Source organism: Lipophrys pholis (assembly GCF_963383615.2).
Source record: "Lipophrys pholis genome assembly, chromosome: 19".
In the NCBI taxonomy this organism is placed as follows: Eukaryota; Metazoa; Chordata; class Actinopteri; order Blenniiformes; family Blenniidae; genus Lipophrys; species Lipophrys pholis.
Genome location: NC_137647.1, coordinates 3,133,661 through 3,204,633, shown reverse-complemented (window position 1 = coordinate 3,204,633; position 70,973 = coordinate 3,133,661). Strand labels below are relative to the sequence as shown.

General features: G+C 41.3%; 4 protein-coding genes across 7 annotated transcripts; 1 reads left to right on the top strand and 3 right to left on the bottom strand.

Annotated features, from left to right (window-relative positions):
• Positions 1-6,951: 6,951 nt before the first annotated feature.
• On the bottom strand, positions 6,952-28,318 carry kmt5c (lysine methyltransferase 5C). Its single transcript, XM_080487203.1, has 10 exons — positions 28,222-28,318; positions 27,615-27,747; positions 23,338-23,503; positions 21,877-21,986; positions 21,610-21,773; positions 17,725-17,744; positions 17,369-17,505; positions 17,153-17,271; positions 12,817-13,852; positions 6,952-11,856 (listed from the first exon to the last, which is right to left on the bottom strand). Exons 2-10 carry the CDS (start codon positions 27,725-27,727, stop codon positions 8,673-8,675), a joined length of 5,049 nt encoding a protein of 1,682 aa, XP_080343329.1. The 5' UTR covers positions 27,728-27,747; positions 28,222-28,318; the 3' UTR covers positions 6,952-8,672.
• Positions 28,319-38,710: 10,392 nt separating this feature from the next.
• ppp1caa (protein phosphatase 1, catalytic subunit, alpha isozyme a) lies at positions 38,711-48,080 on the bottom strand. Of its 2 annotated transcripts, none has more exons than XM_080487906.1 (8): positions 47,934-48,080; positions 47,600-47,710; positions 42,730-42,861; positions 42,298-42,528; positions 42,117-42,221; positions 41,818-42,041; positions 41,211-41,345; positions 38,711-40,367 (listed from the first exon to the last, which is right to left on the bottom strand). In XM_080487906.1, the coding sequence occupies exons 2-8, from the start codon at positions 47,652-47,654 to the stop codon at positions 40,251-40,253; spliced, it is 999 nt and encodes a 332-aa protein (XP_080344032.1). In that variant the 5' UTR covers positions 47,655-47,710; positions 47,934-48,080; the 3' UTR covers positions 38,711-40,250. The 2 variants fall into 2 exon arrangements, with proteins under 2 accessions (XP_080344032.1, XP_080344033.1); XM_080487907.1 differs by having other exon boundaries at positions 47,919-48,051.
• Positions 48,081-50,463: 2,383 nt separating this feature from the next.
• Positions 50,464-56,547, top strand: cldni (claudin i). 2 transcript variants are annotated; one of them, XM_080488686.1, is made up of 4 exons: positions 50,464-50,565; positions 50,686-50,995; positions 54,240-54,372; positions 54,908-56,547. In XM_080488686.1, the coding sequence occupies exons 3-4, from the start codon at positions 54,241-54,243 to the stop codon at positions 55,409-55,411; spliced, it is 636 nt and encodes a 211-aa protein (XP_080344812.1). In that variant the 5' UTR covers positions 50,464-50,565; positions 50,686-50,995; position 54,240; the 3' UTR covers positions 55,412-56,547. The 2 variants fall into 2 exon arrangements, with proteins under 2 accessions (XP_080344812.1, XP_080344813.1); XM_080488687.1 differs by having other exon boundaries at positions 50,523-50,565; positions 50,689-50,995.
• coro1a (coronin, actin binding protein, 1A) lies at positions 56,406-67,474 on the bottom strand. Of its 2 annotated transcripts, none has more exons than XM_080488684.1 (11): positions 67,350-67,474; positions 66,280-66,486; positions 63,862-63,984; positions 61,266-61,395; positions 60,054-60,235; positions 59,161-59,280; positions 58,711-58,815; positions 58,445-58,590; positions 57,650-57,707; positions 57,345-57,560; positions 56,406-56,723 (listed from the first exon to the last, which is right to left on the bottom strand). In XM_080488684.1, exons 2-11 carry the CDS (start codon positions 66,475-66,477, stop codon positions 56,631-56,633), a joined length of 1,371 nt encoding a protein of 456 aa, XP_080344810.1. In that variant the 5' UTR covers positions 66,478-66,486; positions 67,350-67,474; the 3' UTR covers positions 56,406-56,630. The 2 variants fall into 2 exon arrangements, with proteins under 2 accessions (XP_080344810.1, XP_080344811.1); XM_080488685.1 differs by having other exon boundaries at positions 66,280-66,483; positions 67,350-67,458.
• Between the last annotated feature and the right edge of the window lie 3,499 nt (positions 67,475-70,973).

Here is a 70,973-nt window from a genome sequence, read left to right as displayed (position 1 = left end):
CCGATATCGGTGCGTCCCTACCGCTCAAACTAGTCCACCAGTTTAAGCGGCAGTAGCAAAGACATCGCGGAGGGCTGGAGAGGATTGCTTCGCTCCATCAAAGCAACAACAACCGCGCCCGTGGCTCGTACGAGGCGTCGCCTTAACGGCAGCACGTCGGAGCGAATAAAGAAAAACAGCCATAATAATGATAACGGCAATATTGCATTCCGTGGAGCTGACGGATGAACTCGCCCCCCTTCTGTCAGACACAAAGGCCTTTGCTACGGTCGTAATTTACACCGATGCGCCGACACCTCGGCCGGTCGCCGGCCACTTGAAGCCCGTTTGCCACACGTCACCTGGGAAATAACGTGCAATGCCAGCGCAGCTCTTCAGAGCGACTGTTGTGAGTCTCGCTGCTCTCAGGATGAGTCCGTTGCTTTGCGGCGGAAAGCATTTGGTCGTGCAGCCTGCTTGCCTTGGAGGGGCCGCACTCGCTCCCAGGACGCCGGCTGTGAGATCTGCCGCCCTCGGGAAGGAGACGTGGGGCTCAGAGGTCACGGACAAACTCACTTCTACAGAAAGGAAACGAGCCCAGTGCGAACGCTTGACCTGATAAGGTTCACTAGAAAGTCTATATTTTATTCTGGGAATACTGAGATAGACAAATGTCTCTTCTTGGCGCCAACAATTATACACGCCGTAGTTTCTGGACTATAAGTGATACTTCAGTTGGTTGAGAAGTCATGCAACTCGTATTAAGAAATAACATATAATAAACTAGAGCTACACTCGGTAGAGCGCTAACCTTCGCCAACACCACACTTGTTTTGCGGAACAGAGTTAGCATCAGTATGAGCCAACGTGCTAGCGATGGTCGATCGCGGTCGGTCAGGTAGCTACTGTACGTCACTGTGTAAAGCACTGAGCAGGAAGCGTCTCCATGGCAACAGACGCTGATCTCCTTTGATCTCCATGAGGTGCCACTCCCACCTACTTTGTATGGGACATTTTGTCATAGTTTTTTGAGATTTATTCGGAAACCATTAGTCGTTAACGTCCCCAAATCTAATCGATTGATGACAAATATAATATGTAGATAATATATGTATAAATAATGTAAATGTGGAAGCTGACGACAAAATTTGTATATTTGTATAAACTATAGAGACTTAAAAGAAGTAGAAATATTCTATGCTTAAGTAAGTTCTGATTGCAAATTGAATCATTTGTAAAACTGTAAAAGAAACAAAAGACTGAAAATGTATAAAGGGGTAGGAAACATAAGTTTTACTTCAACCTACTCCTTTTCGAATTGTATGTACAGTATATTACTTTCTTTTTATTTTTTATTTTTTTAATTGCATTGTACAAATTCAAAATAAAGACTACTACTACTACTACTACAAATCATCCATGAAGATTCCATGCAATTCGGGTTAATAGTTTTTACGATTAGTTGATAAAATACAAACATACATGCATACAAACCAATAAATTAATTAATAAATACACAGTGAAGGTTATGATCACATTCAGATGACCAAACTAACAGGTCTAGATCGCCGGTTCACCAGTTCGTACACACTTATTTATTTACTTATCTTTTCCATTTCCTCATGATTTCTTGTCAAGATATTCAGAAGGAGGCGTGTTGGGAAAACACACCCGTCAGAAGCGTCGCCCTTTGGCCGGGGTCAGGCCGCCATGCCCGAACACAGATTACATGTTGCTACGTACATATTGTACACGAGATGCGTTTAGGATTTAATGGAGTCGTGATGTGCGGGAGTGAGATGACGGGAAGCCGAAGTGACTTCTCCATGAATATTTCACAACGTGGAAAATTTATCAGGCACCGCAAAATGGATTTTCTCTGTATCTTGTGTAAAGCAGCAGAGTGAAGGGAAGGCGCTTAAAAGCTGCACGGAAAAGACTCCAGTTATATTTGTGTGTGAAGAATGATGAAGAGGTACTACTTTGATTAGAGTATATTTACTACGAATTCTCTACAGTACATGAGAAAGTTTTGACCGACAGCCAGGTCATATGTCAAGAGACAATCGTTAATTATTTATCTTGACTTCAAATGTTGGTGAGAGCAAACATCCACATTATAGAGCATCTTCCTCCCCTAACATGCAGATTATAGAGCATCTTCCTCCACGAACATCCAGATTATAGAGCACCTTCCTCCTCTAGCATCAGATTAGAGCATCTTCCTACAGTAACATCCAGATTATAGAGCATCTTCCTCCAACATCAAATTAGAGCATCTTCCTCCACTAACATCCAGATTATAGAGCATCTTCCTCCTCTAAAATCAAGATTATAGAGAATCTTCCTCCTCTAACGTCCAGATTATAGAGCATCTTCCTCCTCTAACGTCCAGATTATAGAGCGTTGTCCTCCCCTAACATCAGATTATAGAGCATCTTCCTCCTCTAACATCCAGATTATAGAGCATCCCCCTCCTCTGACATCAAATTAGAGCATCTTCCTCCACTAACATCCAGATTATAGAGCATCTTCCTCCTCTAACGTCCAGATTATGGAGCATCTTCCTCCTCTAACGTCCAGATTATAGAGCATCTTCCTCCTCTAACGTCCAGATTATAGAGCATCTTCCTCCTCTAACATCCAGATTATAGAGCAGCTTCCTCCCACTGACTGATGTTTTAATCAGGTTTTAATCTCCAGTAATTTGAACAGCACTTCAACTCACTACTTTGTACACAGTGAGTGTTAGGGTACTAAGTGTTGTACTGTGTGTACCTGATGATTTCTGTAAAGAGACACTGTTTTACAAAACCTCTCCCTCGACCTTCCATAGAACTCACAGATAATCTATATTCATTGGGTTTTTCAACGCAGCTTCAATGAATCTTGAAGTGGAGTATCTGACATCGTGTCTTCATCGTTTGCTGCCACCGCGCTCGAATGAATGGGTCCGTAAATCCCAGCAGAAGTTTTAGTATCGGTGTTTATCACCCGCGCCCACCCCCCCTCCCTCCCTCCGCGTCTTTTTCTTTTTATGTCTCTTTAACAGCATCATTCGCTCATTGCCTTAACCGATAATCGCCCCTCGCTTTCTTTCCATCATGAGAAGAGAAAGAGGAGGAGAAGTGGGTCACATGCTGGGGGAGAGGAGGGGAGAGAAGGGGGGAGGAGGGGAGAGGAGGGGGCAGGAGGCTCGTGCTGTTTATGTTGGATGAAAGCGCAGGTAGAGAGGAAGGACGTGACGGCGGAGCGTGAAGCCAGACGGACCAACGCTCGCCCCGAAGCTCTGGAATCACCAAGGAGGGTGAACTTTCTCTGCCTACAGATGATTTAACTGATTACCATCAAGAGAGGGTTTTTCTAGCATTAGCAAAACTTACTTTCTCAAAAGTTACTGTTTCATTAAGCTTCTGTTTAATGGAGAATTGCCCCCATTTATCCGGATGTGAAGATACCCGACTGTAAGTACCATACCTGCCATGAGCATCAGCAACCCCAGGCCGCGTTTGCGCAACAGCGTTTTTAAGTGAAACGGCAAATTTTTTCGACACGCCTTGGGTGTCGGTTTACATGACAACGCCTCTCGGAGCCAATGGCGACGCTACTTTTTGAAAACGGCTCCCAAAGTGAAACTTTTTGAAAACGCACTGAGTCCGTCTCCATGGAAACGGAGGAAAATACAACTTTTTGAAAACGCTTGTGATCCGTCTCTGTGTAGACGGTGGAAACGCCGCTACTGAGCATGTGCACCACGGACGTAGTAAACAGCAGTTCTGCACACGCTCAGTAGACGGACAAAAAGAAAAAAGTTGCCTCCGTGGTGTCATGACTCTCAGTTCATGTACTCCTGGGACTTGGCACTTTTATTTTGACAGTCCAACTTGGGTCATACAAATTTAATTTGCCATTGTTGATGTTTATAAGCATATTGTTACATGTGGTTTCAGTACAGAAACATCGTTTTCAAAACGTCCTCGTCCAGACGCAAAATCTCTCTGCAACGAAAATGCTTGAAACGCTGTCGTGTAAACGGCGCCTTGGATAAGCTTCAACTCACCTTTTTGAAATCTATCTTCAATCCTCTCGTCATTTAATCTGTTTGACCAAAACATATATGATACTATTTTCTTTGACGGATTCAAATTATATTTCAGAAAATACGGCAACACCACATTAGTTCTGGAATACAGTTTTTCAGTCACTTAAACAAAAGTGCTTTCCCAGACATGTTGAACCAAAACGTAGAAAATATATTGAACTCCTGAAAGCGGCCAGAAAGCAAAATGTCCTCTCTCTGTGTCACAATTTGTTAAAAAACAATCTCCTTAGCATCTCTCCTTGGCGGTTCTCAGTCAAAACTTAGTATTTGACCAGCAAAATGCAACGATGGTGTCTTTTCACGAACATTGATAAAAACCACGTGGAAACAAAGCAGCGTATGAACAATCTGAATGCAGAAAAGATCCGTACCTGCTAAATCCAACACGTCTGCAGAAGATTCCAGATTGTTCCGGACGACTCCGGGGGGTAAAAGGCAGTGTGGATCGTGGAGAGACCGCCGGTCCGTCACAGAGCCGGGAGGAAGTTTAACGAGAAAACATAAAAGTACTTGGATTGTTTGATTAAAGTTGAACGTTCTCTATTTAAAGTCCTTTAAGTGCAACTTTTCAACATGCTTAGAAATAAACTGACAACTTCAGGACAAAGACAAACTTATTGAACGTGTACTTTATTTTCCTTTCATGCATTTCATAAACTGCTTCTGTATTTTACTCACTTACATTTTTGTGTAGCAGTAGTTTGGATGCTCTGTACGGCTGTTTTATTACTACGTCTTTGAATGCGGGCTGCAGTTTACTGAGGCGCTGTACAAAAGAAGCTTTGATAGATTTGGTTTCTAATCTTCTATGGAGGAAAAGTAATGTGCAGAGACTCAAATGGCTGGTGGAAATACTGGTTGGCGTGTAACTTTAAACATCTACCAGCCACAGTAGCAGGTTTTCTAAAACGTTCAACCTGATTTAGCATTTTTTTTCTTATTAAACATAGAACCATGCATGTGGATAAAAGGGCAGAATTTATTCCATAATGCACAGAATTATTAAATTTTCTTAAAAAAAAAAAAAAGGAACACTCATTTTGTAATAACTGTTGCAATATGTAAGAAGTTATTACAAAATGCAGCAAAGTTTATTGAAAAAATGTGGCGCTATTACACCATGAGGTGAAAATGTATAACATTACCACATATTGCAGTATTATTACATAATGTGGCGCTACAAGGCACAAGCAGGTTCGCCGGGTCTGAGACTCTTAAAGTAATGTTACTGCACCTTTTGCTTAAAATTGCCTTAACTTTTTATGTTAAAAAAAAGTTTGAAGAGTACATCCATAAAGTATTCAATGCGCTTCAAGTTTTACATTTTAATGTTACAGCCTTATTCCAAAATGGTTTAAATGTTTTTTCCCGCTCAGAATTCTACACACAGTACTCCATAATGACAATATAAATTGAAAAAAAGTTTTTCGGGAAATGTTTTGCTAAATTATTCAAAATAAGAACTCATATGCATACACTAAGTATTTAAGGCCTTTTCTGAGTACTTTGTTGATTTTTGTTTGGCTGTGAATTCTATGTAACTGTGATTTAATTGTGAAGCTGAATTTTATTTTTTACGGACATTCATTAATAGACTCGAGTATAACAAAGTGTGAAAAATTTAATCACTGAATATTCTACGATTGCACTGTATACTGTCGTTATTGCCTAGCTTAACCTTGTCCCTCTATAGCATTTCCTTTTTAAAATTCAACTTCCTGTGTTTGCTGTGTGTTTGGATTACTCACATTAGTAAGGTGCACATTTGATGTGTATTACCTTGTGTAAAAACTGCCATTTCTAAATCAGCGTTTTTAACTTCTCATCACTCAAAACAGCTCCACAAATAAATAAAACTATCAGCCTCAATGTTCGTTAAAAAAGTCCTGTACTTGAGTAAACTTCACAGCTCTCACTCAAATGTCAAACTTTAGTAAACGAGTTAAATCAATACTTACCGTGAAGCCTCGCCTGCCCTCAGACTGAAACACAAAGTACCTGATGAGACACTTCCTGAATGTGAAGACGAGCCAAGGAACTTTATGACAAAACGATTTACGATGAATCAAAACACTGACGAACACAGTTTGTTACACTTAAGGCCACGTTAACGCGTACCGGGCATTTAGAAAAAAAAAACTGCAATATTTCTCTGTGTTTCTAAAAAACAATGATTCCTGAAAACTCAGTGGAAATTTAGAAAAACTCAGTGACTCTATTTAGATCTAAAGAGGGTGGATATTTATATTTACATCACAAATCATGACATTGTTTTGTTTTAAGATTTATTTTTTGCAAACACATAGGGGGAAATATCCATTTTTCTAAAAACCCGGGTACTTGTAAAGGTTTACACGACAAAGTGAAAACGCAAAAACTTTTATTGTGCTATAGGTGTCAATGAAGCTCGCAGCCACTGAAAAATCCAACTTTTTAAAAGCGCCTTTTGAAAGTTTGTGAAGGGAGTTTTTGAAAAATGCTCACACTCCATGTCAACGGGGGTGGGGGGGCAAATTCCTGAAAATGCTCTGTGTAGACGAGGAAAAAGCTGCTACGCAAATGTGCATTGCACGCGGTTTTTCCACACATGCTTCAGTTTCATTTAAAAAAAAAAAAAAAACTAACGGCACCAACTAGTAGCCCGACAGGTTAAACAACATCGTGGAAACAGAGATTTTCAAAGTAAAACTTTTCTGAAACGAAAAACGCAAAGATTATGCATTTTCACTTAAAACGTGTAAACGGAGCCTAAAGTCTTGCGCCTTTTGAATAACGTGTATGTTGGTAAAAATAAAATACAAGAGCTCGGCGGCGTCGTCGATGTGGCATCTTGCAACTTGATTAAAGAGACAAACACAGAAGATACAAAAAAAAAAAAGAATTACGTGTCTTTAATGATATAGGCTACATTTGTACATTTCTACAGCAGACTTTCAGCAAGACTAACTGCCAATTAGAAATAAAAACTTTAAACCTGTAACAACTGAAAAACCGGATAACATGTCAAAGGCTTTGCAATTAAATACTCGATGTAAATATTCAGTTCAGTATTTTGTCCCATTAAATAATAAAAAAACATTTCAGTTTGAACACACCATGTGAAATATAAATTACATTAAAGCACCTTTTTCAAGAATGAGGATATTAAAATAAATAATTGGCCTTTCCAGATGGAGACAGTACTTTTCTTCCCCCCCCCCCATGGTATTAATGTAAGGCTGTGCAGTCACACTGAACACTCCTGCCCGCAGATGTAAGATGTGTTCGACGTACAGTACATCGGCACGAGAGGGAGAAACGCTCACGCGACTTCCACAATGAACAGCAAAAAACTGGTTACATCATAAAACACCTATAAGATGTGTAGCTCCATCGGCGACAACAAAACAATAACTATTGCAGGTGACGCACAACTTGTGTTCTTTCAGTGAAGATTAAAAACAAACAGTACAAACAAGGAAAGTGAGTTACTCTGTGGGAAGATTGTCACTTCTTTATGCAACGTGGTAATATTCGTTTTAGTCTGCCAGCTGGGAGGATTCCCATTACAAGGATCTTGTGTGGGAATTTCCCTCATTTGAGCAAAAACTGGCCTAAAAAAAATAAAAACAAAAAACAAAAACATTGCAGTTTATCCCAATCACTCATCCATTTAGATACTCCAGAGCAGCAGCTGTGAAACGCCGCGGCTCATGAAGCAAATCTCAGCCGAACCCAGAATCTCTCTTTTCAGGTTGAGAAATCATTTCCACTGTACGCTGGCTCATGCACAAGCCTCTCATTTACGCACAAACGACCAAAAGGATCTCGCTTCAAAATCGTGGCAAAGCAACACTCACGTGATCTGGTACGACAACGCACGCCTGTCATTGATCCCCCGGAGGCCGGCCTGCCCGCCTGCCACACGCATGCATGCACGCACTCGCACGCCCGACATACACAAAGTGTGGGGGAGGGGCAAAGAGCTTAACTGCGAGCATATTAAAAAATGAAAGTAGACGGGGTTTAAATGGGGTGCTTCGAAAAAGTCACAAGAACATATCAAAGACGGAGGCACAAAGCTGCCTTTTTAAAACCCACCGATACAAGCACCAGCAGCCACTGATGGTGGCTTCTGTCTCTACTGCCAGACGCCGTATAGAAAAGTTCATACATTTATGTTACAGTACAGTAAGAGGGCATTCAATGTTGACGGGGCCTGAAGGTTTAAACTCTCAGTCACAAATATATTTAATGCTATTCTTTCAATAAGCATTTCAATTTCTTTATTTTTTCCTAATTTTTTTTCTTCTTTTTAAAAGCAAACTGTAGTGGATAGTTAATTCTTTTAAAAATTCATACAGTAATTAAAACACTCCAATAAGCCTGGTTTCACATAAAACCCTGTACAATTCATTCGTACACTAACAGTCCGTTAAAATTAGGATTTAGAAAAGTTGTCAGTCAACGGGCTCAATCAACTGGTGGACTACGAATTACAATGTTTACAAAAACATACTCTGTGGCAGATACTATAGAAACGCCCACACGCCAAAAAAAAACAACAACATCCAAAGTTATTTCAAGATCCAGCAACTCCCGCGGGTTTGAATCAATCCGAGTACTGGAGATCTAAGTCTACTGTGCCGTCGGTCACCACCAGCCGCACCCTCTTGGGTTTATTTGCACCCATGGGGTGAGACGCCGGGACAGGTCCGTAGTGCGAAGTGGCCTGGTGTTCGCCAGGCTGGCACTGCTGCTGCATGTCTTTCCTGCAGTGCTCCTCCTGACTTTTCAGCCCCGAAAACCCACCCAGGGAAAACGCAGCGGGGTTGGATAGCTGGGGGCCGCACGGCTCGAGAACCAGACGCCCCTGCGTGCCCGACGGCTCCATCAGGCAGTGGTAAGTGTAGTTCGTGGAGCCCAACCCGGGGCCCTCGGCGCCGTCCCTGAGGCCCAGGGTCAGCGAGTGGTCTCCGCTGAAGTTCAGCACGTACGGAGGGTAGCCGTACGGGAGGGTGGGTGGGGCGGGCAGGGGCTGATTCTTGCTTGCTGGTGCTGGTGTACCAGGGGGTGTGCCGTGGATGATCTGGGGACTGTTGTGTTGGGACATGGGCGAGAGCGAAGAGCCGAAGCTGAAGTCGAAAGGGTCTTGCTGAGTGTAACACGGCTGGTGTTTGTCTGAGGTCGATGTGGTGGGTTTGTCCGGTTTCAAGCTCTTGTCTGGCGAGGAGTAACCGTCGGACATTTTGCTGGGAAAGAAGAAGGGCCTCGGTAGCGCAGAGAAGTTCTTGTATATCATGTTGGTCTCAGCACTGTCAAGTTTGTCCAATGACATCTTATTTTTAATGAAAGTGTGAGGAACGGAGTTGGGTTTGTTGAAGTGGAGGTTGGACCTGTTGGGGTTGCCGGGGGAACACAGATGACCGAGATCCTTTCCAAACCCAGAAATGTTGCCTTTGTGATTACTCTCCGTCGGAACAAATTTCTGAGTCGGCTGAGTTTTCTCGGTAGGACCTGACTTTGCACTGAGTGTCCGGGAGGCGACGATCGGGCTGCCAGCAGCCATGGTCTCTTTACAAGGTGCACTGTACAAGTTTTGGCTCTGGTTCCCTCCCTGATACTTGAGCACCCTGTGAATGACTGTGGAGGGTTTCTCGTGGAAGTTGAACGGATTGTCGGGAGGATTGGGGTTTCTCGCAGTGAAGAGGTGAGGAGTCAGGAATTTGTTCGACATCTGAGGTGACGGGACAGACTTTGTCAGGCAGCTCTGGGACACCCCCTTAACTGTGTTTGGTTGAGTACTTGGAAATGACTGTGGCTTTCCTGGAATGGTCATACGATGGAAGGGCCCCTGGGTCTTCAGGTTGGACTGGGCCTTCAGCTGGCTGGTGTTTGGTTTCATGTTGATGGAAGGTTGGGCTAAAGCAACCGGGTTTTGAGACAGGACAGAAGTCGATGCTGTGCCACAAAAACGGGGTTTGCTTGCAATGAAGGAATTTTGAGTTTTTAGGTCTTCTTTGCACAGCCTCATTCCTGAATTTTTACACCTGTCCTTGGCCGTCATGTCAATGTTGCCCTGGGAGGAAAAACTGAAGCCAGAGTTAGTTGTGTTTCTGTCCTTGGAGGCATCCTTTGCTTCGCATTCCATAGGAACTGCGTCACTTTTGGAAGAAATTAGACCTGGAAAAAACTGCAGATCCTCACTGGTAAAGTTATTACCTGGACTTGGCGGACCAAGGTACGGAGTCTCAGTAGTCCATGTATCAGCGGGGCTGTGAGAGAGGGGGCTGCTGAAGGGATCCGTGGGCGGATCGAGTGAACACAGGTCCGATGGAGACGATGGAAGTATGTTCTGCGGTTGATAATATCCTTCAAAGTTCAAACACTGAAAATCCAGAATGTCATCGCAGCAGTTTGTGAAGCTTGGCTCACCGGAAAGCATGTTATCCGCAGTTGCGAACGGCGGCGACTGGGAGGGGGGCTGGATGACAGAATTAGAAGCGCCGGTGCATGCTGCGGGTTTCTCTAAAGTCTGAGACGAACACAAGCCCTCCGAGAGCCTGGAGAGACTATTGTCAATCTGTTGGAGAGTGTGACTAAGACAGGTAGTAGGCGTTTCTACAGGCCCACACTTGCGCGCTCTGTCCATTTTGTGCCTCTGTTTCCTTCCTCCGCTGTTCATCTCCGGCTTCTCAGTCGTTCTCTCTGCAGCCGAGGATATAGCCTCGGTTTTACCGTCACTCAGTGGCGAGGACAACGACAATGGGGACAACGACAAAGAAAACGGGGGCGGTTCTGCTTTCAAGAGGGCAGCGTTACCGCTTAGTCTCTGAGCTGAGGGGCGTTCATCTTTGGGCTTGCTAAAATCAAAACATCCTTTTTGTTTTAATAGAATCTGATCCTTCATATCTCTCTCGACCTTGGGCTCTACTTTTAGCTCAGCTTGCATGAGCTCCTCTTTGCTGTCCACTTCCCAAATATCCTCCGTCTTCCTTCGAAGTTTAATTACGGGTAATGAATGACCACCGGCCACTAATTCTGGATCCTCCTTCTGTTGCAACCCGCTTTCAAACAGGCAGCAGTTCTTTAAAAAACGATCTTCGATTTTTGTTTCGCGTGCCGCCACAAAAGGGATCTCACTTTTTTGGCTGGCAGTTTTTTCTGGCTGCTGCACGGACCCCAACGCAGACTCCTGCTCAACTTTCCGTTTGATTTCTACTTTATCATCGGGAAAGCCAGTGGGCCCACATATATTTTCAAGGTCTTTGTCTGGCTTTGGAGTTATGTATGAATTTATGGCTTGCTTTTCAGTGAACCTTTCGCTCCTCCTTTTCACGTGGTGCAATTTGTTTTTTGACTTCTTGCTCGCGTGCACGTGGTTCTGCGCCGCCTCCATCTCCATGTTTAAAATGGACACAGAATCCATGATGGCTTTGAAAGGATCACACGCCAGTATCTCCTCTCCCTTTTCTGGTTTCAGTGCTATATTCTCTAATCCTGCATTTTGCATCTCCCATACTCTCCCTCTTCTCCTCTTGAGTCGTATCTTAAAATTTAGGCCCTCCTTTGTGTCTTCTGAATCATATTGTTCGCTGATTGCGTCCATGTGATCGTTTTTTTGGCAATTGAGGTTTTTAGCAGTGTCCTCAACTTGACTCTCTTCCGTATGCTCGTCACTGTCAAGTGTCTGCATCTGGTCGACGTCGTCCTCGTCCAGCCGCTCTTGTTTACACTGTCGGACTTTCCTCCACAAGTGGCTTCGGTGGGCTTCGTTGGCTCGAGAGCGGAGTACTCTGTTGGCAGACGTTTGTTTCGTGAACCGTTTTGGGCCTAACCTCTGGAGCTCCGTTCTCCTTGGCCTGGCCTTCCCGTCTCTTCTCACTTTGCTGCTCTCCCCAGAACAGTGAGTGAGGTCGTGCCTCGGCGCCGAGGGAAAATGTAACTCGCCAGCTTGCCGAGGAACCTGGTCTGAGGCAGAATTCACTCTTTGTTCCGAGTCGATTTCCACAGAACTGTGAAATGTACGTTTCTTCAGAGGTATGTTTGACTGTGTGTGCGCTTGGGGATTGGTGTTTGAACGCAGATTAGTTGTAGCTTTAGCCGAAATGACTGTCTTGTGAGGTAGTGGGTTGATACAGGCGGCTGGCGGATCAGTGCGCCTCAGTGGCGAGTCGAGTAACAAGCTTTCCTCACTGTATTCGGTCTTAACCGTCACTGGAACCTCTTTGCCGTTCGTGCTCTGCTTCTCTTCTGCTTTCGTTTTGGCTGCTCTTGGCCTTAGCTTGCGTCTTATTAACCTCCTCTGCATTGAGCCACAGTACCTGCCTCCATTTTCACCTTCCTCAGAACTTTGCATATCTTTGTCAGTCAAGGAAAGGCAGCGACGTTCTTCAGCATCTCCCTGCAATCTTTTATCAATTAGAGACTTGTCTTTCCTTAAAACATCAGATAGAAGGACCTTTGCCTGCTTTATGACAATATCTTCTTCTTGCGTACTTACTGGCCGTTTACTTAAACTCTCTGTGATTTTTTCTGGTGCTTTAGAAATCTCTCTCTGCTTACTTGCATTCCTGACTGTACTCCTAACACAGCGCATGTTATTCTGGTCTCCTGCTACTTCACTGGACTCTATTTGACATTCAGCTTCTTTCTGCTCTTTGCTAATTTTACATTCTACAGCTCTCGACTCAGAAGTCTTGTTTCCTTTCTGTCCTTCAGTTTTATCTCTTGAAATGTCCCTCTCTTCCTCCGACACTGTCTGGATTTCGATGACCTTGTCGTTCTTTTTGTCGCTGTTGGGCGAATCAGCCCCGGGTTCACTCGTTTGCCGCGTCCTTGCGTTCACTTTATCGACGGCCTTGAAAAACATCTCCCTGACCCCTCTGTTACCTTCAGCTGTGCACGTGTCCAAGCTCCCCCCCTGCCTCTGCTGGGATCGGGACGCTCGTTTTTCTGTTGCTGGTACAGTACAAACGGTCTGGCTTCTGCTTCCTCTCGTCAACGCTCCTCCTCTCCTGACCTCTAAACATTGTGCCACCGATAACCTCGTTAGGTTGACCGTAACGTATTGCTTCAGAGATAGAAGTGGATTGTCCCCGGCTTTCTTCGGCCCGCCTGTGACACTCTGAGAAACTTCTAACTGGGGTGTGGCTGTGATAGTCTTGTGCTCAGGGTGCTCAGCGACAGGAGCAGCAGCAGTATTTCGAGCTGTGGCGGCGGTGGTGCTGCTGCGCGTGTTGCTTTCATGCTCCGTGATTGCTCTTTCAATCTTTTCCTGTTTTATTGCACTGCAGTTTTGGTCTTCCTCGGCGGGGAGGCAGACCGGTATAGCGTTGGCCTTGTTGCTGGACTCCGCCTGGCGTGTGAGCATACCGCGAACAGCGCTGTTTGTTCGCGAGGACGTCCTGATGCCGACGGGTTTGCCGTTCAAACCCGTGTTGCCAGCCGCGGGTTTGCTCTTCTGTCGAGCCGACTCGGACGCACTTTGAGTTGGTTCTTTCATCTTGTCGTCTTTTGGCTTCACCTCCTCCAGCGCTTGCAGGAAGGCCCGTTCTTTACTCTTGGGATCCTTACAACTGAGTAAAAAGTCAAGCGAGTGGCGCCGTACTCTGATCTGGAGGTCCTTCAGAGTAACCTGGGACAAAAGAGGAACTGTCCGACTCGGTACGACCGGGTGCTGCCCTGATCGTCGCTGCTTGTCTCGCCTCCACTTCTTTGTCTGACTGAGTTTTTTGTTCTTCAAGGCATTTCTCCTCATCTGCTGGGTAAAGGAGTTCCTTGAAGGGATGGCTGCAAACAAAAGAGAACAACAAAGAAGCAGTTAAACTAAAATCCTCCAGCAGATGAGCAGAGAGTGAATATTGTAATTTAGTTCAAACAAAGCTGCACCTTTTGATCAGATCTCGTCACCGCTGACAAGATCCGCAATTATTTGTACCAAATACACAGATTATAAAAAGAAACTGACTTACAGAACATTTGGCAACTTAACATTCTTAAAATCTGAATAAATTCAGGAAGCTTGAATATAAACGTGGACATAAAGGAGTTTAAAAAAAAGATAAACAGCGTGTAAATAATTCAATAATATCTAATAAACCATTATAGGTTACAAACAGCTCATTCCATCCATCTATAGGAGTCTGAAATAAAGATTATGTCGGCTTAATATAGAATATATATGTTTACTTTCGGGGCATTTTTGGTAGAATTGTTTTTAAATTGTTCTGTGTACTTAATTTGTATTCATATATAATTTGTTTTCTGACATAATGCTACAATTTAGTCTCCTGTATTGACTAAGAATGTGATGCTTCTGGCACCAACTGCATAATCAAGTTTAGTTTTTTTTTTTTTTTACATGTTTACATTACATTTTGTTCAGTAAAACAAAGACAAGCAACCATTTAGTGCAAACAAAGGTGGGGAGAAGGATAATTATTAACCAAAACTTTGCTCTAATGACTAAATAATCCCTTACAGGCCTTTTAAATTGCATTTATTTAAAAAAAAAAAATAATAAAAATTAAAAATAAAAATAGATTCTGTTTTTATTTATTGCTCTAATTTAGTGTTTTCAAAAAAAATTGTATTATGTGGCTTTCAGTTGAGTTTAATTTGTTGTAACGATCCTGCGCGCGTTTGGTGTAAGGCATTATCAGTATTAGAAGATAGAAAATAAAAAGTACAACGAGATTTAAAAGTGCCATCCCATCTGTGCATTATTTATATAAAATCAATCAATAAAAACATACAAATAAAAACTGCTTATAATTTGAAAATAGAGGCATAAATACAAATAATACCATAATATCACTCATGCACACCCAGGCGTACATTCCACTGCAGTGATCACTTATCGGTATTATTGCCGTTATTACTATTGTTGCCGTATATGGCGTCTTCTGTATTATAAACCTTTATTACTATTATTTTTAATACTAAATGTTATTGCAGTAAATATGACTTGATAATGTACAGCATCTCATTTAATCTAATCATCTGTGTTAATCAATAAGTTTTTGGGGGATTCTAAATATTGTAATAGATATAATTTATGTGTGAGGGGCAGCACCGTCTGTTGGTGATGTTCCCAGGGGAAGAGCCCGTATAATTACATCAAATCCTCCCCGGTAAATCCTTTGTTTGGCTGCGATTGCATAAGCATGTGTACACCACTTAAAACCTAAGTAGATAAAAACATTAGGAGAAAAGAAGTCATTTTTAAATGAAGCAAGCATGCATTCAGACTTTTGACAACTGGAAAAGAACACGTCTTCCAGTGAAAGCTGGACGAGCTTTCATCCGTGTTTTCTATGGATGACTGCACATCTCTTTAAACTCCACTCTGGGTTCAAATGGTGAGATAAAGTCGTTCATTAACGTCTCGCAGGCTGCGTTAGCCGATCGTGTTTCTGATATTTCACAGTGCGGAAACGCTCCATGCACTTTGATCTTTTTTTTTCCTTCTTCTTTTTCATAGCAGATAACCCAATTCTCGCCAGTTTAAAAGCCGCGTTAGGTTTTTAACCTGATTCGGATCAGGAGCTACAAAGCTCGCCTTGTATTTCTACAATCGTACTGCAGCTTTATGGCACAGTGATTACAACATTTGCATTATATTCCCAAAAACATTTATATAAAAGAAACTTAACTCACTGAGAAGCAAAACAAACAGAAGTCCAACATCTTTAAATACAATTCTCAAGAGCAGTTAACTGAAGTTTTGATGCCCTGTGACAATAACCACTTTTTTCCAGCAACGTTTCCACTAATCTAAAGCTAAGTGGGCTTTAATGAACGAGCGGTGTCGGCTGTCCTGGAGGCTTTAAATTTGATGGTGCATTTAACAACCAATGGAGTGACGAGCGGAGCGCCAACTTTAACTACCACAGGCCTCTTATACTGCACTTACATGATGCTAAGAGGGGATTTAACAGAGCAAACAAATCTTTATAAAAATTATAAAGCCATTTTTGTTTCAACAATAATATTAGTAATTAAGTATTAGGATTTATTGATGTTTGTGTACATTGAGGGTGTCAAACATAAGGCTTCTGGGTCAAAACCGTCCCGCCAGAAGCTCCAATCAGGGCGCCAAAACCAAGTAAATCGTATCTGCATCAATTGATTTGCATAAGAAATGATTGGGGATAGTTAGAGTTGATCAAGACTTTTGGTTTACAATGTTTTTGGAGGTTTCTTCCTATGAAAAATAACGACGAGACAAACGAAATTAGAAAATCCTTTAAGCTAAAATGCTTCACAAGAAGGAACATCAGACCCAGGAAACATGTCTTGCATCATGTTTTAACCCCGGGGGGCGACAGATTTAAGGCCCGGGGACCAAAACTGGAATTGCAATTCAACCCAAAGCAACGAGCAAATTGTAGAAATTTAAAAAAAAAAACAGGTATAATTTGCACAATATATATATATATATATATAAAAATATCTATATATATTAAATTTAAAGGTTCTTATGGCATTATTTGCCGGTCCACTCAGGATAAAATTGGCCAATGAACTAAACTGTGTTTGACACCCCTGGTGTGCACAGAGTTGAAGGTAGACGAAGGCAGAGAACAGTCGTGATGCAGCGAAGAGTCAGAACTGATCTAGAAATGGACATCGGGTTGAAACAACTGCAGAGCTGGACTGGGTCGATTCAGCTGGACAACAGAATGAAACACGGGACTGAAAGGATTTTTTTGAAATGCTGCATTAAACTTTCCGTTTTAGGGTTTCTGTCGGACTCGGATTGAAAACAATTTGTCCTTTACATCAGACGATGTTCACTGAGTCATGTAACTGGATTAATGCATGCACAATACAATGCGTGTTTACTTTGTGTAAATGTCAAATCATCATATTAGGTTTTTTTGTACTGCACGGCAATATAATGCAATTATTTTTTTATCCATTCCGCATTATCAAATCATTGAGCTTAGATGTCATTTAAAAATGTATACGTCTATATATTTGACTGATGTCCTCTCTGAAAGGTAATTCTGGAGAAAACTGTAAACGTGTCACCTTTGAAAATACCCGAGTGTGTTCCAGGTGTTATCGGCCTTGGAGTAAAGTGACCTTTCTCTCTGTGGTGGCGAAGATATCTCTCTCTCAGCCGGTATTTCTGGCCCACGGCGTCCTTGGTTTCCTCGCACTCGGGCTGCTTCCCTCTGTGTCTGAAGTGACCCTCTCCGTTCCTGGAGAAAAGAAAAAAAAAACAACCTTCGGTTTCAAATATTTCGGTTGTGCGGCGAATAAAGAGGCGACGCTGTGAGGAACAGGTGACGGACGCACCTCTCGCAGGTGCGGCATTCACACATTTCGTTGCCTTCGCCAAAAAAGCTGGCGCCATAGTAACACGTGATCTCCTCCCCAGGCAATATGGGTCGAATCACTTCCACACACGCGTTGTTCTTCTCACCAGGGATGAACTGGGCGGGTTGAAGAGACAAACAAAAAAAAACAGAAAAAGACAAAGACAAAAGGTTGGCGCCCCCGCGGGGGATCATAAAGAGGCAGGCAGGAAACAAAACTGACAAAACATTCTGGATTTTAAAATGCACCTTTAAGGATTAAAAAGCTACAAAATAAACATTCATCAGGCTATTTCATCACATATTTCATCATATATAAATGATAAGTCAGATTACCTTGCAGTTCGGTTTGCAGTCTTCAATCCCGACATAAACACAAAGACACAGAAACAAAGCATTAATATGACGGTGGAAAAAAAAAAAAAAGGCTTTGGTTGATCAGATGGTTCATCAGGAAGTCATTTAAGTCATTTTACAAAAGCTGAAAGGCTTTAAAGCAGATTACCTCTCAGACGATTTCACTGGAACTTTCGCATCATTACAATTCAGCAGGCGTGTTACTACCTCTTCTAATTACTCTGTTGTTAGGATTGATGAAACCCTAATGCAATAAAAAGATCAATTCATCTGATTGAATCACGCAATGCCCGGACTCCCCATTCTGATTTGTAACTCTGATCCTGACGGAGGGAGAAAACACATTCAGTCCCAGCCAAGAGCGGCTTTAAACTCTCACTAAGGGAGATTAGTTTATGATTAATCTGTGCAGGGCTTCTTTTTTTTTTTTTTCTTTTTTTGGGGGGGGGGGGGGGGGGGGGTTAACAATTTATCTACATTAAGATGAATTCTTCATCAACTAGAAGAGCGAGCTCAAAAGGACAAACAGTGGGAGAAAAGAAATGATTGATTCTCTAAAGTTTGGCTCACATGATGTTCAAATCTGAGATATATGATGCATTTTAAAAGATTAGGGACAATAAAATGAATGAGGATTCTGCTGACTCAACATAAAGATCTTTTAAAAACATCAAACGTGATTAAAAAACGGTTTTAACAGTTCTTTGTTATACAGTATTAAAACATTGTCAAGCCATGTTTATCAGCTAATTCTGGCATCGAGTTTAAAATTGTCACATTTTGAGGGATTATTGAAGATTTTCATGATTTATAAGCTAATTCGATGAAGAATGAAGCAATAAATATATGAAATATTTCACTTTACGTATGATAAATGACTTATGATTGTAAACTGACTCAGTCTTTTATGATATATTCAGACGAAATTCGGGAGTATTTAAGATAATTGTAGTAATCTGATAAGAAGCCTTGAGAAATTATTAAAATAACTGATTTCTTTTTGAGTCTGTATGTACAGCAACTTATCTTCTGTCTAACTTTTCTTTTTTTTTAATTCATGCAAAATAAACCAGACAACAGGGAAAAGATGCCTTAAATTTGTGTTGATGTGACTTTTCATAATCAGATGAAAATTATCACGTCATGCTGTTTATATATTTACTTGAATAATCCCCAAATAATCCGAGTTTTCGTGTTCATGTAAAAAATATATATTAATCCACAATGTTTGCATGTAATATCTTAATCATCCACCCATTTTCTCCCGCTTCTCCGTTTCCGGGTGGCGGGGGTGGCCGTCTGAGCACCGTCACCCAGGTCACATTGCACCGATTAAGAGCCTTCCCCGCGGGTGGAGAGCCCACGGGAAGGTGGCGCCCGGCGTGGGACATGAACCCTCTACCTTGAGATTGCGAGTCTCACGCTCTACCAACTGAGCTCGCCGGGGCTCCTTATCTTAATCATACATTAATATTTTATAATGAGCATATATCTTAATTTTCCATTATAAATATATGATTATACATTACACACTTATTACATGACATGAGTCTATATTCTCATATTTCCATTTTCTTTCAGAAACTTGTACATAATTTCCATGTAAATATATTTGATAACTTTTTCCTGAATGATATTTTAAAATAATTCAGGCAACAAATCACTCCTGTTTTGATTAATCCTGTGATGCTTCTGACACCAATTGTAAAACCTATAATCATTTTTTTTTTTTTTTGCATGTTTACTCAGGAGTTAAACATCTGCTCAGTAAAACACGGACAAGCAGCCACCAAGTACAAATAAACGAGGGCAGAAGGATAATTATTAACCAAAACTTTGTCCAGGCAGTTAAATAAATCCTTTTTAAATTGCCTTTATCAAATAAACTACAGTCTGTCTGTATTTGTTGACCTAATTGCTTTATTTTAATTGTATTGGATTATGTTTGTGTGTGTAGAACACAAGATTTTATTTTATTCGTTTATTGTACTTTCAATTGAATTATATTTGTTAAAATGATCCTGCACATCCTTGAGGCATTAATACTAGAAGTATCAGCCTTGGTGTTATAATTATTACAAGCGCTTTTATCATTGCAACGGCTATTAATATTACAAGTATCTTTAGTGTAACTAGTGGTATTAGTAGCACTATTATGATAGATTTTACTAGTAAGACTTTTGGTGTTACAAATATTGTCACTAGTGCAATCGGTACTACTAGTGGTATCAATATTGTAAATATTACTTAATAATTATAAATACTCGTTATACTGGTTTCAGTAGTGTCAAAGTTATTATTTTTATTTTCATGTGTAATAATGTTCTTAAATTATTATATTTAGCAAATATATTATTCTCTATGGTCTTATATTATAGTCTTATATTTATGTTTTTCTTAATTCCTTCCCTCTTGTGTGTAATATTCTGCTTCAATACTGCGACACCTGGAATGTCCTTGAAATGAAATCTAATCTTTAGTTCTATAAATGACCTTTAACTACCTTTACCATCGTTGCATGAGAAGTTACGACTCTGCATGCTGTCTTTATAATCTTACAGCCAAACGGATGATATTGGTAAATACATTTGTGAAGAGGTAAAAGCAAAGTGAACTTGATGTATTTCATGTTTACTCTGGATTCTCATTAAAGCAGAAACACAATATGGTCGGTATGCACACGATGCAGCAGGAACAGCATGAATCATTTAGCGCTAATCCATCTTCCATCGGTGCAGGACTCAAAGTGAGATTTCCCAATCCAGACACAACACAGGAAAGAAAAACAGCTTTTTGAACTCAAATGTTTTGATATAATGTGTAAAGACAAAAAAAAAAAAAAAAAAAAAAGAGTCACTCCAACAAGTGTGAGTAAAATTACAGTCCTTGTTCAATATCGTCAGTGATCAAGCAGCATAGCGAAATAATTTACTGGGACTTAATTGTTGTGTCGCGTGTCTGCGTGTAATAAACGCCCCGTCAATCAATTCAGGAGTGACAGCCGCTCGGCTCGTAGCCGGCGCCGCTAAATATCTGCCGCTAATGAAACGCTCGAGTAATAAAAGTCACAAATTACAACTTCACTTTGAATACGGCACAACCGGCACAATTACAGCTGCATCGACGTACAGCTGGGAGTCATCGTTCTGATTATCCCGCCAACTGCTCACAAACACTTTACGTGACACATTCATGTTGTACATAAACCTGAACCTGGGGTGTCAAACACATTTTATTCAGGGACGACATAAAGACCTGTTTCATCCTGAGTGGGTATAATAGTGCCATAATAACCTTTAAATCTCAACTTTAAAAGTTATTCTTTGCTGTGGTGCAGCATATACGTGATGAAAATGTTTATATTCTTACTAATTCGTGCAAAAAATGACAACAATCTCAACACAAAGCCAATTCTAAGAAGATTTTCCGGTGCGAAGTTCAGTGAAATGTCCAAAACACTGCTGCATTCTGGGTGTTTTTACACTCGGACATCTTGGCTTTGAGGCTAGTTTGCAAGCAACAAGGCAGCCAGCTTTCACGACTCTTAAAAAAACCCGATTCAACAAAATAAAGAATCATTTTTCCAGCTGCCTCGCGTTTCACACTAAAACTTCCAGCTCCATTAAATGCTTCTTTTATGTTTTTCTTTCTATGCATCTTTCCTGTACAGAAGAGTATTAGGGCCACTGATGAAAAAATTATAATAAATATATATATATATATACATATCTTCATGCACTTTAGAAAAAAGCTGAAGTCGCAATTTTTTTAAAAATACAAACTGGAAGCGTCCATCCCTCATCCTTTGCCCGATTGTTTCTTCAGTGGCCCTAATACTCTTCCGTAGAGCTTGTGTGAACTGACCGTGGTTGATGAACGCCGCGGGCCCGAGCCAGAGCTGTGCGCAGCGCTTGCGTGTGGAATACATCACGCTGAAGTCGTTCACTCCTGCCCTCAGCACGGCGCTGTCAGCGGGACTCAGCTCCGCTATGCAGCCCAGCAGGACCTCCACACGCTCGCCTGCAAACCTGCGGAGCGACAACACAAGTGACAAAATACTCAGAAGAGAAGACGAAGGCGCCACCCCGCCGTTATTCAGCTGACGCAATATTCTGCTCCACCGTTTCGTACCAGTGTCTTGTTGAAGTGATCTTGGCGCCATTGGTCTCGGAGGAGTATCTGTCGCAGGACTCGATCTTCACGCCGCTGTCCAACAGGAAGGCACTGAGGTAACGATACACCTGCAGAAGCAGACGGCTTCATGAATCAGCCTTCATATCGACCTCAAGCCGACTCCACTTGAACACCACAAGGTTTTGCGTGAAAACGCTTCTTATGATGAAGGATCTGATTACACCACTGACAAGTTGTGACATTATGGGCTCTATTACACTGAAAAAGGCTGAAATTATTACGGCGAAGAATACAAATATTGATATTACATCAATTCCTTTTCACGATGCTGTCAAACTTCTACAAACATTTTTATTCCTTATTGCAGAACTGAGCTGGAAAATATAAAAAGTTAATGTACATGTTGCATGTAATCTGAGGCTCCGTTTACACGACAGAGTTTCAAGTGAACACCCATAGTTTTTGCAATTTTGTTTTCCCAGGAAAGTTTCACGTTCACAAGGCAAGGTTTTGAAAACGATGTTGGCAGTTTTCTGTACAATACGCTATGAACAATACCAACGGGAGAACACGAACTTTCATATGGACAGACGACCAGGTTGGATTGTTAAAGCAGGTGACTTAAAAACTAATTTTCCATATACCGGCACATGTGCAGAAGAACTATTTATTACGGTCGTGGTGAACATGCGCAACAGCAGCATTTCAGAAAAGTAGCACAAACTGTGTGATTCTCCGCCGTCTGAGATGAAAGATCGGATTGTGCGAGAATCGTGAAAAAATCTGAGTACACGCCTGTGATTGGTCGGGCTTTGTTCAGTTTTGAGACGACCGAGCGGTCGGCCGGGAGCCAGCGACCATTAATAGATCGTGCCCGATATTTGAGGGGTCATAGCGGCGAATCCGAATAGGTCATCTTATAACAAATAGACATGCAGTATGACATGATACAGTTGTCTGCGCGACACCAGAAAAGCACTGGGTGCACGCTCAGACCCACGCTGACGGACGAATAACGAAGACGGGCTTCAATGGCGATTAGAACGATGTGGGACACCAAAGAACACGGCCAGAGCGTACTTTCTGTCCTGAATGTATGGCGCACGCTCAAGACGTTTCATTCTTGCGTTGCCACGCCGACAGGATTGCGTAACTACGAGTCGGCGCAGATTCTGCTCGTACAGTCTGCAAAAACCATTATTTAGATGGTCCCGTACAGTTGTGAACAGTGTGAAGTCTTTCACGACCCCGACGGCCGAGAATCACGCAGTTTGTGGGAGAATTCAGACGGAATGTTTTCAAAAAGTTCCAGCCAGATTTTAAAAAAGCTGTGTTTTCAGTGGCTCCGCTCGTCGTCGTATAAACAGACACACAAAAATGCTGTGCGTAATGTTTTGCGTTTTCACTTGAAATCGTTGTCGTGTGAACGGGGCCTCAGAGACTCAAAAGGTTGCCTACATGTTGTCTCAGCAGCTCCTGCCGGTGGCTTCCCAACGCGTTGAAGTAGTCCCCAGCCAGCTCGCCCACCGTCAGCGCCTCGAACGTGGCGTTGAAGTCGTGCGTGCGCTGGAACCGCAGCAGGGTCTCTTTGAGGTTACCCCAACGCCTGATCTCTGGTGGGGGACTGAGGAAGAGAAGAGAGGACGTCACGGATGAAGTTATCACACTGTTTTTGTTTTGTTTCTTAGCAGAATGTTTGTGGTTCAATCAGGAGATCTGGTGGCAAAGCTGATCAGGGTTTGAATCCTACTGAACTGACGGGAATCCCCGAGCCGAAACTCTCAGAAAAGCATCTGATGTAGCCACATTAGAAGGGACGAGAAAATTGTGCCGATTTGAAAAAATAAAAAAAATTTAAAATTATTTAATAGTTGTACAACAGAGGTGGCCGAGGCTTTGCCTGCACAGTTTAAAAAATAAGAAATAAGAAATTCCTAAGCGTAGCGACACAACACTGAGACCCGAGCTGAGACGTCATTGATGCTGCCATGAAAACCAACAAGACATGTTGTCAGGGCGAGTTTGTAATAACATGTAGAATGCAACAGCTCAAGGAGACGATCTGTGGACATTTTACTGTATTTTGCACCAGAAGTTTTCACTGAAAGTGGCTTTATGTTGAGATTGTAATCATTTTCAGTTGTACATTTTTTTTTGTGTGTGTGAAAATATCAACATTTCATTACATATATTCTGCATTGTGACAAAAAAAAAAACTTTAAAGTTTAAATTTAAAGGTTATTATGGCGCTAATATACCAGTCCGGCCCGCTCAGGATGAAACTGGGCTGCGTGTGGCTCCTGAACTAAAATGTGTCTGACACCCCTGAGATGGATGAATTATTATGCTTGCATGTTAATCAACATGTTCATGCAGATTATTCCTCAACACATACGAAATGTTCCCCTTTCCAAAGGTATCATTCTCAAAGTCATTACCGTATGAACTAATGTTTTGTGATCCAGTTGTAAAATACCCACTTCATTTGGAACGGGAGTAACCAGTTTACAGCAGCTGACAAGGTAAATAATGAACTTCTTAAATCTACAAATTAGCACTCATCATTAAAGGAATATATTTACCCACTCTGTGGGTGACACACCTTAAAGAACATGCTTGGGTGTTGCAGCAAACTCGCACATGCTCCTGTAAACACTGCCAAAAGCAGATGTGGCCAAAATAACAAGCGTGAAGCCAAACAGAAATTACTGACATCATCGAGCGGGTAATCACACTCCGTAATTTGGTCCCGTAACTCCCACCAGCACTATTTCAATCCGGACCACGTGCCAAATTAGTCTGCTGGGACTCAAGAGATTCCGTTTCGTGCCGACCTGAGTTTAGAATGAATCTCTTCAAAAAGAAGAAAAAAAAAAAAAAACAACAACAAAAAAAAACCGTCTCTTTGTTTAGGTATCAGAGTGCGGGAGTGCAGGGAAATGTTACTGCCCAACTTGTTACAGTGAAGAAAAGAGGCGCTTTAATTCCTCCGCATGCTGGTCTTTAACCGTTTATAGCAGAATGCTGTGTTTCAGAGGCAACATACAGTACAGCCTTTTATCCCGAGTGGGCCGGACTGGTCAAATAGTTCCATAATGAACTTTAAATCTAGACTTTCTTTGTTGTGACGCAGAGTCAACATGGAGCCAGTTTTAATAAAAAACTTTCTGGTGCAAAACACAGTGAAGTGTTCCTAAAACTTCTCCTACAGCAGTTGAATTATGTGTGTTTTTATAAACTCACCCTGACAGCATAGCTCTGAGACTAATCTGGCTTTGCCAGCTTTCATGGCAGCATCACTGAAATCTCAACTCAGGTCTCAGTGTCGTGTTGCTGCTCTTAAAAAAAAATACAAAAATATATGATTTCTTTGAAATTCATACATTCTGCTTGGTGGTTTGGCGGCCAGATTGGAGCCTCTTGCAGGTCGGTTTTGGCCCACGGACCGAATCTCAAGAGTGTTATCCAAGGATTTTTCATTATTTTAAAATACACCGCCATGTCCCACTTTCACGAGAAGAAAATTCTATTGAGTAACTGATATAGTTTGTCCTATTTACAACGGCAAAAAAGTATTAATAATACTTCAACCATTCCATCACAAGTTAAAATTTGTAAAACATACATATTTTCATGTGTCCGATCCTCAGCTCTACGATGTCGATAGTTTACTGTATATTTAAGCCAAACTCGCCATATTCCATAGTTCATGTATATTTAAGTTAAACTAGTCCTGACTGTCCATAGTTTACTGTATATTTAAGTTACACCAGGTGACCTTACTTAGAGAAAAATATGTTTTTGCCACAGCATCTATGTCAACGTCAGCTCAATCACGTGGTTCTGACTTTTCACTGCATATATACATGTTAATTGCCCATTTTAATATTTCGTGTATTTTATTACGATGTTCATCCTTGATATTTAACTTTCTGTTCTTTTCCGTGTGGAGCAACACTGTAAAGAAATTCCCTCTGGGATTAATAAAGTCTTTCTATTCTGTTCTATATAATTATTAGTTGGAAAACAAACTGAAAAACTTATTTCAATTGTAATTGATCACCTTGGTGCTGCTAAACACGCCAGCCTGACTTCGATGCAGAGGTGAGTCTGATACCGTGTAAAAGGGGCAAAAAAAGCAACTCTTAAAATTCTACAATCATTATAAACTGCAAAGGGATTTACAAACAACTCTCAAGAAGTGAGCAGCTCCAAAGCAGCTTGGTCGCTTTTTCCCGCCCTCGGGTTGTTCAGAAGAGTTAATCCAGTGAAGAATGATCTGTTGCTCGACAGGTAGGAGAGCGAACGACAGGATGAGAGAGCTTCACTGAAGCAGCTCAGACAAGTAGGGACTCTTTCAATCACTTTCTCTAATGATTGACTTGATGATGTGTCCATTGATGTTTTCCATTACAGTTCCTAATCTTTAACCTTCTTCCAGTATATTTTCCTGCTCAGTAAATCTCTTTGCAATTGTATACTGCACTGTGGGTATTTTAAAAAGGAACAAAAATTCTGTCTCTCTTTTTCTCTTATTATTTTTTCAGTTGTATGGCTCTGTGAGGAAACAAACGCTGCTTTACCTTACAAGATAAAGAAAATATTAAATATTTGTATTTAAGTTCTTAAACTATACTCCATTACTAGTACAGTCACTCAAAGCAGTCAAGTGGAAGCAGATCAAACAGGCAGGAACTGTTTCAATCACTTTCTCAAGTATTTATCTTTGTAAAAAATATTGACTTTATTATATGAACATTTCTGTTGCAGTTAATCTGTAATGATTAAATGCATTATTGTGTCCATGCTGATCTGACTTGTCTGATCGCATTATGTTCTTTTTATAACCTTCTCCCAGTATAACTGTTTGCGAATGACATTTTAACTTGCTTCTCTTGCATCTTTGTTTTTAAGTTATACTGCTCTGTGAGAAATGCACCATATAAATAAAATATGTCACTGTTATTATGTAGATATGGAAGGAAACATTGAATATTTGTATTTAAGTACTTAAGCTCGACTCACGTGAAAGTACAAAGTATTGTTTACTTTTTACCTGCATAATTAATAGCAGATAAGAACAAATGTATATTACTAAAATGATGTACGGTAGTTATTACTTCAACATATATAGTACCATATTATACCATATATATTATACCAACATATTCATTACATGTATTACAAAAAATTAGTCTAAGACATATATGTAAGCGATATAGACAATGGGTGGAAGATATACGTTACTTTCTTTGTGTTTATTAGTACAGTAGTTCTATCAACCCACCTATTTATAATTTTTTTTATGTTTTTAAGCTGTACTGCTCTGTGAGAAAAGCACTACATAAATAAAGCTGCTTCATCTTACGGGAAGTGAATTGAATATTTGTAATTAAGTATCCAAACTACACTGGATTGCTGGTACAATGAAGTGAAAGTACAAAGTGTTGTTTACTTTTCATGCATGAACTTAGGGAGTGAAATGTAAATATAAAGTAGAAAGTGTCTCGTGGATGAAGCGTGATCCGATTTGCGACTGAACTAAAGGTGAAGCTGGTGATTTAAAAAGTGGAGATGAAGATTACACAGTGTGATCACAGTAGATCAGCACTTTGGCCCAATGTGAGGTCTTCAAATGTGCTTTATGAATAAATAAGTTATAGACAGAAGCTCTGAATGTCTTTGCAGGTGTGTTGCATCCCTCCAGCCTGGCTGCTGTTCAGGTGACGGTTTACCTGATGTTCATTTTGTGGGTGCTGAAGCCCAGCAGAGGGTCCAGCACCAAACCAGTGGCCAGGTCATCGATCTCACACAGCTCCTTCACACTCATTCTAGTGCATCCGTCCATTGCCTCCCACCATCAGCATGCTGCAATCACAGAGGTGTGCAATGTCATAAACAGTGATAACAACAAATAATTATAACGAGGCTGTGACTGCAGAAGAAGCAGCATCGGCGGCAACAACAACAACATCCCCGAGTTTAGCATCCCCGCAGGATCCACTGCACCCTCCTGCAGCCTGGTCCAATCCCCCCCACCCATTCACCCCTCCTCCCCGGCCGGCCTGGACCTGCTCATCTGGGAAGTCCTCTAACACAAACCCGGGAGGTGATCGCGTAACAGGGGTGAGGAATGCGGCTGGAGCAGCCTCCCGTAGCTCAGCGTGTGAACGGGCAGCCATCAGCTGAGGAGGGAGCGATGGGTGCTCACGAACCAACTCCGAGGCTTCGGCTGCGGCCTGCATCCCACCGTCCATCAAACATAAAAACAAACCGTGGAGCGGCGCGTCCGAGCCGCCACGCAAACCCAAACACACCCGCGCTGCGTGGCAGAAAACCCACCTGGGAGTCTAGTGTCGGCAGCGAACGTATCGTCGGGGAGACAGTTTGCGGGCTCCTGCTCCGCTGCTCCGGCTCGGGGGGGGGTGGGGGGTTGGTGGGGGGACAGCTAGCTTAGCAACCCGCTAGCTCTCCGCCGCATACGAAAATGGAGTCTCCTCGTCACTTCTGGAATTTACTACTCCCCGCTGACTGCCGCGAAACCGGGCCGGGTTTTTTTACGAATCTCGCACGTGCACCGCGCGCCTACGCGAACGAACTTTGAAAAAAACGTGCGTTTTGTGGCCGCGAACTTGCTTTGAAAAAGGCTCGTCTTGTAGCAAAAAAAGTTGATGAGCGACGTCCGACGCAACCGAACTTAGTGGAGGCCACGCCCACGGGCTGCGCTATTCGCTGGGGTCAAGGTTAATTTTACAAACGGGAACGCGGAGGGCTGTTTTCCGGCTCCGCGATTGGTGGGGATCGCAGCGGGGGGCGGGGCCCCACATAGGTTGACCGAGCAGAGCAGAGGTGAATGTTTTATGTGGTACAGTAGCAGCTCTGTTTGGCCGCAAGGAGCAAAATCACACGAAAATCACCTTCCTCGCGGAGAAACCGAGAGGATGGGCCTCGCAGGAGAAACGCAGGGAGGAAAATCACGAACTATCTCACTTCACAGATTAAGAGATTAGGAGAAACACAGGGAGCTGCAGGAAAGAGACACACACATTGTACATTTATATAGGTTTTGTAATACATATACGTAATGGTGGAATTAGGGAAGCAGAATGGAGCAATTATAAAATGTTGCACGTCTCCAGAAACTCCTTGCAAACTGACACGGAAACAACATCTCAACACAAAATGTTTTTAACAATTAGAATGTGGCAATTTACAGTATGAAAGCTGAATGTTTTTATAGCGTGTAGATATTTGTATTCGTGTTCATTATATATTCTCTTAAATTAGAGCTTTTAATCTCTATGGATGTTTACTTCAATTAACAGGAAATGCACTAAAAGAAGATACATGCAAAAAATTATATAGATTGATAGATAGATCGATAGATCGATAGATAGATAGATAGATAGATAGATCTGATATTTTTGTATTGTGTGTATTTTGGTATTATACAGTACATGCTGATATTACTACATGAATTTAGTAATTCATCCACTCTTATCTGCTATTAATGAAGCATTTACATGGTAGGAAAAAGTAAACACTACTTTGTACTTTGACTTTACTCTTACTTAAATACAAATATTCACTTTCTTTTTCAATGTCTGCATAATAACAGTGACACACATGTAAGCTAAGGCAGCTTTATCGTTATAGTGCATTTCTCACAGAGCAGCACAACTTAAAAACATTAAAATAAAACAAAGATTAAAGAGAGACAGAAGATAAAACTGCAGATTATTTTCCTTTTTAAAAACACTCAGTGTTATTACACCATGTAATCTTCATTTCTACTCTTTAAATCACCAGTTTTGATCTTTAGTTTTGTGGCAAATCAGATTGTGCTTCAATAAAGAGAAACTGTGTGTTTTATATATATATATATTTGGGGGTCTTGGTTCCTGTTTCTAATGCTGCATGAAAAGTAAACATTACTCTGATTTGACTGTTTTGATTGACTATATTAGTAATTGAGTATATAGTTCATGCACTTAAATCAAAATATACATTTTTTTTCCATGTCTCATGAGGTAAGGCTGCTGTTCAACTTAAAAAAACAAAGCAAAACAAAGCTTAAAGAGAGACAGACGAGAAAACGGCATATTGTTTTTTTCTTTTATAAACAGAGGTACAAAGCAGGAAAATTAACTGGAATTAGATGGAAAAGAACACAGCGCAATCAGCTCAAATTAAATAAACGGAGACAATGATTTATTGAATTATTACAGTTTAGGAACTGTAGCATATAATAAAAAGATTTATTAGTGCAGGATTTTTTATCTATTCATCCATCCAGCTATGAATTATATAATCATACCGTTTATATGTTTTGTATCTTTTAACACATTTTATATCAATACTGCAGGACAACTATAGAGATTTGATGCACTTCTTAAATTACATTTATAAATACCATCTCCACACATTGAAAACAAATATCTGTACAGGTTATAAAACCTTTAGATTTTAATACTGTAAACTGCATGTCCAACATATTAAAACACTTTGCGTGTGAAATCTATTTAATTTGGTGCAAATTAATGCATACATTTCTTTGGTCACATTTTGCTTCCCTAACACAGAATCTAATTACATAACACGTCGCTTTATATACAATCTGGAAATATATAAATAAAGAAAGTTTATATGTAAACAGTGGGAAGAATTGTTACTATAAATAATGAACACAAATTATTATAAAAAATTTTTACTTGCATTTACTCATCCGTCCATCTTCCATTCCTCTTTACCGGCTCGCTCGATGGCAGGAGACTGAAGACTTTCACAAGTAGTATATTAGTAGTATATTATCCTACAGCCATATTGTATTTGCAACAATCCTCATCTCGGCATGAAAGCGGTTTGTTTTAATGGAGCGGAGGACTTCCTGCCTCATCTACGAGATTAAACTGCAATCTGGTAAAGACATGCAGCCATGACATCCTCTGGTTACGTTAAGCTTCGCGGAGCGGCCGCCACTCAAACTTTTCTGTTAAAACTGTGAAAAAATGCATCACTTGTGTCACAACAAATACTAATCTGTGTTGATCGGAAAGTTCGTGATGACGACAGTCAGTATTTAACAGTTTTAAACCTTGAAAGAACCTCCCTCTCAGGCCGTCACTTTATGACTCCTGCATTTCTTCCAGATCAACAATTCCCAACACAATTATTAAAAAATATGACGAAATAGTGATGTTTGGTGTCTTTACCTTTCCCAGAATGAAAATATAATCTCCATATAAAAGTTTTATTCACTCATTGATTGTAGGAAGTTGCATTTGCAGTTATTTTAGGAAAAACGTGACAAATTTAGGGTTTTTTCAATGCAAAAATTGCGAATTGTCACATTTTTGTCACTTTGAGGCTTTTTACCAGATTGTTTCTCACATAGATGGAAGAATAGCAGGTTTATTTTCACTATAAATCCCTAAAAGTCTTATTTTAATAAATACCAAACAGGGTTTCAGTTTATCAAAGTATGACAGCTCGGTTTAATTAAATGTTTGTAGTATGAAGTGATCTGACCGTGAGACCTCGCACATGAAGAACAATCAGTCCACACCATTTATTTCCGTCATTAAAAGACGTATTTCTCACTAAAAGCTTCTCGAAAACACACAGAACAGCTGTGACACTTATTAACTGAGCAGAGAGGCGAGCAACAAATTATTTATTTTTCATTAATACAACATTGTTCAAGTTCAATACCCAAGCTACAGTTTGGTTTTAGACATTAACACTTTAAAGCCTTAGTTTACACTTTGTTTTAAATACTATTTTAATCCATGAAAATGATCTGAAAACCAGCGTTTAAAGTGACGTGACTTTCTGCAGTAGGGTTGTTGGTCCTTCTGGCCCACTGTGATCTTTGGATGAAAAAACAAGAATAACCTGAAAAGTTTTTTTAAGGAAGGTTTCTTCTTAAGATCCTGCAGGAAGCCAGCCAACTGCCCGCTCGGCAAATATATCCTCCTTTCAGTTTGCGCAGAGCAACACACAGGAGTGACATCGTGAGGCAACGGGAAGATTTCCATGAGGGTCTGAGAGCATTCGGTCCCGTTGACATGAGACAGTTTCCCCTCCGTGTTGGTCTGCTCTGTGTCCGCGATGCAGCCGTGGGACAGAGGAGCACCAGAATGGGGGAGATGGACGTGTTGGTGGAGGAAATCATCGAACATATTGGAGCAAATATATCTGAATTTGGGAAGAAAGTTGAGGAACAACACTAAGAATACGTTCTTAGATAGTGTGTGTTTCCTATTAATTCCTCAGCTTCCAACGCGAGTGTTGCTTGTTCTGAGCAGCAGCGGCGGCTCCACATCTGCCGTCTCCACTCTGATCCACTCCAGGGCTCTTTCCTCGAAACATATTCTGCCTTTATGTAAATCCTCACGCAGACATAATGTACAGCTTTATTCTGGCTCTTTGCCAGCAGCTCATCTTGAGTACCGAGCCATCCTGGAGATTCAGAAAGGCCGCCCCCCCCCCACCGCCCTCCTGCCCAACCCCCCCGCCCGCCCACTCTGTGGACAGGTTTCAACTGGAAAACAATCTCAACGAGTGCTGCTGCATATTTTAAAGGGCGTAAAGCTCCCAGGCTCCCCAAAGCCCGCCGATCTCTGCGGATCTGACGTGGAAAAGCAGCCATCACCCCCACAGCAGCTACACACACACACACACACACACACACACACACACACGTATACATTCAGTTAAACCGCTAAACACACACTCGGAGTCAGGATTCGGTCACTGCCTTCAAGCATCCTCCTCTCTCAGCCCTCCAGTTTTCGGCCAGCGCTGATGAACCCGACACCGCAGCACTTTACCGTCGGTGTCTGAAGAAGTCTCGTTTGTGAGACCGATTCGTAAATCAACAGGATGGATTCATGAGACGTCGAGCGGTGACTTCACTTTAGATGATGTCGGGCCGCGGCGTCATGAATCAGCCTCCTAAACGTGACGTCGCAGGTGCAGCAGAGGTCCCTTTTTAAAGGAACTGCTGGAGATCCGTCGTGTCTGCGATTGTTGCGGCGAAGTATTTTAAAGATACGATGTGTAACCGTAACCGTAAATCAATATATAATATGAATGTGACAGAATGAGAGCCATATCGTCATCAGAAATATCATTTCGTGACGGTTTAGTGAGTCTAGTCAGCACCTATTCCAACTCGTGCAATTCAAGTTTTTACCACAAGATGGTGTTTTGAGTCACTCAAAGACAGGCGCAGGAATAGTTACCACAACTTTAAAGCTCAGGGGTCCGCAACCTGCACTTCTGGAGCCACATGTCTGGGTTTTGTTTAGTTTTTTTCAAATAGGTGTGAAGTAACTTGATGGAAGAGCAGAGATTGAGATTTTGTGGTTTTTGACGATTTGGTTGTCTGAGATGTGAACATCCTTGCAGAGTGTTTGTTTAATGCATGGGTATCAACCATATTTTAGTTCTCTGGACACATCCAGCCCATTGTCATCTCATACGGGACGTATCCCCTTTGTTTTCTTCAACATTTCCACCGAGAAAAACAAACAATCGAGGGTAAAGAAACAGCGACTTTTCTTTCAACTGCTGGTTTTTCATTCTCGGTGACTCGTCAGCGGCAGCAAAAATGAAGAGACCAAAGAGATTCTCTTTCTAATATACGAGCTCACACACTGGATGTGGTTGCATGGAGAGGAGTCTTTTCTGATTTGGTGGAGTGTCTCTGTGCTGTCGGAGCCGATTGACATCTACACACAGAGATAAACGGGCCACCCATCCCACTGACTCATCCTCCAGCGTCTGACAGACAATGAGAGGCAGCCTCCGCACACCAAACACACACAAGCAGAAATGGCCTTGAGGCAGGAAAGACGTTAAAAAAAAAAAAAAAGATTATTACGTCTTTTCTTACATCTTCCATGTGGAGAAAATCTTAATTACATGTATTTTATTATATTAAATTCTTTTTAAACACAAAAAAAAAAAACCCTGTTAGGAATAAAATCATTTTTTATTAAATGTTACAAGTGCATTAGTTGGAGGCTAAATAGAGATGGATGATTTCTTTTTGTGAAAATTATTACAATTTAATGTGATAATACAGGACGTCTCCTTCTAAACATGAATAGTTTTATATTTCAGGGGGTATTTTGGAGGTGAAGGAAGAGGAAAGTGAGAAATTATTTTTAAGAAAGCAATAAAACTATACAACTATTGTGCCTGCATAAAAAACAATACAAATACTTCTAGATTATCTTTTAAATGAAAACATGAAGAATTTGAACCAATTTCTGCGGGGAGTTTGCATGTTCTCCCCGTGTGTGCGTGGGTTTCCTCTGGCTACTCCGGTTTAAATCTTGATTGACATGAAGTTAAACATTTACGCCAAGTACACATTTGAAGCACTGAAAGTAAAAACAGATGAATTAAAGAAATCAGAATGAGAGGATAAATGGTTTGATATTTTCTGAAACGAGACAGAAATAACTGATAAAGGGTTAAATACAGAAATGAATGAATATTGATTAATTTATTAAAACACAAAGGAATCAAGATAAATGTAGGTGTGCATGTTACATGTGAATTACAGCTCATTCTTTCAGAGGGAAATGCATTATAAATTATACACTTTAAGGTATGTTGCGTTATAAATTACACATTTTAGAGTATGTTGCATGATGATCCATTTCAAGGGTATATTGCATATAATTCTGCACATTTCAGCAGGATACAGCATTATACATTTCAGTTTTCTTCCTCATATTCTCCATTTACTTATTTACTTTACTTAGTATTTTGGGTGATGAACGCGGAGAAGGACAAGTGAGACGAAGACTCGATTCCGTACTAACGGCAGAATCGACAACAGAGCTCATTTTGACTGTGACGTTAATGCAAAGCAGTTAAATTACAACAATGAATGTAACTTCCACTTGTTGCAGGTGAATCATGACATTGAAAATACAGGAAGTCGGCATTCAGCGGATCCTCCACACACGCACACACACGCACGCACGCACGCACGCACGCACGCACGCACGCACGCACGCACGCACGCACGCACGCACGCACACACACACACACACACCTCAAGAAAGAGAGAGACAAATGTACAAACTCTATGTTTTATTTCTACTTTGTAACAGAGACAGTTTGTGATCGAAAACAAATGAAATACAAATAAAAAATACTGTTAAAGTCAGTTGTTAGATTCTCTTAAATTGTAATAATCTACTGGTTTCTTTTCTTTATGTCTACCCAGCGACGGTGCATGGTGCAAAACATCCCTGATCGATTAAAAAATCCTACTCTAAGAAGCTTGCAGGTTAAATTCGCCAGTAAAAACAAAGATGGGGGGGGGGGGGGGGGGGGGGGGGGGGGTGGTTGCTTAAAGAGGAAACAACCGTGAATATAGAGAGACGCGCTTTGAGAAATGTTGGAAGCAGATTTGTTTGTACAGCGATGAAGATGAGGATGAACGTGGACCGCTGAACCGGAAAACAAGAGAATCTAGAAGCTCCGCATTGTTTCATTACTATATTATTAATATCGTCTCCCAGGAGAGTAATTCGCCTCCCAACTACACATTTATATCACTTCGTTCTCACGTCCGAGTGAAATCAGCTTTACTGAAAGGAGATGAAAAGAGAACGACGCTCTCTGCTTTCTGCACATGCTCAGTAGAACCTTTCCTCCAGAGTGTCATGACTCCCCCCCCCAGTCCATATTCTCCCGGGACTTGGTAGTTTTAAACTAAAGTAACTAAACTAATTATACTTTTCTTTAGTCCCCTTGGGGAAATTCGAACCTGCGAACTCCCGATCCCAACTCCACTTTTCTAACCTTGAGGCCACTACGGCCTCAAATAGTAAACCCGCGATCGTAATCCGTCCGTACGAACGCCCATCGGTAATATTCATAGCGTATTGTTCTCTGTGTGGTTTCCTTACAAAACACAAACAGGACCCACTCGCGGTCCAACACGAAGAACTACATGGTTTTTTGTTGTTTCTGCCGTTGCCGTGGAAACGGGCATCGTTTTTTCCAAAACGTTTAAAAGAAAAAAACTTTTTTCTAAAAACGACTTCTCCACTTCGTGTTGACAGAGGTTGGGGGTTAGCACCGAATACAACGAACTCATTTCTAGGTGCTTTTAACAAAGAGAGACCCAACAAATTATCCTCCCCATGAGCCACTTCCTGAGTTGGTCTTACTTGATGTCAATAGTTCCGTCTCCCTACGTCAGACGACAATAACCCTTTTACTCGTTTCTCTCTTCTGGATGAGGAGAAAAGAAAAAAAAAAGAAAAAAAAAAAGAAGTGGGATCGGTAGCATGTGTTGCCGAGCTGGAGGATGAGGACAAGACAGCCAACAAATAAAACCAGACGCAGCAATTATGTAATGTGGCCGAAAGCATGTTTGTGTCATTAGGAATGGGTGGTGAAATACCCTGAAAGACTGGAAACTTTTTTTTTTTTTACACATATAAACCAGTTGCAGCAGCCTGTGCTGAACTCTGGCCTGCTTTTCACTGGGAACACCCTGTTCACCAAGAGCACAATGTGGGAAATGCATGAAAGGGCCATTCTTGACATTAAGTGGTTGAAAGATGTTGCTCACATTGGGGGGAAAACAAAAGTATATCGCTTAAAATGAAGTGTGTCTGGACTTCGTTCTGGTATCGACCTGAAACAAAGTAAAGCGCTTCGGTATACTTTATTTTGCACCATCTTGAGCGGTGGAGGAAAGTCTTTAGGGCAGGAGCGTCAAACATGTTTTAGTTCGGCCCAATTTCACCTCTTGTGGGTCCGGAGCGGTAAAAGAGCGCAAAAATAATCTTTAAAGCTGAAGTTATTCTTTGAGGAGAGCGCAGAGTGTACGTGATAGAAATGTTGATATTTTTAATAATTAGCACCTAAAATGACGACAATCTCAACATGGTTAATTTTAATTAAACCTTCCTGCATAATGCAGTTTAGTGTCCAAAACAACTTCCAGAACTGTTGCATTAAGGGAGTTTTTTTTAACAACCTTGACAGCATGGCTTTGAGGCTGATGCTCGGCAGCTCTCGGCGGCATCACCAATATCCCAAAAATATATATACATCTAATTCTTTTAAACTTTCACAACTTGCTGGGTGGTTTGGCCAGATTGGAGCCTCTTGCGGTCCAGTTCTGGAACACATGCCTGATGTTTGAAACCCCTAATTTGTAAGTTGCTCAGCGGCTCAGGTTCCCAACCTTTTATTCTACCTGAAGTTTTTACTCAGATCGCTTATAAACTGTCCTACTCTGGTTCTTTTTGAAATCCGATTCCAAACTCTAATATTCAGGTTTTGAAGCTTTTTTTGTTTTGTTTGTTTTTTACATCCATCAAAAGGAGAAACAAATAGCACAAAAAAAACCCTAAAACAGATGGACTTTAATTTTTTAAGAGCCATCCATCGCACAGGGAGAACATGCAGACGGTGTAATTGGCCGGTTGGGGTGGACTTTCGACCAATAGGAAAGGAGAGTCAGGTTTCTATTTGATTTCTCTGCCACAGATTGAATCGATTCCTCCGCGCAGCAACACATCACCTTTTTATCATCATAACTCTGGTTTTGTTTGGCTGGTCGCCATTTAAAAAAAAACAAAAAACGGTTAAAAGTTTAAAATCCGCAACTTTGCAGCCAAGTTGAAATGGAGTCCGAGTGGCTGCTGCTTCCTGCTGCGTCGGTACAAATTAGTCGCGTGTCCTGAGGGTTAAATCAGAAAGGCCTGAGATATTCTGAGGTGGCGGTACCAATCACAATCTTAAAATCATTCTAATTTCTGCATTCCACCTTCTTACTCAATTCAGTTATTCGAATTTCGGTCTTTGTAAAGAAACAATTCAGTTTTTCCACTGGGGATAATCACGCTTTCCACAACGAAGGAAGCTAGAATTTAACATTGTGAAATTTAGTTGAATAAATCAATTTATAGATGCAAATTGCAAGAACTCTCTTTACTTGATCATTGATAAGATTAGAGATCAATTTTCAATGAGCCTTTTTCTGTTAAAGCAAAACTTCATTTCCAGAACATCATAACAAATCTGTGTGTATTAAGTCGTCGGCCTGCGTATTAAAACTAATGTAGTCATAAAGCGTCCCCGGTGTATGAATTAGAGACGGTCTTTTCAGAGATCCATTAAATCTCAAACGTCAGTCTTTGATGAGTTCTTAGCGTCCCTGATATTCATCTAGTAACAAAATATTGTAAAGGTTGGGAGCCATTGATCCAGACCTCGACACTTGTGATCTTTCCCTTTCATGAATTTCAGTTATGAAACTTCAGATTTACAGATTGATTTAAAAAAATAAAAATAAAAAAATTCAAATTCAAATTCAAAGGGTTAGTACTTTAAGTTTTAGTGCACACACCTTTGTTTTACATTCAAATGAACCCACTCTGGTTATTTCTGGATTCGACTGAAGCACTTTGAAGGTTAAAGCAGTGATTCACCTTCGCGTCACCCGGTGACAAGATTTAAGAATAAAAAACAAAAAAAAAAAATTACAAAATAAAGCTTGGGCCTCTTTTATCTGCTTTGATCTCATAATGATGCTCGTTGGTGCAACATCTTGTGGGGTAAAGTCTGTACAATATTAACTAAGTCTTTTTTTGGCAATTAGAAGAAATGTTTTATAGAAACAGCATTTCCACCATCTCCTTTTGGCTAAATTTCAAACCCGTTTTCCTGTTGATTGGACTCAAGTTTACATCGTTTTGGCGTCACTCCGCAGCCCGGTGAAGGTCAAAGAGACAGAAATGACAAAAAGCAAAATGGCGAAAACACAAAGCGATCAGCGTGATGGTGTACTTCAAACAGACGGTTATTTTATTCAGCTCCATCTTTCAGTGAACTAAAGACAAGTCAAAGAAGAATAAACACGCTTTCTGTGAGTGTTGGGACATTTTCTAATGAGGCATCAAAATGAGGATCTGTTGAGATTCTACTAAAGTGCCTCGATACACAGAAAAACTTCGGTTTCCACTGATCGTATTTGATAAATAAATGAGATTTTTTTTTTTTTAGACGTTTTCAGAATGGTGTTTGAATAATCCCCGGCGTGGCTAATCCAAAAGCAGGTTGGACTCACTTCACTGTCATTTGGGTTAACTGAAATGAGGTTAGGCGCACTGGATGAAGTGGTAACAAGCATTTTGTGTGTGTGTGTGTGTGTGGGGGGTGGGGGTATTTATATCACGGTCACACGCTGGATTTCCACAAGACATCGCAGACGAAGAGACGGTCTAAGATGCACGTTCAGAGCATTGCATCTTATTCAAGCCTAAAACGCGACGACTTGAAAGCTCTAAACCGACTTCACCTTTCGCTTTCATTCGATTCTTAAAACCCGCACGAGGTGTGAAGTGATGCTGCTGGAACAAGAAAACGTCTTTTTCACAAACTAAAGTAACTCATTATTGCTGAATAAAAAAAAAAAAATCAAGATTCACTTGGTGAATTCAATCCATCCGTGACCTGAAAGCACTGAAGTCTTTATTAAATCAGGAATTAAAGAAGAAACTTGATTTCTTTAAAATGTCCCAACTTTCACAGAAATTTGGTTTTTTTTTTGTAAAACCATATCAGTTTAATGTATCTACAAGAAAAAAATTGAAATAAAAAGAGAAAAAAAAAAATAACTTTCACATCCATGACTGATCTCATCAATTAAAAAAAAAAAAAAAAGTTATCTTAACGTTTATTTCATTCATAGATTCACCTGCACATGTATCCAGCTGTGCACCCAGTGTGTGGTTAAGTGCCGTAACACTGTGCTATCCCTCCCCACCCTCCCCCCCCCCCCCCCCGCGCCCTTTCACCACGCAGACATACATGGACCTCGGAAACAAAATGTACAAAAGCTTGTGTTTAGCATTAAACAGTGCCGAGCCTTAACATAAACAGCTAAGGCCCACCCCTCCCCCTCCCCCTCCTCTATCTCCTCCCCGCTTCTTACATAACGGATGGCCAGAACCCATCTCTACAAAAAAAAAAAAAAAACAGGGAAAAAAAAAAAAAAGTGAACAGGAGGAAGAAGAAAAGGAATAACAGCCTCAGACATTCAGAATACAGAGTCTGCTCCTGTATCCGTCGTGCTTTTTACACACTCGCACACAAAAAAAAAAAAAAAGCAAAAAAGGAAAAAGCGAGCCGAACAGTTAAAAATCGTTTTTTTAAGAAGAGAAGAAACGTGATTGAACCCTGGACACTTGTTTTTCTTTGTTGCCGTTTGGTGACGAGGGAGAAACAAGTTTGGGAGGTAGAGGACAGGGGACGCTGGGTGGGAGAGGGGGAGAGGGGGAGGGGGGAGGGGGGAGGGAGGGTGGCAGGACACCCAGCGGGTGTTATTTCTTGGCCTTTCCGGCCTTGGCTGAATTTCTCGGAGGTGTGACCGGCCTCCCCGATCCCATCCCCGCCCCGCCACCGTACGGATACAATTTCTTATCTGCGGGCTTCAGAATCTGAGAGACAGAAGAAACACATCAGGGTTTGTTTTTGTTTTGTTTTTTTAAAGTTGAACTTAACCAGAGTTAATTAGAGATACTGTTTTCGTTGGTTTAACTAAATCTAAAATCTGAATCAACACGGGTTTAACTAAATACAGGTTCACCTCAACGTGATAATGAAAAGTTCTGTGTTTTAGCAAGAGTTTATATACTAGGAAGAAAATACAAGGTTTCCAATTTAAGTGTGGCAATTATGGCGACTAAAGCCTGGAAATGTAGTATTCTTCTATTTCATATTCTCAGCCTTTACATGTTGCATCTGTATATAATGCTGAGAATACGTGGATACTTCTATAAGATCACAACTGCTCCTTGTGTATTATTTATAAACCCAAATAACATTATTTCTCATCACAAAATGTGTCAAATCTCACAAACAATGAGTGAAATTAAACCATTTAAATGGGAAAACTTCCCACATTGAGAGCAGTTTCTCTCCTCAGTCGTAGTAATTGTTTCAGAGAAACTGACAAAAACTTTAATTCAAAGTCAAAAGAGGCAAAAAGTAAATTCTATTTGTACGTTTAGCAGTCAACTCCACCACGACGCCCAGAGAGCATTTATGGGGCGCCGCTAAGACACCACGGGGAGCGAAAATAAATTTTATATATTAAATGATAAAAATCCACCACTGGATATCAGTTATGTGGTCAATGTGTGGAGGAGAAACCTTAATGGAAACGTTAACGTGGAGCTACTTTCGTGCAATACTGAGTCTAAATATAATCAGCTTTATACCTGGAGCTGAAAACACCAAAAATAAAAATAAATAAATAAATAAAAGTCTCTTTCACACACCTGGAAGGAGCACATGAGTGTCTCGTCGACGCTCATCATGGCACCGGCGTTGTCAAACTCTCCGCAGTAGTTGGGAGCCGAGAATAGAGTGACGAGCTGCCTTTTCGCAAAAAACTCATAACCGTCTTCTACCACCTGAGGAAGAGGAAACGTGAAGCGTCACTGGAGGAGAAGTTATTTTGGTGAGGATGGAGTTCTGCTGCCCACGGCTGTGCGGCTGCACGCAGCTCTACAGCCTCGCTGAAGCCGCTGCTCAGCTCGTCGTCACGTTGCTGCACAGCAGAAAACCATTCAGGGAGAATTTAGTTTGTGATCAAAGTAAATCAGACGGCTGATTTCTATGATGTGGTTCAACAGGTTCTCTTCATGTTAACTCCTTTTCTATTTTTATGAGCAGAAGATGAAGTACTGAAGTAGTGGATGGCCTTTCCCCAACTCCTTTAGGAAGCCTCCTAACACCTTTCCTTATCCCCGGGACGTCATCCACAGGGTTAAAGAAAAGTGGAAAGGAGAAAGGAGCGACTATTCGGATGTACCCTCAGGGTCTGATATGTGCCTCCAATTGTGATGCGTCAGTGTCACAAGCCAAACCGCTGGCAGACGTTACCTGGTGCGCCCTGCATATTAGGTCCATGTCGTGTTTGTGCAAAAATTTGGCCACCACGTCGGCCCCGAACGTGAAGGAGACGCCGCGGTCATTCTCGCCCCAGCCGAGCACGTCTTTGTCCGGGTCGGCCCACAGCAGGTCGCACAGAAGACCCTGGTCAGGCACGTCTGTGGGTCGCATTACTCTGCGGATCTGCTCCATGGACTGGAGGTCGGGGGAGAGGCCTGAGGAGGAGACACACCTTCAGCTTCTGCTGCTTCTCGCATCATTCATCTGCCTCGGAGGTCAACAACACCTACCTCCGTGACAACAGAAGATTTTCTCATCTACAATGGCAGCCACGGGTAAACAATTAAAGCAGTCTGTGAAGGTCTTCCACAACTTAATGTTATACCTTCGCTTACCTAGAAAACACGGGAAATTACAGAAATTAGCCCAACAATCAAAGAAATCCCATCTGAAAGACGAGTGTGTACTTACACTCGTCATAAAAGCCATAGATTCGATTAATAGAGGCGCATTCGTGGTTGCCGCGCAGCAGGAAAAAGTTCTCGGGGTATTTGATCTTGTAGGCGAGAAGCAGGCAGATGGTCTCCAGCGACTGCTTCCCTCTGTCCACGTAGTCTCCCAGGAACAGGTAGTTGCTTTCTGGAGGGAAGCCGCCGTACTCAAACAGCCGGAGCAGATCATAGTACTGGCCATGTACGTCGCCTGCAGGGGGCAGCAGAGAAACGTCACATGTAAGCCACGCTTGCACTGCTTCTGCATGCAGAGTCCACACTTTATCAGACGGAAGCGTCGATCACACACACAAGCAGAGCCCCTCGCTCTTCTGATCTGCAGTGCGGCTCGTTTTCACGCTTCTCTCACTGCGGTGAAACAAGCCGACCCTCTCGGCTCTGTCAAACTCACCGCAGATTTTGAGGGGCGCCTCCAGCTCCAGCAGGATGGGTTGGCTCAGGAAGATTTCGCGGGACTTGAGGCAGAGGCCGCGGATCTCGTTCTCCGTCAGCTGGACGTTCTTTCCCGGCCGAGAGCCTTTAACTGCAGAGGAGATAAAAGGGGGGCAGACATTTTATGAGACGGTGCATTAACACCACAAAGCCAACCTATGCTCAGGGCCGAAATAGAGGCTGAATGGAGGCACAGCTTTGAAACGTGATACTGGCATCTCGAGCCAGACTGGGATGTTAACACCTCCCACTCGCCAAATGTTGACGGATTCTGTTAGCGAGCCGGTCAGGCAGACATCTCAGCAGGTAACCACATCATTTAGAGGCAACACTGCACTCTGCATGGGATGAATCACTAAAAACATTTTACTTTTAATTCTAAGTAAAAACCACAATAAGATGTGCCTGGGAGTTATGTGACGATTTCTCATTTGGGAAACTCCTCGACTGTCCATTCTCAAAATTCACAACACAAATTTCAGTCTACGCCTTGGTAGATTTAGCAGTCTGGTCATACACAAAACCGAAATCTCCTTCGGTCGCTCCTCATCTGCAATAGGCCTTCAAACTTTACTCATTTATTCCACAAATACCAAACAACAGTGCACCTGCTTTTAGTTTTTAACAATTTGTTAATATACAACTGTAAACACTACTTCTTTTAACGGTGAGTGACACTATTTGATTTTATGTTGCATAGATTTATATATTTGTTTCTATGCGTTTGCCTCCTGGCCAGGTCGTCCCTTGTAAATAAGAACTGGTTCTTAACCTGGTAAAATAAATAAATCTGATGAAACCCGATTAGTGAGCGGTAAAAAAAACAAAAACATAATGGTGTCAAATCTAAAACAAGTGCTTAGGAAGTTCAAACTAATGCCATGGGGAAAGGAAAAAAAAAAAAAAAGAGATGTGAAGCCCACTTCCTGTTCTCGCAACAAAGACTGTGCAAACACATAATTAGGCCTCTCTTATTATGCACTGTTGGTGAGTGACGACACATCGGCTGCTACAACAGAGTGAAATCCAAATAGAAACCACATTTATACTGAACTTATTGTGCAGAAACGAAGCCACAGTACGTGAAATGTTCTGCTGGTGCTATCTTAAGAATTCAGCAGGTTTGTCAAGTGTCTCCTTGTCATGTGCTTTCACACGTTCCACACACACAAGGAGCAGAGCCAATGCAGAAAGCCTGATGGAGACCTAGAGTAGGAGAAGCAGGTCCCCGTTAACGTCAATAATGTATTTTAAATCGTAGGAGTAAAGCAGCAGAGAAACATTTGGCTGGGGGCAGAAAACTGATTTGGTCGTCTCAGGGGTGAACTCTGCCGCCCCAGATTGAGATCTAAATATTTTGCCCATCGACATGCCAACTGCAGGGTGTGGAAGCGTCGCCAGGCGAGTCGATCTTCGTGATCTCATACGAGCTGCACCCAAGAAAGGAGAGTTTGGAATCAGGTTTGTTTGTGTGGCTGCCGGACGGAGTCACGCCCCCACTGCTGGTACAAAGCGGCTCCCAAACAGAAACGTAACGAGGAGTCTGGTCGGTTTCCACACCCCGGGACTAATGAACAAACAGTAATGTACGTACAGTGGAGGCCGGACTGCCTGCAGCCATGCGAGTGACAATTAGATTCAGAACACAGCTCTCTTTAATGCATTTGTGAGAGTCATTTCACAGCTGTCACATGGTCATCACTTTGAAAGGCAATCTGACAGATGTTAAAACGAGCAGTGCACATGTGGATGTGCAGATTATCAAAACAGTAAAGCACATTACTATAAAACCCTATTAACTACCTGTATTGCCTACTAAGAGACAAACTTGAATGAAAAGCTGGATATTTATTTTTTTATTCGACTGTTTTGTTATGATAAACAAGACATTCAAATTGGAATCCAGGAGAAAAAAAAACTAAACAAAGCACTGGGTTCACGTCATAATTATTAGACAATAAACCAAAAACCTGTTTGAGATGAACTACACGTCAATCAGAAGAACTCAGGCTGACCCACTAAGTTGAAATAGAACATCCTGATGCCTTCAACAGCAAATAAAGATAACTACAGTGTCTCTACACAGTATTATCAAAAACAGCAAGCCTGTCAATATTTGACTCAACAAGCAGGTAAACGGGGAACACAACGTGAGATGTGACAACGATTATGACATAATTACCGACATCTCGCCATAAAGAATAAGGAATAAATCAAAAAAGGTTCACCGGGTCACATTCCTTAATGTATGATGTTTATATGGCTCTTTCAGATAACCATGTCACAGATAAGATCTTGTGAAAATTTCCTCTTTGCATAACTTGATATATTCGCTTCACACACGCATATACACAGAAAGAGAGACTTCATTATGGAGCGTCTCTCAGTAAAACTAATCCAGGTTTAACAGTGCTTGTAAAGCACTTGGTGAGAGAGAGAGAGAAAAAGAGAGTAGGAATCAAATGGATGGTAAATAACGGCACTATCCTGAAGCATTGACTAAAAGCAGTGAAAAGTGGGTATAAATACTGCAGTGCTGCTTGTCACTTTAAACCTGGATTACAGAAGGCTAAGCCCTGACAGGGCTTACTCCAAAGTTAGCCACATAGCCAGTGGGCAACAGTGAGCTTATCGTGAGGGGTACGGACAAAAGGCTTTCCACCGGACCGATCGGGAGTGGGGGGGGGTTCCGAAAACAAAGAGGCAGCCCGGAAAAGCTGCCGGGGTGTCGGCGCTGCAGGAATCAACAGTTGGTCTGGTCTAACCCGGGTGTGCTGCTTGGGCTTACATGATGTCACGCTCTCCAGACATGCCATTAGCGGCACACTCCCAGAGTTCACTGAGCTCTAGAGCTACGTAAGTAATCCAATAGAAACTGCTCATTATCCAAGCGCATTTAATTGGTTTGGTCTCGAAACAAAGTCAGCAAGCTGGGAGCGGGTTACCTTGTTGTCCGCGCGGGAATAACCCAGCAATCTCCGGTAACGGGACACTTGTACGAGAGTGTCATCGTCCACACAGAATTAATGTTATCATCTGGTTATTGCCAGCGATAAAAAAAAAAAAAAAAAAACACAAATGCCAATGAGGAAAAAGGTCAAGCAGGTTATGCAAGAGGATATAAATACTGCCACTATCAGGGCTGTTTGTCTTCTCCTGTGTTTGGCAGACAACCTTATCACGGCCCAAGTACAACAATCCCCGTTGAAAACACTCCGGCAGCCAGCATGGTTCACAGTCAAAGTCAAGCTCCCAGGAGGCCCGATGACTGCACAAGCATGTTTGTGTATAATCCCAATCAGCTCCGCGAGCTCAGCCAAGGCTGATCATGCAGGGCCTATATTTAAGAAGGTAAACAAACTGAGGGCTGGGGTCACATTATTAACAAAGTGGCAACAGAGAATATTCTGTTCACTAATGTTCCTTCTTTTACCACAAGATCTTTTGATTAAACAAAAAGGGGCGGGCGGGGTGATAACAGAATGTTGGAGCAACAAGGTCTTGTTTATTTTCCATGGTGAATGAGCTTTACTGAAGTTTTTGCACATCCGTCAAGCAACTATAGAGAAATGTGTGAAAGTGAGCTGAATAAATACGGGGGAATCTCTTTTATTTAAATATCAAACAAGACGCCATGCTGCTTGTTGGAAAGACCTTGCATCAGGATGTTTATGCACCAACAAGACCATAGGGTAACCTCACGTGCGTGGATTCCACGCAGACATGATTCCTGCGTCCGCTGCGCCTTCCTTGCAAGGACAACAACAGAGGTCACAACCTTATTACATGTGCTCTTCAAATGAACTGTGCAGTTGCAGTCAGGTCTGAGGAGATTTATGCTCCTGTTTGATGTCCTCCAGGCTCCTGTTACGCAATCACCGTGCGGATGTGAAGATAAAACAGACCCGGATTCCCTCCACACACACCAGCGACTTCACACACTCTGTATACAGTTGGTTTTCTGATACTTAAAATCAACCAGGACCGCTCCAGTTCTGCCTCAAGACGTGAGATTTTTGCAAAAGTATTCAAGTACATCAGTTTCCCCCCGGCACAAAAATGTTAGTTTGAATAAAATTGAAGGGAATAACAGGTGAAATGATGAAGGGGGGTGGCATCCAGGGTGGGCCTATCAACACTTCCACACAGAATTACAGCCAACATGTGCAGATCAATGCATCTTTGTTTGCACACCTCATTAACGAGACACTCGATAGGAAGAGTGTATCTGCAACTCGTAAACAGATCCATCATGTGAGACTGCAAAACACCACAGCATGGTTCAGCACACCCAAGCCAGTGAGGACTTTCAGAAACAGGGGGGGCTTACTCAAGGGGCCAACCCCCCCCACAAACTATAGTAAAATGTTCTTGCAATAGGCCTTTGTAATTGAGTTGACACCTAGAAATGGCAGTTATAAATCACTCATACCTCTAAACAACAGTGATTATTCAGACACATCATTTTTGTCTCCCCATTGAATAAAATCTCTACCTAAACCTTTAAAAAGTGAAATTCTGCACAAGTGATTTACAGAATATAAGCCTGTTTCTCCAATTTAAGTCACATATTTCAAATTCACACAGCAGGATGTTAAAAAAAAGAGGAAAATAGTAGTGTATAAAATATAATAATAATAATGTGAGAATCTATTCAGAGTTAATGTGGCTTCAACCTTTGATCCAAATCCAACCATCGTGTCTGACAGAAGAAGTAGGCTACAACCACATACCGTGCCTGCTGCCATTTCAAAACACATTTCTCACGGAAATATCAGCTTACAGGACTGAAACACGGAGCGGCAGAGCAGTTTTCAACCCGTCCTCACCTTCCAACAGGCGCTGAATTATAGAGTCGATGTTTAATTTGTCCGGCTCCGCCATTTTCTGTATTTTCTGACGTTCTCGCGCTGTCAAGTCCTCGCTTTTCTGCGCCGCACCTTCAATTCCAGAAAACAGAGGGAACAAACGAGACGTCACGAAACGTTGCTGGTCAAATGTGAAATTATTGTTGTTGTTTTTTAAACGAGCTACTAACTCGCTAAGCCAGCAGCGGGAAGACTGAACGAATCAATGAGCCGCTGCTAACCCGAGCTCGCCGCGGCTAAGCTAACATTAGTTTGTGCTAATAAACACCCTCAAACGCACGAAGACTGCCCGGACCTTCAACGCCAATCCTCCCCGCGATGGAAACGGTGTAAATATTTCTCCTCCGGGTTGAATCCTGGCCTTTCTCCCGTGGTTTGACCGGGTCGCTCCACTCTTCCCCGAGGAACTTTAAAAGAGGGCCGTTTCTCCCGAAGCGGCTACGGTACCGTAGGGGGCGGGATCAACCCGCGTTTCTCGAGCCCCGATTGGTCCGTTCTGGAAATTAGAACTCAAACCCGCGCATCTGATTGGGTGTGTAAAGGGTCGCTCTTCAACATTTGTGCCACGCCTCCATGGACGTCACTCACAGCATCAATGGAGATTTAAATCGAAGTGCGCCGCCACGTGGTTGAATTTGGAACAGCAAGGTGAAATTTGACATAAGTTTCATTTATCCCCAAACACAGCGAGCAACAAGAAAAGCATCATTCATGAGAAACATAATGTGTTTTGGTATGCTCTGCCACAAATTCTACATGGAAAATGTTAAAATGACTTGTTTTGCATTACAATCATTAGGAATTTACAGAAGCATATTGCATTCACATGACAAATTAAAAATCCACTCTGTTTTTGAATGAATGAGATAATTATCTCATAGATATGAAAAAATAAAAATTTAAAAGGCCAGGACCCTATTGTATTTTGTATGTTTCTTATTGTTGTTTTTTTTTCGTTTTTTCACTCCTTTGACCCACTAAACATGCTCAAATGTTGATCAAATGTGGCACGCTGAGCTTACCTGAGACAACAGACCAGTTCACCACAGAGTCTCCCACTGAAACTGACACTTAAACCCACCATAGACTGAACTCGTGTTACCGAGGACATCAAAATTCACCACAGTCAAACTGTCTCCAAGGAGTCCCACCGACCAACCACAGGGAGGGACAGACGCCTGAACACACCAAGGCCAATCAGACAGATTCCTTGGAAAGATGGACAGAGGGTAAAACGATAGAGGAGTAACACGACTGAGGAGCAATGGAACTGGTTCTTCTACCTTTTTGTTTTTATCTGGTGAATAAAAGTTCAAATGTAATATAATTCAGTTTGAATTCATGGCAAATCCTCCATGTTTGGGGTTCAAAACCAGGTCTGAAACCAGGTCAAAACCAGATGTGAAACCAGACCAGACCAAAACCAGGTCTGAAATCAAACCAAAACCAGGTTTCAAACCAGGTCAAAACCACATCTGAAACCAGACCAAAACCAGGTAAGAAACCAGTTCAAAACCAGGCCTGAAACCAGACCAAGAACAGGTCTGAAATCAGACCAAAACCAGGTTTGAAACCAGATCAAAACCAGGTCTGAAATCAGACCAAAACTAAGTTTAAAACCAGTCCAAAACCAGGTCAGAAACCAGTTCAAAACCAGATGTGAAACCAGTTCAAAATCAGGTCTGAAACCAAACCAAAACCAGGTCAGAAACCAGTTCAGAACCAGATGTGAAACCAGTTCAAAACCAGATCTGAAACCAGACCGAAACCAGGTCAGAAACCAGTTCAAAACCAGATATGAAACCAGTTCAAAATCAGGTCTGAAACTAGATCAAAACCAGGTCAGAAACCAGTTCAAAACCAGATGTGAAACCAGTTCAAAATCAGGTCTGAAACTAGACCAATACCAGGTCAGAAACCAGGTCAGAACCAGATGTGAAACCAGTTCAAAACCAGATCTGAAACCAGTTCAAAATCAGGTCTGAAACCGGACGGAAACCAGGTCAGAAACCAGTTCACAACCAGATGTGAAACCAGCTCAAAACCAGATCTGAAACCAGACCAAAACCAGGTCAGAAACCAGTTCAAAACCAGTTCAAAATCAGGTCTGAAACTAGACCGAAACCATGTCAGAAACCAGTTCACAACCAGATGTGAAACCAGTTCAAAACTAGATTTGAAACCAGACCGAAACCAGGTCAGAAACCAGTTCACAACCAGATGTGAAACCAGACCGAAACCAGGTCAGAAACCAGTTCAGAACCAGATGTGAAACCAGACCAAAACCAGGTCAGAAACCAGTTCAAAACCAGATATGAAACCAGTTCAAAATCAGATCTGAAACCAGACCGAAACCAGGTCAGAAACCACTTCAGAACCAGGTTTCTGTATATCTAGTTTTAGATTCTGCTTCTGTAACTTTTCTTTCCATTGATGACTTTAAATCTTGTTGAGTTAATTGATTGCCAATCGCTGATTAATCTGCTGTATTATTGTGTCTATTAATGTGAATAAATTGTGAAAGAATTCAAGTCATTAAAGCAAAATGAGCCAATAATTTCCTGGAAATAGTCAAAAATGAGGTTGGAATTCTGAGTTCGCCCCCTTGAGTCTTTATAAAGTGCATGTCAGTGAACCCAGAGAGGTTCAGGGTAAAGGGGAGCCTCGAAATGAAGATCTGAGTGTATGAAGCAAACCAAAACCACGTTATCGTCACAGTGTGTTAATCCAAGCTGCATTCCGGTTCCTTTCCTCATCTCCTCTGGATGATCAAACCCAGATTAGCGTTGCGCAACAAGTCCTCGATTCCCAAACGCGGTCTTTCCATTCGTCACGAGAGTTTCGACAGAGGTGGGCGTCTCCGGTGATGATCTGGGATGTCTTTTGTTTTGTTTGTTTGTTTGTTTGTGTCGGTCCCAGAATCCCAGGTGAGTCACTCTTCTGGATGATGAGCAGGCCAACATCAGCAACGTCGCCTCAATCCCACAAGTTTGGTGGTTTTTTTTTTGTTTTGCTGTTTTTTTAATCCAATTTCTTTTTTTTTTAAGAAGCGGGGAGCTCCTCGGCTCCCCTGCAGGTTTCAGTTGTCTGGAGAGGAAAAGAGAGAGAGAGAGAGAGAGAGAGAGAGAGAGAGAGAGAGAGAGAGAGGGACATGTGGGACAAGTCCAGTCTGGTCTCTCCTAAAGGACGAGCTGAGCCCCACCTACACCTCACATTCCTCTACAAATACCCCCGTCCTCTGCTGCACACTGGCTCAGTGGTGTGACACTAATCAACACCTTGACGGAACAAAGAAGAAGAAGAAGAAGAAGAAGCTCCACAGACTCGTCATCTTATTCCTTCAACTTCCACAAAGAGGTAGGCGTCCTTTTTTTTTTTTTTTTTTTTTCCCCCATTGATAAATACTTTTATTTCTAATTGCAGGAATGCAAAGAAAAACACAGAAAACGGGTTGATGATGCACTTTTAAATACGCGTTTCAGAACTCGTGCATGAGAACTCGTTTAAACCAAGAATACACATTTCAGCAGTAATCCTCACACGAGATTAGTTCTATTCCCTTAATCGTCCCCGAAAGTTCTCAACCATCACGTATGCTCTACACGCTTCATTTTTGTTAGTCGAGCACAAAGTCACCTCGAAGTTCCAGCCCTGCCTGCTTTACTGCTTCTCCTTTGTTGTGGTATTAGTCTTTAAGATGTACTTTTTCAGTTTGCCTCACACTGATATCATCAAAACAACAACATGTGATTTCTTTTCTGTGTATTTTCAGGGGATTAAAAAGAAGGAAATTGTTGCATCTATGAGGGTTTTAACTCATATGAAGCATAAAAATCCTCAATTTTAAACGCCTATATGAAGAAGAATTGATTAATCGAACAATAAAACAAAGAATTTCAGACTTTTTAACTTGATAAAGTTGTAAAAAAATACTTAAAACTAGTCTTTTGGCGTCTCGGTTATCATTTGAATGCAGTTTTTTTTTTTCTTCTTCTAACTTTATATTCAGTTTTTGAGCTTTTTAAATCGCGAATAAATGAGTGAAATGAAGAAAAACAAAAGGGGTTTGGAAGTGAGGAGACGAGGGAGCGGCCCACCGAGTCCTGGGTGGAGAACCTGGAGGCCCGGGCCTGTCCGGGCACGAGCCGCTCCTAAAAATGTAACCCCAAGCCACATCTTCTGTGTGTGTGTGTGTGTGTGTGGGTGTGTGTGTGTAGTGTGTGTAGTGTTCAGCTCCGTGATTACAAAAAGACAAAGCCCCGCAGATCCACCGCAGCGCTGAAGAAACAGCAATTTAATGCTTCCTCCATCCTGGATTAGTGGAGCGGCTCCTCCTCTCAGGCCGGGACAGGAAACACAGCATGAAGCAATAAGAACAAACAAAACAAAAACAAAAAAAACAATTATCAGCATTAAAATGTGGAAAATCAACATGTGCAACTCCAGACTGTAACAGATCGTAAATCCTCACATTAATGTGAGCAAGCTGAGGACTTAGAAGTAATCAGATTCATTCATTCAGATGACATTGATAAAACATTCAGTTTCGTGATCAACTGCCTGGAATTTATAGAAAAACACTTCATAGAAAACGTCTTGAAATGGAAACAAGACGGTCAAACCATGCCGTTTTAATGCTGATAAATGTGACCGTCTGAAACATCTGGAACAAAATGTTTCCGTGAGGAAACTTTAAGGGCCGGACGCTCCTGTCAAGTAAAATAAAAATTTGTATTTGAACCTAATTCAAACGTCATGAGTCCATATCTTTAGTTTTGTTTTAAAGTTTTGTTATAGTTGAGCCTTTTTCAGTGTAATACTGTACTGCAGCAAGCCACTAGAGGGCAGTAGGAGTACTTTATGCTTTTGTTCTAATGTCACATAATAGACATGATTTAAGTAGACACACACTCTTGATATGAGTAAATAACATATACATAATATATAATGGACATAGATATAATAAAAAATAGACTACACTTATATTATGTCTATGTGAATACTCTCCTTAGTGAATAGACAAAATATAAATACACATTTAAACAATTTCCCTCGGGATCAATAAAGATTTCCTATTCTATTTTATTTTATTCTATTGGCATAACATAACTAGATATGGAGACAAAATATGTGTAAATAAACACATACGCATAGATACATGAATAAACACATAGATTTAATATAAGTAAAAAAAAGAAACAAAGACATGATAAAAGTAGAAAAATAACATAATATATTATAAACTCACAGACATGAAATGAATAAACACACAGACATGATATAAGTGGATTTTTCATGGATGGGAGCGAGTTAAGCATCGCCGCCATCTTGGATGAGGACCCGCTTTGAGCATTAACTTTCTTTTGATGAAGGAAGTTGTGACGAATTTTTAAATAATCAATATTCACAGAATCTTGAAGGCCTTTTCACACCGTTTGATGTGTTTAAAACAGAAGACATGTAGTCATTATCATCGGTATTTACATATATCTATACTTCACATACATATATCAAACTTTTAGAAGTTTTGTCACTGTGTGCCCCACAGTGAGTACTTCCACTGTTATTGTATTTGGATTACTTGTTTGATCAGAGGCTGATTTAATTATTTTCTACACTTTGGACCCACTTTTGTTCTTCTCTGTGTTACTGGATGTCATTTAAACATACTTTAAAAAGGAGGAAATATCTCCAATCAGTGTTTAATTTTCTGAGCATTTCATCGAAATACAAAAAAATACTTAGACTTAGTCACTTAATTACGTTTATCATTTTTGACAGACTTTTAAAGAAAGAAAATAACACCTTTTAATGTTTTTTTCATGAAATCATCTAGATTACAGTGGCTAGTTTCTTCTTCAGAAAGAGGTGGGGTTACTCAGAGAGTTAATAATTGTTGTTTATTTTCTGAGGATATTTCATTGGTCATGAAGTAAGAAGTAACAAAAGTACTTAGGTTACAGTATTTGAATACTATTTTAACTCCATTACTCAGACTTTAATTTCCAGTTTTTAAAGTGCCTTTTATTTTATTTTGAAGTATATTTAAGGTGTCTTTTATGCATTGACATGAAAAAATTTAAATCGAATGTTTTTGTGAATAAATGAGATAATTATCTCATAATTATGAGAAAAAATTATATATATATAAAAAAAAATCTGGCTCTGTTTTTCTGTAATAATAAGATGTTTTTCTGGAAAAAATTTAAATCGGGTCTGTTTTTCTGAATTAATTAGATAATTATCTCATAATTATAAGAAAAAAATTATATATAAAAAACTTTGGCTCTGTTTTTCTGAATTAATGAGATGTTTTTCTGAAAAAAAAATTAGAATCTGGTCTGTTTTTCACAATAAATGAGATAATGTTTTTCTAAACATTTTTTAAAAACAGGTCTGTTTTTCTGAATTATAAAGATAATTATCTCATAATTATGAGAAAAAAAAAATCAATTAAAAAAATGTGGCTGTTTTTCTGAATTAATGAGATAATGGTTTTCTGATTTGTTTTTTTTTTAAAGAGGGTCTGTTTTTGATAATTATCTCCTAATTCTGAGAGACGCTTCCGTAATGTTTAACACGTGTTTTGTTTTGTATCTAGAATGGGATCTGCGGCGGTTCACATGGTGTGTGTGGCTCTGGGGGTCCTCGGGCTCATCGGGGCCATCGTGTGCTGCGCCGTCCCTCGATGGAAAGTGTCGTCCTTCGTGGGATCAAACATCGTGACCGCACAGGTAAACAACACATCTCCATATAGGGACAAACAATAGGGACATGCAGGTTTTTGTTTCTGCTACTTGAATTGCAGAAGCTTTACATACGTATATTATGTTCTGGGTGAAGTACAGTCAGTTTAACTTGGGAGTAAACCTCTTCGGTCGTCCTCTGTTTGCATTTCTTTTCTGTTGCATTGTGTATTTGGTTGACCAAATAAACTATCACTACTAAATGTTAAAACGTATACTCTAAAAAACACTTAATCATTTGTTAAAGGTTTTTTTTTTTTACAATTGTAAGAGTTGTTGAAATAATTAGAGGATAATATCCAGAAAAACATCCATAATTAGGACAAACAGTGAAATCTGATTTCATAGAATTTTACCATTAAATTAAAAACTGTGTTATTACAAGTACTTTTTCCTCACAGTAACAAATTATCAAATACATTTGCGATGATTTCCTGTCGGGAAAATGAGTTGATGAACTCGTTCGTGTGTGTGTGTGTGTGTGTGTGTGTGTGTGTGTGTGTGTGTGTGTGTGTGTGTGTAGAGCAGTCACGAAGGCCTGTGGACCAACTGCATTGTGCAGAGCACCGGCCAGCAGCAGTGTAAGAACTACGACTCCCTGCTGGTGCTGCCCTCTGACCTGCAGGCCGCCCGGGCCATGGTCATCATCAGCTCCATGCTGGCCGTCCTCGGCCTCCTCATCCTCTTCTGCGGCGCCGACTTCACCACCTGCGTGCAGAACGAGGACGCCAAGCCCAAGATCAACCTGGTGGCCGGCGTGGGCCTGCTGCTGTCCGGCCTGCTGCTAATCATCGCCGTCAGCTGGTCGGCACACAACGTGGTGCGGAATTTCAACGACCCGCTGGTGCCCTCGAGCCAGAAGAGGGAGCTGGGCGCGTGCATCTTCATAGGCTGGGGGGCCGGCGTGCTGCTCCTGCTGGGCGGCGGCCTGCTCTGCTGCTTCAGCAGGCCCCGGTCCGGCGGCTCGGGTGGCGCCGCCAAGTACTACAGCGGTGGCGCATCGGCTCCCGCCAAGAACTACGTGTAGACGAGACCAGAGGTCGTTTAAGAGCAGAAAGTGTGTAAATATTACAGGCTGATGAAAACGGTTGATTTCTATATTCGTAGTTAATCTGGGGGAATTGTTTTTTTTTTTTTAATAAAAGTGCCGGGGAAAGAAAGTTAGATTAGAATTTTTATCTCAACACATAGAGGATCCACGAACACCACGTCTCTGCTTCCAAACATCAGTAGTTTCACACGGTAAATAAATAAAGGTTAAAGGTCACGTTCAGCATGTTTGAAGCAGGTATCAGTTGTAATCTTGGCTGTTTACTTTTCAAAAAGTTTGTTTTTTGGAGTATCAATTATCAAACGCAAGCATGATTACTTATTTCCATTGAACTGAATCCTCTTAAGCTCCACAATCTGTCTCTCGGAGTCACAGAAATGTTGCATTTAATGAATATTTTTGCAAAAATTTGGACTAAAAGTGACAATTATCAAGCAGGACAAACACAAAACGTAAAAGTGACCAATGAATCTGACTCCCTCTCATCATCAAAGAACAAAATGAGAATTAATCCTTTGAATTATCCCATATTATGATGACTATTATCCACAAAGTCTATCTGGGTTCCAAAATGTCGGAGGTTCGGTTCACACTGGATGGTTTTTGTTTTTTCTCGATGTTTGTATCGTGTAAAAATGTCTGAGGATGTGTAACGTCACTATATTCTACCATCATCTAGTTTTCTCCCGTTTGTGGCTCTTAAAGGGTTAAAGACTCATATAGTTCCTATTTAAGACATAATTTGCTTGTTTTGTCTTTCACCGTTTTTTTTTTTTTAATCTTGTGTAATTTGAGAAATCTTTCAATATTTCACTTTTTGGTTTTTTGTCGTAGCAGCTTGTTTTTCGTTGCGTTTTTTAAATTTTGTGCGATGATAAATATGAGTGATTAAAAATTGGCCTTTTCAAATGAGGGTTTCATCTGTTTTGTTTTTTAAATGGGAACAAAAAAGGATTCAATATTGTTAATCTGAAAATACAGAGGACTTTATTCCAAATCAAAACATATATTAAAACAGGAAGTCTTTAAAGAAAAAAAAAAAGAAAAAGAAAAACAAATCAGAATCACTCAAACCAAACAAAGAAATCCAAGCTGTTTTAAAAACCCCCTGCTGTCTTTTTCTCTCCCTTTGTCTCACTGCACCCTGAAGTTGGTCTCCTTCCTCCCAGTTCTTCATCTTCTCCTTTAATCTGGATTAATGTTTGCTCTCCAGCTCACACACTCGCTTGGTCAGCTCCTCCACGGCCGCTTTCAGGTCCTTCACCTCCTGCTTCAAGGACTGGACATCCTGGGAGACAGTGTAATGGGATTACTTATAGGAGCACTGGTGCAGCTTTTGAATGAAGTGCAGGTATGAATTGATTGTAGAAATGATCAAACCAACTGGACAAAATGTGGAAATGGACGATTCCAATGAATTAAATTAAATTAAATTAAAGATTTAAAAAGTATGATTATATTACATTAAATTACAGTAAATAAATTCAATTAAAATTGAATAAACAAAAAAATTTATAAAAATATCACATGAAATTAAATGAAATAATGTAACTTTAAAATAAATAAATAAATAAATAAATAAATATAAAAAATTAAATAAAATTAAATAAAATTAAATTAAAATTAAAATTAAAATTAAAATTAAAATTAAAATTAAAATTAAAATTAAAATTAAAATTAAAATTAAAATTAAAATTAAATAAAATAAACCTCCAAATCTTGAGAATAGTGAAGGTGGTCTCCACTAAAAATAAAGATGGAAAGGTTTTTGTACAGTCCACAGGAAGCATGAAGAGAAAAATGAACATCATTATTACTGGGGCTTTTCTTGTTGAAGCAGAGTTGTAGTTTTTCAGTTAAGTATAGAAGCATAGACTGTGTTCTTAAAGTAGATGAAGTAGAGACTGACCTCACTGCCATTGTTCTGGCTCCCTGCAGTGGAGCTGGTGGTCTTCAGGAGACTCTTGACCACCTTGAACTCCTTGGCTTTAGTGGTTGTTACGAAGCCGTCCTTCAGGGAGATCAGGATGGGCTTCCCATCTTTTCCTTCAAACCACTGGTCTGCTTCCACCGAGGGCTCGGGGCCGCTGGTGTCCGGGTACAGATCCTCCTGGAAGAGATCCGACTTCCCGGCCACAGAGGAGCCAGTCAAACTCAGCCCTGAGGCAGGAAACCCAAATACCTCCCGATGCATAAAACACGTCTGAACTTTACCTTACGAGGCACCGTCATGACGATGGGCTCACATTTCCTCTCGTGGAGTTTGTAGAACCTGGAAGGAGAAAGACTGCGGGTCAGTTTGGGAAAGATTTGAAGCAGTTCTGGTCGGAAGAACTGTGTTTTGAGATACTGTCAGTTTGCTCCCAACTACCATCTGATATATTCACTGCAAATGTTACTAGTTTAGTTTACTTCAAAATGTAATCACCCAGAAATTCTGCAATAAAAGTATGTGAGTTGTTGCTATGTTATAGTTTTATTCTCCACCTATTTTATTTTCACAATAATTTCTTCTCAGAAATGAAAAAGGAAAAAAAAAAAACACGCTGGGAAAAAGCATTCCTCTGATTCCTGTGTCTTTACAGTTATACCTTCGGAAACAAGACAAGACGAAACAAGACGAAACAAGACGAGACGAAACAAAATAAGATGAAACAAAACAAGATGACAAGACACGATGAAACAAGAAGAGACGAGTCGAAACAAGACAAGACAAGACATATTATTGATACTCCTCCATGAAGGCGATATATTATGAGACAAAACAAGACAGGATAGGACAAGACAAGATGTTTGTATGCTGGAGAAAAAGCATCCTCTGATCTCCATGTTTTTACTGTTACCCTTTCCTGAAGATGAGACGAGACGAGACGAGACGAGACGAGACGAGACGAGACGAGACGAGACAACCTCACTGTCCTCGTAATTTACACTAAATTGAAATTTGTCTTTGCCTTGTGGCGCAAAAATATGTAACATAAAACCTTTGAGACACTCTGTGGTGGTTACCTGGCGATTTCACACTTGTTGACCTCCAGGCCCCTCTTGGGCATGTATCCCATCCCCTTCTGGCTCTCCTTGCTGCTGTACATGGACAGGTAGTGGACGTACGGAGCTTCGTCCGTCACCTCGAAGTAACGGATGCTGCTGTCCCCCTGTGAGCGCAAGCAGGACGAAGTCGGCTCTGATCAGCACCGTGGGGGTGAACAACCACGTTGTGAAATACGGTTGAGTCTAGTGACAGAGAGACAGCTGCCCTGGACGTCCGGCCTGACCTTCCCACAGAGGTAGACGACGCCGGTGTCCGGGTCGAAGAACGGCAGCAGGACGCCGCTGCTGGTGTCCAGCTCCACCAGGCTGAGCGGCTCGCCGAAGTTCTTCTGCTCAACACACAACCAGATGGACGCAGTCAGAACTCAGACATGTGGTGGTGAAAAGGCAGACTGCAGGTAATCCAGGGAGTTATCCAGGCTGAAACCTGGCTGTGGGGAAACTGCCATGTTGTAAACACGAGGTACTCCCTTGGGAAGTCTCCTACTTGCTTTCTTACAGCTGAGGGGAAAACTTGTTTGAATAACCAAAGGCAGGAGTAAATATTGTTTCAGTTTGTCTCATTATTATTTTAAAAGAAGAAACTCTCACAAAAACCTTGATTAACTGTGACACTCTTGTACAAATTAAACAAATTATTATTTATTTTTTTCAAACTGTCAATTCTTACTCACTGGGTCCCACAGCGCCACCTGCCTCTCACTCATGCGACTGAAGCCCGTGCTGAGGATCTTCCCGTCGCTAACGAACACGGCCCTGACGGGTCTGAAGCCTTCGTGAGGCTTCTCCTTCTCCTGAAGGGGAGGAAAGAAAAGAGGCAGTCGTCCACATACAGTCACATGATGGGTGCAAGTGATTTACACAGTCAGATTTATTCATCAATACACACACAAGAACAATAAGGTGTGTTTTATTGCCCTTGATCATATCGTAACTAAATCAAATAATTATATTTCATGCTATTGCATAAAATCTTATGCTAATATTTTGCATTATATTAAATTATATGGCATCAGATCAAATCTTAACGTACTGCAAGCTGTTATTTTGTGCTGCATCAGATTCTTTTCCATCAAAATTGTTTTGCATCGCATTGTATTACATCGACTAGTATAATATCAGACTCTATCGTACTCGATCTTATAGTATTGTGTTATCTTGTAATGTGTTACTTTGTGTTCTATTGTATTCTATTCTATAGTATATAGAAGACAAGACAGATATAAACATATTATTCTTAAACATAAAAAATACAACTTAAACATTTGTATTGTATCATATTGTATTCAAATGTATCGTATCATATATTGTATTGTAATGTATCGTATTGTATAATATCGTATTATATTGTATCATGTTGTATTATATTGTATTGTATCATACAGTATTATATTATACTGTATCATATTGTATTCTTTCATATTGTATTGTATTTAATCAATGAACACGAGATGAAATTACACCGTCTCCCATCGTATTGGACTACACAGCATTGCATGGCATCTCACTGTGTCACGTGACTTTGGGTCAAACGGGATCATGTCTGCGCTGCAGCAGGAGAACCTACGAAGATCACGGTGCCCTTGCGAGGGTCCAGCACTCGCAGGGACTTGTCCTTGCAGGTGGTGAGGATCATGGAGCCGTCCCTGTTCCAGCAGGCGCTGTAGATGAGGTCAGTGTGCACGCTGTCGATCCTCACCGCCGCCTCGCCCCGGGCCACGTTCCACAGGATCACCACGTTGTCGCAGCCTGTGAAGGGAAACGGACAGGGTGTAAGACGACCACAGGCCCAACAAGGAGAAAGACACATTCAAGGTAGTAGCAGGAGAAAAAAAGATATGCATGCACAGGCAGAACATGGAAACTCTACACTGAATCCAGTCACATTAAGTCTGGTCAATTAAACTATGAACAAGCATCTGCGGAGAAAAGGAAGTAACGCCGCACACAGGAAGCAGAACTTCATGAGAACAGAAAATGCACCGTCAGCCAACAAGTTGACACTAATTGCAAAATGAGGGGAATGATGTAGTTTTCTCATTGGGCCATTTCCCCCAAAATGTTTTTAAAATCTTTTTATTCCTAGCAATTTTCTAAATAATAATAATAATAATAATAATAATAATAATAATAATAATAATAATAATAATAATGATTTTAAAAAAGACCATTTAAATACAATTATATATTATTAAATTTTTTAATATATATATATATACATATATATAACAACAATAATAATTATGATTTAAAAAAAGTTCATTTAAATACAAATATATAATAATAATAATAATAATAATAATAATAATAATAATAATAATAATAATAATAATACCGTAATAACAAGTTGGATTGTTATTACAGTGTCTGTCAAAATAAAACTACCAAGTCTGCATGCGCAGCGTTTCTGCCACCGGCATGACAGTGGAGTTGCAGCGTTTTCAGCGGCTCCAAGCACCGTTGTCATGGAAACGAACACTCAAAACAAATGCTTTGCGTCGTCACTTCAAATCGTTGCCGTGTAAAGCCCTTTATGCACTTCCTGGTTCTATCAGTTGTCAGTTGTTGGTGAAATGAACAAGTGTGAGTGCTGATGAGGTCCACGTGACACCGTGAGCCGAAGTGTGAAGAGAGATGATCAGCGTTTGGTCTGAGGAGGGCGGGCGGAGGCTGTGAGCACTCCCTCCTCAGTAAAGCTGTTAACCTCACTGGATAAACTCCAGTTTTCCTGATGAATGTCGGCACACAGAAGTCCTGCGGTGGAAGTGGGGAGGGATACCTGCGCTCAGGAGCACGTTGCGGGCGGTGGGGTGCCAGCTCAGGATGCCCACACGTTTGGAGTGTCCCTCCAGTTTGACCACGGGATCAGTGAGTGAGGTGGTGAGGCCGGCCTCCGGGATCTCCCAAATCTGCTCGACACAACGAGATAGCTCAACGTGTTGGTCGGGAAAACATCACGTCGTAGTTCAGAGCGGAGAGGCAGAAAGTTAGAGCAAAGAGGAGAAAGTTAAAAATACATTTGTACTTCTTCGTCCTGGTAACTAATATATCTTTAAATCAAATATACCGGTATTTGTTTTATATGTCATTTATTTGCCTTTTTATCTCTCTATAATTTGACATTTGGTCCCAAGTGTGGAGTTAGCTAGAATAGAATAGAATAGAATAGAATAGAATAGAATAGAATAGCGCCAGACAAAAATGCTCAAACTTGGGACCAAATTTGAAATCATAGAGAGAAAATAAGACAAATAAAGTATATTTAATTTAAATATGTAATTCAAGTCAAATATTTGCTTTCTGTTGTTTGAAACTTTTTTTTATTAATCTAAACAGCATTTTGTTGAGTCAGTTTTCATAGAAAAATTAGAAAAACAATATCTATGATGTAAATTTAGATAAATATATATATTTTTCTTATTAGTTTGTTACAAACCAAGATAACATTTAACGCTTCGTACCAATACTAAAATAAATCCTCTTTTGCACATTTGATTTATGTCCAGTTAATACACTTGATCGTGCTTTTTCAGTCCCTAACTCACATGTTTACAAATAGCTGAACATAAATATCTGTAATTATGGTCAAATTTACATCAGGGAATTGAAACACGTGGCCGGCGGGCCAGAATCGGGCCTGCAGGAGGGTCCAGCCAGGCCCAAAGTGAAAACATAACAGATAAGACTTTAGATATGAAGATTTTCAGGATACATTTGTACTTTTTAGGCTCTAAATTGAATCGAATACATTTAAATGAGTATATTTGACTTCACATTGGATGGTCTCCATGAAACAAATGCATACAAATGTATTTATTGTGCTTGATTACACTATAAAAGATGTTTTATTCACTTCAGTTTAAACGGATTATCATTATCCGCCTCTGTAACATCAACACTGTTTAGAAAGACTTGAAAAAGAGGCTTTCCTTGTTGATGTCAGATGATGTGAAGCGAAGCTGTTAAAGATGTAACTGCATGAAGCAGACAGGAGAGGGAGACCGGAGCTCGGGGGAAAGGTGCATCTGATAACGCACATCCTGAAGTTCCTGTTTTATATGACAATGTCTTTTAAATGGACACTTCTAGTCCAACGGCACCATAAATACACATTTTAATTAAATTTTTTATCTGCTTTTTGTTTTATAATAAATAAATATATATATATGTTCCAAAAACAGACACCGCCTTTTACTCAAACATGAATAACTCATAAACAAATTCCTTTTTTCCACGTGGACCTGTTTCCAGGACCGCGGTGAAGGCGCTCTGGGGAGCTGATGGAGGTCAAGGGTCGAGCTCAGGGACCCACAGTGGTGACCTGTGGGACTCAAACCTGCAGACTTAAGATCACGTCTCTACCCTGTAGGCCATAATGACAAAACCTAAAATAAAGCTTTTTCTTTAAAGTCACCTCATGAGTTTATAATGTTTAAAAAAAAGCATCATATACCAAGAACAAACATGGAACACTGTCACAGTATAGAGCTTGTTGGCGTTTACACGTTTAAGTTTCAAGTGAAAACAAATTGCTTTTGCGTTTTTTGTTTTACAAAAGTTCAACGTTTTTAAAACAATGTCAGTTTACACAAAAACAGTGGAAACTCTGAAAACAATGTAGTTGGCATGTCGTGCCACTGCCCCCCGTGACAAGACGTATTCCAATAGTTTCAGATTTGATCAGCTATTTTTCATAATGATAAAACCTAAAATAAAGATTTTATTTATTTTGAGTCGTCTAATGAGTTGATGTGTACAGTCTGAAATAAATCAAGAACGAATCCTAAATCAAGAACATATTTGAAAAAAAAATACTCGTGACTGAGCGTTTCCGGGAAGCGACGTTTTCCCCCGTTCACACAAATAACGGAGTCCGAGCATTTTCGAAAAGTTGCACCTTGGGAGCTGTTTAGTAAAAATTGCATTTTCAGTGACTGCGAGCACCGTCTTCATGCAAACAGACACACAAAGCACAACAAAAGTTTTTTAATTTTCACTTGAAATCATAAGACGCACGTTTGTGTAAAAACGATGATGTCATCGCCCCGCCTCTCGACTTTATAGCCCCGCGACCCGCTCCGCTGCAGAAGCCACTGACGCTCATCGCTTTGGAAGCCGGATTTCTGGAAGGTGAGGACGAGCAGGACTGTCGCTTTGCGTCTTCTTCTACGTTTCTGCTGGATTTCTGTGGGCGGAGTTACAGCGCCACCTAAAGGCCTGGCATATGTGCGACTTGGTTTTATGTTCATAGTGACATGTGGACATTTTTTTTTTTGAAGAACGACGGGGAGAATGAAAAGACCGCTTTTTTTGGTACCGCTTTGTAGGGTCACAAATTCCCCGAACCCCTGGTTGCTTTGGCGCCTCGCCCTCACCATGACGCTGCAGTCCTCCGAGCCGCTGGCGATGATGTTGTCGTTGTGCGGGCAGAACTCGATGTCCAGCACCGGCCCGGTGTGGCCGCACACGGTGGGGTAGGACATGTCGATGCGGCCCGTCTGCAACACAAGACACAGTGGGAGTCAGCTGATCTGACGCTCGCAGCCCTCAATTACCCCCGATGTGGAGTGGGTAAGTGGGTTAGAGAGCAGGCCGGGGACGGGAGGAGTAAAACCCCCACAGGTCCGTTTGTTCCCTCCCGTCCCGGCCGGACTCACGCATGAGCGGCACGACGGGCGAGCCGCACGAACCCGCACGCCAACATCTACTGCTGCTCATTACATAAACCACATCTGGCTCCAGCCACGGTCCTGATCTGCTCTGAAAACGCGGCTGAGAAACAAATCAAACACGTGTTTTTTTTTATTTGTTCCCTGCAATTTTATGCCCACTGGCCCCTTCACTCATTTCTGTCCTCGGAGAGTTCCATCCTGCACCAAAGACCGTGAGTAATCCCACTTCTGCAGGCTTCACGTTCAGAAGTCACGTTCATGACACATTCAAAACACAGAATGTGAAGCAACATGACGCTTTTTAGAAACAGAGATGATCAGAATTACTCATATCAATGGTTCAGAATACTAAAATTCTATTTAGTGATTTTAATGTAGCGGGATTTCGTTACAATTTAGTGGTGTTAGTGGAGGAAGATGCTCTATAATCTGGATGTTAGTTGAAGGAAGATGTTCTATAATCTGGATGTTAGTTGAAGGAAGATGCTCTATAATCTGGATGTTAGTTGGAGGAAGATGCTCTATAATCTGGATGTTAGTTGAAGGAAGATGCTCTATAATCTGGATGTTAGTTGAAGGAAGATGCTCTATAATCTGGATGTTATTTGGAGGAAGATGCTCTATAATCTGGATGTTAGTTGGAGGGAGATGCTCTATAATCTGGATGTTAGTTGACGGAAGATGCTCTATAATCTGGATGTTGGTTGGGGGAAGATGCTCTATAATCTGGATGTTAGTTGGAGGAAGATGCTCTATAATCTGGATGTTAGTTGAAGGAAGATGCTCTATAATCTGGATGTTAGTTGGAGGAAGATGCTCTATAATCTGGATGTTAGTTGAAGGAAGATGCTCTATAATCTGGATGTTAGTTGGAGGAAGACGCTCTATAATCTGGATGTTAGTTGGAGGAAGATGCTCTATAATCTGGATGTTAGTTGGAGGAAGACGCTCTATAATCTGGATGTTAGTTGGAGGAAGATGCTCTATAATCTGGATGTTAGTTGGACGAAGATGCTCTATAATCTGGATGTTAGTTGAAGGAAGATGCTCTATAATCTGGATGTTAGTTGGAGGAAGACGCTCTATAATCTGGATGTTAGTTGGAGGAAGATGCTCTATGATCTGGATGTTAGTTGGAGGAAGACGCTCTATAATCTGGATGTTAGTTGGAGGAAGATGCTCTATAATCTGGATGTTAGTTGGAGGGAGATGCTCTATAATCTGGATGTTAGTTGACGGGAGATGCTCTATAATCTGGATGTTATTTGGAGGAAGATGCTCTATAATCTGGATGTTAGTTGGAGGAAGATGCTCTATAATCTGGATGTTATTTGGAGGGGGATGCTCTATAATCTGGATGTTAGTTGAAGGAAGATGCTGTATAATCTGGATATTATTTGGAGGAAGATGCTCTATAATCTGGATGTTAGTTGGAGGAAGATGCTCTATAATTTCAATGTTTGTGTTTCTTGAAAGATTCAAGATTCAACAAGAAGCAGTAACAAAACCAAAAAAAGACAATTGATCACCAATAAATATCTTGAAAATAAATCTAAGGTTTTGACAATGATAATGACAATTTGTTCTGAAAATGTTATTCCAACTAAATTCTTCATGCTTAACTACTTAAATTATGTAAAACCAAACTGATAAATCCTCGCTATGACTCGTGTAATGTAGATTTATTCTGCCAGCTTCATCCTGATAAAGTAACTTTTCAGTGAATCGTGTTGGTTTGGGGATTAGAATAAAACCGGATTTCACAACCCTCTAGGGACACATAGAAAACCTGCAGGTGTTTTACTGAGTTGCCAGACTTTGACAAACAATAAAATGCAGTAAAGCAGAAGGTTCAGCTGCAGGAGAGAACACAGAGCCGCAGGGTTGAAGCCACATCCTGTCCTCTGGCGCTGAACCGTCAACGAACTCCAAATATGGTGAAAAGTTCTCGACGGCAGCGCCACTGACGTGTAGAAACACTGAAAAGACGGCGTCTAACTTCCTTATTCAGCCGCGCATGCCACGGCGGCTGCCGTCATTCAAATTTGAACCACCAAACGTTGAATTCTACAGGTTGCACGTGAAGCCGTCCGCACATCAGCACAAATCCCGGGGACTCACCTTGCTCAGGGGCAGCACCATGAAGGCCCCCCCGCCGCTGGCGTCCACGATCATGGCCACGAACTTGGGGTTGACGGTGCAGAAGTTGCTGTCCCAGGTCATCTGGGAGATGCGGATGTCGTCGTAGCATTGGTCGGCTTTCACCGCCTGGCCGAAGACGTGGCGGAACTTACTGGACCTCACAACCTTCCTGGACATGGTGAACTGCTGGAGGGAGCAGAGGGGTGGTGGTGGTGGTGGTGGTGGTGCAAAATAAAACTCAGATGGTTGAAAGACACAACAAGCCAAAACAAAAGAGGAAGCAGCAGAAGCTTTCACAACGGCTTCCTCTGCACCGTCTGCACTCCTTCTCTCTTTTCATGCATGCAGGAAAATGTGCATATAATCTACACCGAGACGGAAGCAGAATTCTCTTATCCTCCGTTTGAGCCGCATCAGGCCTAAAAAGGTAAAAAAAAATAAAATAAAAAAAAGTTGCAAAAACAGAAGTTTCCCCGCTTCTGTCAGAGCGAGTAACCAAACCACAGACCTCCCCGGTTCTCTGCCCTGACCCAACGACTCCCTCGCCCCACCGTGACGTCCCCACAGGTGGAACACGTATTGAAGGAAGTAGCTCGTGCAGGGGATGAAATCATCCAGCAAAAAACACGCAGGAGGATGTAAAACAAACCGAACGCCCGCCGCTTTACCTCCATTTGTAGAGCCGACTTCCTGAAATGTGCAGCCGCGCCTCGGCTCCGACTGACTTCTGCCGCCTGGGCATCACAAGACCCTCTCCGGCTGCTCGGTCACTTAATTCAATAACCTTTTTTACAGGGCGAGCCGTAATTTTATCAGCGCACTAAATGCATGGCGATGATCGGTCTGTGGGGCCCGCGGATGGAAAACACGGTCCCGCGCGAGAGCAGGAAGCAGGAGAACACTCAGAACACGACGGAGAAAGATGCTCGACCACAAATCGTTGCTTCGTTTGGGTTTTCTCTTTCTTTTTCCGTTCCTGATGAACTGGAGGTGTGATGTTTGGAGCGGAGGAGCGAGCTGCATGGCGGGAGGACGCTGCAAGGCCTTACCTGGGAGTCGCGCAGGCCGGATTCAGATCAGTGCACCAAACAGCACTGCAAGCCACCGGAGTGAGCAGCTCGGAGGAGACGGGAGGTTAAAGTACATCACAGAGCAGCGTGGAGGAAGTGAGAGCTTCGAACCGAGGTGGAAGTGGGAGGCGTCTCTTCTTTGGCATTTTGCGAGTGACGGCACCGCGAGGGGAAATCACAATGTGGAGAAAACATCGAATCGAGACGCTCGGCTCGTTAAGGCCACCCATGAAAAATAAAAAGATTGAAGGATTGAAGGTAGAGGGTTTTTTTTAATCTTGCACTTTGAGTAAAAAGTTGGAAATGTCTTTCAGGCAGTTTCAGTTCAGAATCGACTTCAGTAAAACAGAAATTCACAAACACAGTGAAGTTATCAGACTTTGAAGAGAGTGATCGGAATGGACCAGAGGAAACGTTTCTACTTCATTCTCAATAGTACATTTTGATCAAATTTTCGAAGTGCATTATGAAAAAAAATTTTTTTTTTAAAATCAAACATTTTATTTTGACTTTTCTTCTCGATGTGCAGGATGAAAAATAAATTTTTTAACATTGTAATAAAAAAAACCCTGACATTGTATTGCAACTTGTTTTGAAGTGCAAGATGAAATTTTTTTTTTTAAAAAACTCTGATTTAATTTATTTTTTTATTTTTTTATTGCATGATGGGGAAAAAATATGAAAAAATCTCAACATTGTATTTCTCATTTTTCCGTCATAGAAAAAAAAAAATCTCTATAATATATTCCAACTTTTCTTTCAAAATACATTATGAAAAAAAGAGGAAAAAATATGTCCACATTGTATTTCAACTTTTTTCCCCCCGAAGTGCCTGATGGGTAAAAAAAAAAAGGTCTCTCTTCTATCATTTGCTTTTCTCATGAGTGTCCTTCATACTCTTCCCTACATCATCCCTTCACTCTAACAGAGACCAAAAGTTTTAATTAATTATTAAAAGATGCATTGTTGACAGCAGAGCTGCAGTTTATCCTGAAACATTCCTGTGAATCCAGTTACTAAAGACCCAGTCAAAGTGAACTTCAGTTATTTATTTACAATATTTGCACCGTAAACCTTCAGCAGCGGGGTAGTGGTAACTACTCTCGCCTCTGGTTCAGGTTTTGTCATCTTTTCTGCGTTGAGTTTGCACGTTCTTTACATTTTCAGCAGTCTGGATTCTTCCCATAGTCCAAAATACGGATGTCCGAGGTTATTTAGTGGCTCTAAATCTCAAGTGTGTTTGTTTGTCCCGAGTTGGATGAACACAGATGGATATTGTGATCTGATTAAATTGTTTTAACATTGACAACATGCTCTTATATTGAACTGGAGGACTTGAAAAAGCCAGTTTGAGGGCATAGAAACAGCGTTGAATTAAATCAATGATCTTTAATTTTCTATGATAATTACACTGAAGTTAAAAACACAAAAGCTTTGGGCAGTTTTTGTTTCTGCTCTTGAATTTAGAAAAGTTAAGTTTAGTTTTTTTGACATCTGGCACAAGCTTCTGCAGCAGCATAAAAAGTTTTATTGTCTTTTCTATTGACAGAGAAATTTAATTACAGACTCAGTTTGGCAGAAGTAAGTTCCCTGTAAAAATGTCATCACGTTTTATTTCCACATACAAAACCGTGACATGACTAGTGCACTTACACCTGAAGCTAAAATAAGATGCAGGGATTAATCATGTTGAACAAGTAAACGAGGGAAAATAAGCGTCTTTCTGAAGTTTATTCAGTCGTGATGTTCTTACCTTCCTCGTGGAGGATGTCAACGTGTGTCCTCCGAACAACTGTCAACTCAGCAGCTTCACCGTGAAGGTTACACAGAGACACACACTGCAGCAAGGCTCTTCCATCCATCCATCCATCCATCCATCCATCCATCCGATCCAGCGCTGGATCGGGTCCCAGATGACGGGTCACTGGGGATTTAAACCTCCAGATCTAGATTTAGAACTGTGGGACAAAACTGGAGAAGAAAAAAACAAAACAAAACATGTGCACACAGGGAGAACATGCAAACACGGACTCAAACCAGGGACATTCTCACTGTGAGGCCAGAGTGCTAACCACTACCCCACCGTGCTGAACCCACACACAACAAATACAGAACTTTTCCCACAATATTGCAATTTTTGACTTTTGGACGCTACATTAGCCAATCTAATATGTTGAAACACTTTTCTAAATAGAAACTAGTATTTAGTATCTCAAATTATGAAAACTGCCTAAAACAAGTGTTTTTAGTATAGATTTTTAAATTAGAAGGGTTTTGTGTAGTAACAGTGTTAATGTCAATCAGATTTTCTTTTGTTGTTGCATGTGAGCTGCTGAAAACTTGACTTTCTCTCTAAACTAATAAAACATTTGCTATTTTATTATATTCATAATTCTAACCTTGAAATCAGCTCTCAACCTTAAGGCGTTGCATTGTTGATGTAAACATTGTGATTCCTGACATATTAGTAATTTTTACACTTCACAAAGGTCCAGATTGTGAGCATTGTATTTAAAGTTTATTTCCCAAAAATTCGGCCTCAGTCCTGAATGTCAGTCTAAAAGTCCCTCGAGTGAGCTCTCCCGAAAACAGGACGTTTCTGTGCCTGTACCTTTAAATGCTAATGAGCCGTGTCTATCCACACTCAGTGTCTGTTTTCCAGTCGCATTATTGATGAGAAAAAAATGGCGCCTGCCCGCAGTTTTAGAGGGCGGAGCTCATGTACCTTTGAGAGAGTCAAAGTGAATATCCACTACCAGAGGGATTGGTTATTTCCCCTCATGATGTCATGAAGGGAATATCTCTGAATCGCTTGTAGGAGCACACTTTCACTTGGGGCTCATACTCAGGCTATGGGGACACATATTACCGTTAGAAAACTATTAGAAAGTGAATTTTGCACCAATATGGGACCTTTAATGTGGCTGCACCGCCACATTCTAGAAACAGGATGGGTAAATGTGGAAAAAAGGGGGATTTCTTCAAGTGGATAAATAAAGTATGATTAGTTTAGTTTCAGTTTAAAGCACATATGTGAGCAGGGAAGAACATGCAAAACTCAACTTCCAAATGAAAATGTAAATATCTAAATAAAAACAGCCGCTCCACATGCAGAAAACCACACCGAGATACGCGGCGGAAAAGAGTGGGCCTGGAGGCAGGGGTTTAAAAATATAAACTTCAGTTTATTGCACAATCGTTGCTGGAGACTGAGGAGTGTGAGAGCCTGTCTGTTACACAGGACAGTAATATCGCACGTACACGTGAAACCGGAGCGCGGGGACGTGGAACAAACAGACCCGGGGAAAACAAAGCGCTGGACAACGAAACGGCTTTCATGCTTTTTGCAGGGCTTCTGCAGGAGAGCTCACACACACACACACACTCTCACACACACTCTCACACACTCACACAGGGCCTGTGGACGGGCTCCCCTCCGCCCGTCACACTGGGCCGTTTGGCTGCAGAGAAGCTACAGTATCAGTGAGCGCCGGCCCCCACTAGATGGAGCCGCGCTCGCTCCTTTGACACGTTAAAAACCGGCCTGGGATGTTGCAGATATGAAGAGAGGATAACAGACAGACCCTCCTGTGCGCTCCCTTC

Coding starts and splice junctions, on each gene's coding strand:
- ppp1caa (XM_080487906.1), bottom strand. CDS start 47,654: ATGGCGGAGCCGGACAAATTAAACATCGACTCTATAATTCAGCGCCTG. Junction 42,862..47,599: donor AATTCAGCGCCTGTTGGAAG/GTGAGGACGGGT, acceptor TCTCCTCTGCAG/TTAAAGGCTCTCGGCCGGGA. Junction 42,222..42,297: donor CTATGGCTTTTATGACGAGT/GTAAGTACACAC, acceptor CGTGTTTTCTAG/GTAAGCGAAGGTATAACATT.
- coro1a (XM_080488684.1), bottom strand. CDS start 66,477: ATGTCCAGGAAGGTTGTGAGGTCCAGTAAGTTCCGCCACGTCTTCGGC. Junction 61,396..63,861: donor CGGAGGACTGCAGCGTCATG/GTGAGGGCGAGG, acceptor TGTGTCGAGCAG/ATTTGGGAGATCCCGGAGGC. Junction 57,708..58,444: donor AACAAGTGTGAAATCGCCAG/GTAACCACCACA, acceptor TTCTCCTTCCAG/GTTCTACAAACTCCACGAGA.
- cldni (XM_080488686.1), top strand. CDS start 54,241: ATGGGATCTGCGGCGGTTCACATGGTGTGTGTGGCTCTGGGGGTCCTC. Junction 54,373..54,907: donor CAAACATCGTGACCGCACAG/GTAAACAACACA, acceptor GTGTGTGTGTAG/AGCAGTCACGAAGGCCTGTG.
- kmt5c (XM_080487203.1), bottom strand. CDS start 27,727: ATGGACGGATGCACTAGAATGAGTGTGAAGGAGCTGTGTGAGATCGAT. Junction 21,774..21,876: donor ATCACTTCAACAAGACACTG/GTACGAAACGGT, acceptor GTCGCTCCGCAG/GTTTGCAGGCGAGCGTGTGG. Junction 11,857..12,816: donor GTCATCGAAATCCAGACAGT/GTCGGAGGAAGA, acceptor GTCTGCCAACAG/AGTACTCCGCTCTCGAGCCA.